Source organism: Populus trichocarpa, chromosome 9, assembly GCF_000002775.5.
Source record: "Populus trichocarpa isolate Nisqually-1 chromosome 9, P.trichocarpa_v4.1, whole genome shotgun sequence".
NCBI lineage: Eukaryota > Viridiplantae > Streptophyta > Magnoliopsida > Malpighiales > Salicaceae > Populus > Populus trichocarpa.
The window spans coordinates 7,258,017-7,328,310 of record NC_037293.2 but is presented as its reverse complement, the minus strand read 5'-3'; the positions used below and the strand labels follow the sequence as shown (position 1 = coordinate 7,328,310).

At 32.8% G+C, this 70,294-nt stretch overlaps 7 protein-coding genes across 20 annotated transcripts in view; 4 read left to right on the top strand and 3 right to left on the bottom strand.

The window, feature by feature from the left end:
* The window catches only part of LOC7474999 (inactive receptor-like serine/threonine-protein kinase At2g40270), a 4,950-nt gene extending 132 nt beyond the window's left edge, over window positions 1-4,818 (top strand). Inside the window, exons 1-9 of the mRNA XM_024609095.2 lie at window positions 1-234; window positions 356-494; window positions 1,312-1,383; window positions 1,461-1,604; window positions 1,697-1,822; window positions 2,292-2,872; window positions 3,087-3,277; window positions 3,357-3,489; window positions 3,939-4,818. The exon at window positions 1-234 is cut by the window's left edge and continues 132 nt beyond it. Coding sequence (XP_024464863.2) covers window positions 120-234; window positions 356-494; window positions 1,312-1,383; window positions 1,461-1,604; window positions 1,697-1,822; window positions 2,292-2,872; window positions 3,087-3,277; window positions 3,357-3,489; window positions 3,939-4,537 — 2,100 coding nt within the window. The 5' untranslated portion in view covers window positions 1-119 and the 3' untranslated portion in view covers window positions 4,538-4,818. The remainder of the gene's footprint in view (window positions 235-355; window positions 495-1,311; window positions 1,384-1,460; window positions 1,605-1,696; window positions 1,823-2,291; window positions 2,873-3,086; window positions 3,278-3,356; window positions 3,490-3,938) is intronic.
* Window positions 4,819-5,141: 323 nt separating this feature from the next.
* On the bottom strand, window positions 5,142-9,656 carry LOC7475000 (ethylene-overproduction protein 1). Its single transcript, XM_024609094.2, has 4 exons — window positions 7,231-9,656; window positions 6,459-6,750; window positions 6,064-6,373; window positions 5,142-5,887 (listed from the first exon to the last, which is right to left on the bottom strand). The coding sequence occupies exons 1-4, from the start codon at window positions 9,135-9,137 to the stop codon at window positions 5,658-5,660; spliced, it is 2,739 nt and encodes a 912-aa protein (XP_024464862.2). The 5' UTR covers window positions 9,138-9,656; the 3' UTR covers window positions 5,142-5,657.
* Window positions 9,657-13,998: 4,342 nt separating this feature from the next.
* Window positions 13,999-17,422, bottom strand: LOC7454844 (pentatricopeptide repeat-containing protein At2g30100, chloroplastic). Of its 3 annotated transcripts, XR_002983809.2 has the most exons (4): window positions 17,174-17,422; window positions 16,185-16,990; window positions 14,273-15,367; window positions 13,999-14,141 (listed from the first exon to the last, which is right to left on the bottom strand). XR_002983809.2 is itself a non-coding variant. In XM_002313940.4 (3 exons), exons 2-3 carry the CDS (start codon window positions 16,911-16,913, stop codon window positions 14,594-14,596), a joined length of 1,503 nt encoding a protein of 500 aa, XP_002313976.3. In that variant the 5' UTR covers window positions 16,914-16,990; window positions 17,174-17,422; the 3' UTR covers window positions 14,257-14,593. The 3 variants fall into 3 exon arrangements, 2 of the variants coding, with proteins under 2 accessions (XP_002313976.3, XP_024464728.2); XM_002313940.4 differs by lacking the exon at window positions 13,999-14,141 and having other exon boundaries at window positions 14,257-15,367; XM_024608960.2 differs by lacking the exon at window positions 13,999-14,141 and having other exon boundaries at window positions 14,257-15,367; window positions 16,185-16,979.
* A 5,215-nt stretch (window positions 17,423-22,637) lies between these two features.
* LOC7454845 (putative two-component response regulator ARR20) lies at window positions 22,638-24,660 on the top strand. The gene is made up of 6 exons (XM_024608578.2): window positions 22,638-22,900; window positions 23,055-23,255; window positions 23,387-23,463; window positions 23,599-23,635; window positions 23,758-23,866; window positions 23,960-24,660. The coding sequence occupies exons 1-6, from the start codon at window positions 22,840-22,842 to the stop codon at window positions 24,465-24,467; spliced, it is 993 nt and encodes a 330-aa protein (XP_024464346.2). The 5' UTR covers window positions 22,638-22,839; the 3' UTR covers window positions 24,468-24,660.
* Window positions 24,661-39,356: 14,696 nt separating this feature from the next.
* Window positions 39,357-48,767, top strand: LOC18109105 (farnesol kinase, chloroplastic). 12 transcript variants are annotated; one of them, XM_052455877.1, is made up of 7 exons: window positions 40,003-40,110; window positions 46,839-46,942; window positions 47,259-47,326; window positions 47,406-47,537; window positions 47,935-48,050; window positions 48,207-48,321; window positions 48,426-48,767. In XM_052455877.1, the coding sequence occupies exons 1-7, from the start codon at window positions 40,098-40,100 to the stop codon at window positions 48,601-48,603; spliced, it is 726 nt and encodes a 241-aa protein (XP_052311837.1). In that variant the 5' UTR covers window positions 40,003-40,097; the 3' UTR covers window positions 48,604-48,767. The 12 variants fall into 12 exon arrangements, with proteins under 12 accessions (XP_052311831.1, XP_052311836.1, XP_052311835.1 ...); XM_052455871.1 differs by lacking the exons at window positions 40,003-40,110; window positions 46,839-46,942 and adding an exon at window positions 39,357-39,799; XM_052455876.1 differs by lacking the exons at window positions 40,003-40,110; window positions 46,839-46,942; window positions 47,259-47,326 and adding exons at window positions 39,357-39,799; window positions 40,500-40,567.
* Window positions 48,768-63,360: 14,593 nt separating this feature from the next.
* On the top strand, window positions 63,361-65,422 carry LOC7475005 (SAGA-associated factor 11). The gene is made up of 4 exons (XM_002313206.4): window positions 63,361-63,514; window positions 63,750-63,820; window positions 64,478-64,789; window positions 65,028-65,422. Exons 2-4 carry the CDS (start codon window positions 63,779-63,781, stop codon window positions 65,208-65,210), a joined length of 537 nt encoding a protein of 178 aa, XP_002313242.3. The 5' UTR covers window positions 63,361-63,514; window positions 63,750-63,778; the 3' UTR covers window positions 65,211-65,422.
* A 1,226-nt stretch (window positions 65,423-66,648) lies between these two features.
* On the bottom strand, window positions 66,649-69,223 carry LOC7475006 (BAG family molecular chaperone regulator 4). Its single transcript, XM_002313943.4, has 4 exons — window positions 68,885-69,223; window positions 68,041-68,297; window positions 67,804-67,950; window positions 66,649-67,055 (listed from the first exon to the last, which is right to left on the bottom strand). Exons 1-4 carry the CDS (start codon window positions 69,078-69,080, stop codon window positions 66,858-66,860), a joined length of 798 nt encoding a protein of 265 aa, XP_002313979.1. The 5' UTR covers window positions 69,081-69,223; the 3' UTR covers window positions 66,649-66,857.
* Window positions 69,224-70,294: the final 1,071 nt, after the last annotated feature.

Sequence of the window (70,294 nt, the reverse complement as noted above, 5' to 3'; positions counted from 1 at the left end):
TCTCTATCTATCCATCCGTCTGTCTGTCTATCTATATATATTTGTCTTCTTTATCTCCCAAGTGGGTTTTTGACACATTTGTAACCAAGAATTATTTTTAGAAGCTGTTGACTGTCTTAATGACGGGTGGATGGTGGAGATTGAACCGGGTGAAGCTTCGCATGGAGGTTTTGATGCTGGTTCTGTTGTTATTTCATCAAAGTTTTAGCTTTTGCTGGTCTCTAAACACAGAGGGTGAGTTATGCTATGTTTTATCTTCATATGGTTGGGAGATTTTGTTTTGCATGCCTTACAACTTAGTTAAAAGTTGGTGTTCCTTTATATAGTAACGTGAAAGTGTTTGAAAATGGTGCAGGTTTGGCTTTGTTGAGATTGAGAGAGAGAGTGGAGACAGACCCATTTGGAGTTTTATCGAATTGGATTGAGAAAGATGGAGATATTGATCCTTGTTCTTGGTTCGGTGTCGAATGCTCTGATGGCAAAGTTGTGATCTTGTAAGTAATTCATCCTCTTGTTTCTGTTGGATAAAAAAAATAAAAATAATAACAAGAGGTCGTCAAATAGTAAGTAATCAAACATTCTTCTTCTACAGGAGTTTATCTTTATCTTTTGTGTCTGTCAGTTAATTAAATCTGTGATCTTGGATAGCCCATTTAGTTGAATCAAAGATCCAATGTGTTTAGAGATGGTAGATTATTACCAGTACAGATTTCTTTCTCTGTCTCTGTTGAATAGTAAGTTTGCAAAAGCTTTCTGTAAGCTAGAATATAATGTGAATATTACTGGAAATGTAAAATGCTCGTGAAGAACATTAAAGTTAACCAACTAACTCTGAAGTCACTTGTTGACTTTTATTAGATCAAGATCCAAACTTGAGCTTTCATATTCAATTTAAAGGTTAGATGGACTTAAAGTGAAGGAATAAACAGTGTATGTTGTTGCCGGCCTTTGTACTTGTCGGTGCAGAATCTAAGCAGCCCTTAGAAGTGATCAGATGACAAACTATTTAATGCAGCATGTGTGATGTCCCTACAGTAGATAGTTCATAATAATGTGGGCCTCCATGGAGCAATCCCAGCATTTTTTCCCTTCTTTTTGCTATTTTATCATGTCATCTTTATTTTTCCTTTTCACTTGTTCATATGTTATATGTTACCTGTTTTATCCGATGATTATTTGATGTAATCATGTAGTTTATCTATCTTCTAGCATGTATCAAACATTCCGTTATTTATCTTTTTAGTTGCAATAAAAGATTTGTTTTTATTTATTTTTTCTATTTTCTTAAAGTCATAAGTGTTCAACTTGTAGGCATCTGACAAATCTGTGTCTTGGAGGAACACTGACACCTCAACTTGGAAGGCTAGCTTACTTAAAATCAATGTAAGCTTAAACCACAGCCTGGATTTGATTTTGGAAACCATTTTACAGAGTTTATCTAATTCACATTTTCCATACAGCAATCTACGCAACAATTCTTTCTACGGAAACATTCCTAGAGAGATTGGAGAATTGAAGGAGCTGGAGGCGTTGGACTTGGGATATAATAACTTTAGTGGACCATTTCCTTCGAACTTCGCAAATAATCTATCACTGACTACCCTGTACGTTAATTCATTGTAGCTGATTATATTCTCCAGTATTTTCCTCTTGAGCTTGGGTGGTTTGACTAAATCATCTCTGATTCTTATTGCAGCTTGCTTGACAATAACAAGTTTCTTGATAGCGTATCTCCTGAACTAAATGAGCTTATGGTGCTTTCTGAAGTTCAGGCAGATGAAAATCAGTTACGAGCTTCTTGTTGCTGCAGAGATTTTACTTGGTAAGCAAGTACTATTATGTTATTCCTACAAATTGATCTTTGGTGCAGCCACTTTAGAGATGTCAAAGCAGAAGAAGTTGGAGAGTAGGGGGTGACTGGTGAGAGGGGAGGTGGTTATGGTTCACGACTTTGGAAATAATAACTTGAAGAAAAAGCTAAAAGCAACTCATAGGAGAATGCTATGGCCACAAAATCTAGATCAAATAAACTCACAATCATAATTTAAAACTCAGCTTTTGATTTATTCTGCCATCCCCCAAATTTGCAAATGCAAACAGAGGACCTCCTGGTGTATGTGAGGCTAAACATGAAGCAACTTTTCGTGCCTTAAAATTTTGCCTGGTGTCAGCTATTTTTGTCATGAAATCTACTCCTTGATTGGGTTATACTAACATGGTTAAGTACTTTCAGTTCTCAACTTAAACTAATTTCCCACCAGCTTCCTGACAGCACCTCTTTTATTTGTTAGGAACATTGTTCATTCTGGAAATATAGCTCATCGGATGCTGCTGCAGGTGGCAGCTGCTCCAAATCCACCCATAGCAAACAATCGTCATAAAGCACATCAAAGTGGTTCTGAAGCATCGCCTTCACCGTCTTTTTTTCCTCAAGGATCTCAATTATCACCATCACTGGCACCCTCAGACTCACCATTTTTATCACCATCACCATCATTTTCCCCATCACCATCTCCTTCAGAGTCTCCGTCATTTTCTCCAGCAGAATACTCCTCCACTTTTCCTTTCCCCCCTTCCCCCTCACCCATGATCGCACCAAATCCAGCTTCACCTGCTCCAGAAAATCCACCTAGTGTCTTTATTGTACCACCACAGCGTGATTGGATGTCAATGGTCCCTGCTCCAAGTCCAAATCATTTGGGACAATCAAAGTCAAAACATCACACTGCTCTCATTGCTGGTGTTATTGCTGGCTCTATGTTCGCTTTGATTTCAGCCATTGGCATTTTCTTCTTCAGAAGCAGCAAGGTAGTCACTGTCAGACCTTGGGCCACAGGCCTAAGTGGGCAGCTACAAAACGCATTTGTAACAGGTCAATCTTCCTTTTCATATGGATCACGCATGTGTGCCCGCACACCCGTGTGCACACACACAACAACCTGAAACCTCCAAGCATAGAGGCATAAAATTTCTGGATTAACATTGCTCCTTAAGAACTGCTCTATCATCTATTGCTTCCACTAATATACAAGCATAGATTTTGATTCGATGTTGCCTTTCCTCACTTTTGGTAATGTGTCTTTCAGGTGTGCCAAAACTCAAGAGATCAGAACTTGAAGCTGCTTGTGAAGATTTCAGTAACATAATTGGCTCCTTTTCAGATGGCACGGCATACAAGGGGACACTATCAAGTGGCGTTGAAATTGCTGTGATGTCTACTGCAGTAAGATCTCATGAAGACTGGTTGAAGAATTTAGAAGCACAATTCAGAAAGAAGGTACTTGAAATTGAAATTTGTTAAGCTTCATCCATTTAATCTGGGCGCCCCTAAATGCTACGTTTGCTAATTTTTTCAGATTGACACATTGTCAAAAATGAACCACAAGAATTTTGTGAACCTTATTGGATTTTGTGAAGAAAATGAGCCTTTCACAAGAATGATGGTTTTTGAATATGCTCCAAATGGAACTCTCTTTGAACATCTGCATAGTAAGTACATTATGTTTTTAATGCCCTTTCTGATACGTGCTCCATTCCCATATGAATTGGTCAAGTGATTGTAGTTACATTCTGTTGGATCATCAAATTAATATGGCATTTTATAGGACTGCGCTCATCATATCTGTGAAGAAAAAATCAGTACCGGCTCTTGTTCAATCTATGAACAATAGTGTTGATTTTTTTTTTCTTTCATAGAGCTGAAATATGCATCTCAAAAGAAGAATTGGATTGTTCTTATCCATTTGGTACCCTTTAGGAACTGCAAATCATATTCGTATCCTTATATTTTTCTGCAGCTCTATACAGGCAGCTGATCTACTTCATTAAGTAGACCGCATAATGCACCATACCATTTATAAGTCGTTGAAATTGCAGTGACTGAACCTATATAACTGTTTTATGGTATAGATGACTATTGAATTCTTGATTTCTTGTAGTAAAAGAAGCTGAACACTTGGACTGGGGAATGAGATTACGAATAGCAATGGGCATGGCATATTGCCTCGATTACATGCATCAACTAACTCCACCTATAGCCCATAAACACCTGCAGTCATCGACAATATATCTGACTGAAGACTATGCAGCTAAAATATCAGATTTCAGTTTTGGGAATGATGCAACAGCAGCAAAGATTGGATCAGCATCCATGGAGCTTTTAGAATCCCAAACATCAGATCCAGAGGGCAATATTTACAGTTTTGGGGTAATTTTGTTTGAAATGATAACTGGCAGGATCCCATATGCAGTGGACAATGGCTCTCTTGCCGACTGGGCATCAGACTATCTGAGAGGAGAGCGATCCTTAAAAGAAATAGTGGATCCAACTCTAAAATCTTTCCAAGAGAATGAGCTCGAGAAACTGTCCGAAGTAATAAGAAATTGCATCCATCCTGATCCAAAACAGAGACCAACGATGAAAGAGATTGCCTCTAAGTTAAAAGAGATCACAGCAATGGAACCTGATGGAGCAACACCAAAATTATCACCCCTTTGGTGGGCTGAACTTGAAATTATGTCTACAGAAGGAAGTTGAGAAGTACTTAAGTCTGAAATATGGATTTAAGTGTTCTTTTCATGTTCCTTTAACTATTATTTTCCCTGATTCTCTTGCTGATCTCTCAGAAGCAGTTGTTTATAGGGTAGGTAATGCTTGTATCTAATGTAACGTAGAGTATGATGTTTGTATATAACTGAGGAAGGGAGACCTCTGGTCTGTCCATTGCTTTGTTCTTTTGCCACTGCCAAAAGTTGGCTGTATAAAATTCAAGTATCTGAAGTATACTTGCAAGATAAATAAATGCTCAGTTTTTTTAATATTACCAGTTTCAAGTACTCCGGGATGAAAAGATTTGAGTCAAAGTCCACTGCTGTATTCTTCAAACACTTATCACCCTTTCTTTATGACACTATGCGTTTCTTGTTAGGGGGTGGTGGGGAGCTTAGAGCAATCTCAGCCCCCAGGATCTCTCAATGAAAACAGAACCCAATTCCTTTTAGTTACTACATACGATCTCACTCAGCCAAAATGCAAGGTAAGCATGGGAAAATACAAGAGAAGAGAAAAAATGAGGTGAAAACAAAAGCAGAGGCCAGAAAGTGGTCAGCTGGAGAAATGCAATGCAGGACTACAAGAGTAGTTAACGCGATACCATCACCTTTTCTATCTGTAATATAAAGAAACACATGTACAACAAAAGAGATTTAAATTCCTTCCTGACTTTTGTTCTTGTACATGACGAGCTCAAGAGGGGGCCAAAAAATCCCGTTTCTAACGAGATACAAATTGTGAAACCTATACCATTCTAGAGAAACAATGGCAAGAAGTTGCAGCAAAACCCTTTCGGCCTCAATCCCATTCCGCTTACTGATCATGTGGCCATGGCTGTACATAACTATCTGCTAGTGACATTGTCCATGGGCCGTTGGCACACGCTTTTCTAGATCCATCATCAATACCATAAAGATATATCATATATGTACAAATGAGCTCATTATTGCTCCTTGACGCGGTCTGTCCTTCTCATTGATGGGATGAATTTGTCCCTGGATGCCTGATAGAGCATGATTTCCAATAATAAAAAAAATGATCGGCATGGCTGTCCCCCTTGATTATTGTTGAAGTCCCCATTCTACATCAATGACATTGGTGTAACTTAAATGCTTCTTGTAGCTTGGTCCTGTGTTCTATTGTACAGATTAAGTGTGTCCGTGTGGTTTTGGTCCAGGCAGAGAGCTGCCTCACAATCTTGACGAGCAGAGGTTTTGTCTCCCATTGATTCATAAAATGCCGCTCGAAGATGGAGCATTTGCAACTCAGGCTTGAAAGCTATGGCCTTAGTAAGCTCTTCTAAAGCTTCAGTTTCCTTTTGGTCATCCATTAGCACTGGGAATAAGAGATTCTTCATGTCAGTAGAAGTATAGATTTTACAGGTAATAATTGTGTTCAAGCAAAGGGAAGAAAGATGAAGTCAATGGAATGACATTGGAATAACCGTGAGAACTTTTGAGGAGTTGCATAGAAAGGAGGCAGAATTTCCAAAACGGAGTGGTGATGATTACCTGCTGCTCTGTATCTGTATGGGTATGTTCTTAGAGGATCCAGTTGTGTTGCCATATTAAGGTCATCTTTTGCCTTCTCACGGTCACAGTATTCTGATCGTTTCTCATATGCTGATGCACTACTATGTGCCTTCTCTATTAACTTGGTCATCTCATCAAATGCAGCTTTTCGTTGATTTTTTAAATGATAGACACGCGCTAGACCTTGATGGGCTCTTGTATGTTTGATGTTAAGGGCATTCATGTAGCAGTCTGCAGCCTGATCCAGCTTACCACAATCCACATAAATACTTCCTAAATTATTCAATGCCTGCAAAATGCCGACACTCATATCAAACAAGGACATCGAGCACAGATGGCCATAAGAGAAACATACTGATATAGTCACTACTCACTTGTCCTTTCCTAAGACCATCTGAAGGGCATCTAAGAGCTTCCTCCAGAAGTTGGATGACAGTAGATGAAGATTCAGGATCCAGATTCGTATCAGCTAATGTATATGCCATAAGGAAGAAAGCTTCAAATGACCTTTGGATCGAAATGGATTTCTCAGCCCTAGAGAGAGCTTCTTCACGATGGCCAGAGTCGAATAAAAGCCATCCTTCATATATCAGCCTTTCGTGCACAGAACTGGTATGGTTTCTAGCCAACCGCAAACAGCGCATTGCAGCCTTCTGACAATTTAACCTGGTGCATTGAGGTATCCAGTATATTTCATGCTATTGAATATAAGCTATTGAATATAACAAGGCCAGACAGCTACAAGACAAGACCAAATTCGTTATAATACATGGACAGGAAAAACACCTTCCTTGTTTCAGAAGTGCACAAGTATGATCATGGAGAAAAAAATGATGAGCTGATTTAGTATCATTATATCAGTTTAAGAAAAAATAAATATAGGATCACTTTATTTTTGACAACATTCGTGGAGTGAATTGGATGAGTTTATAAGATAACATGTATGAAAGGATTGTGTTTTCGGCTTGGATACTAGTATATTATCTTGATGGAAAGATAAACAAGATTGCTGCACAAAAACATCCAAGGGATGACAGGTTTCCAAAGATTGCAGACACCGATTTAGAAGTCGAACTTGATGATTATTCTGCATAAATAGTACAGCTGCACGAGCAAAATAAAAAATTGTTCCATCACAAAACTTACCGCAAAAGAAGCAAAGATTGCCGAAACCACAGTAGGCTCTTTGCAGGATCATTTGACAGCATCTGATGTAAGACAGCCAGAGAGCCAATGTCATCGACAGAAGACCATCGTTCATAAAGTTGCATCCAGCAGTCGGCCAGATTCCATAGCCGAATGCGATGGCTGAGAAGCTCAACCAAGTGATCTCCACTCACCCTCCCATGAAACATCATGTACTTTGGTTCCAAGGTTAGCAGTGCTCGAATATCTCTCAAAGCACTTTCAAAATCCTCAAGAGCAATGAAGAACCACGCTCTCAACTCAAGACAATCAGGTGAGAGCTTGAAGCCGATAATTTTATCAATCTCTGTGATAGCTGCTCTAATCTGCTTCTCTTCCACCTTCATAACAGCTCTGAATTTGTATGGAAATGAAAGGGTTGGATCCAGTTCAGTTGCAGTATTCATATCCATTATCTTCTCCTGTCCAACACCATACAGAGATCGCTCTTGGTACATCCACCCAACTGGTTTATGCTTGAAAATAAGAGAGTTCATCAACCTAAATGCCGAATATTGTTGCCCTTGTTTGTACTTGGTCCTTGCAACACCTGCTAATGAATAAACGTGACCTGCCTCGACAGCTGCCTCAAAATAGAATTGGGCACCCTTGTACTCTTTTCTCTCGAGCATTACGCAACCCAGTTGATGCAAAGCAAGTGCCTTCTGCCACTTTTCTGTTGCAAACTCTTCCAACCCCTCCAATAACATCACTGCTGCGTTTGATGCCACATTCTCCTCCATGGCAACCTGGCTCAGGAAATAATAGAGCAAGAAGGAAGCATGGCCCAGCATGGCCAATCTCTCCCTTGCCTCTGAATTACAAAAAACACTCATCACTTTGTGGTTATACAAAGAATTTGGGAGCTCTCTTAGAAACACCTGCAAACAAGAGGCTACGAGAAGATTTGCCCTTTCCTCCAAGCCATGATCGATAAGAATCAACGCATCCTCAGTCCCACAGACCAATGAAGCCAAATGAGCATCACAAGCACACTTCAACTCCTCACAACAAAACCTGTTTGCAAAAGAAAGCAACTCCAAAACAATCTCAGGGCAAAATAAATCAACTCTCCCAGTCCTACTGTACACTTGCACAGCTCTCATCCCCTTGACAGATATCCCAATCTTTGAAAAATCAATCTTATCTCTTCTTGACTCGACAAAGCTACCATATAGCATTGCCTTAAATGGGCTCGAAAGAGAAGCAATTTTGAATCTAACACAATGAACCAACTCATCACCAATGCAAAATGAAACATCACTATCCTCCTCCAAACTGGAGCCTTCATTTCCCATCAATATTTGATTATCAACCGCCTCAAGATTATCTTGACCGCATTGGCAATGATCATAAATCGAATTGGGATCGCATCCAGAAACCAAAGCAGCCATAGGACATTCAAGGATGTACCCACTACAATCCTTTGATGACACACCAATGAACTCGTCTTCTCTCCTCTCAAACCTTAACCAGGCAGAAAGCACTACCTTTGAGTGCACATCAATAGCATATTGCCTTGCTGCGCAAAGGCACCTTCTAAGCAACTTAGGATCACCTAATCCTCGCAAAATCGAAAACTGCTCGATGCATAATAATGATTTATCGGTTTGCGAGCAGGTATTTAGGCGTCTATAAATCTCAGCTAAAGATTCCACATAGTCTATAGGTTTCAAGTAAGAGTCTATAGAAGGTTCAAGGAGCTCAGTTGTTGGGAGTCCACAAGGGAGCAAAGCTTGAGCTACTGAGCCAGTGTTTGTAAATTTACATTTCGAAAGTTTGCCTCTTGAACAGGGGTTACTATCTTGGGGGCTTAAAGCATGGACTTGGGTGCTCTTGAATCTATCAAGGAGCTTAAAACCATGCATTTTTTACTCTATATCTATCTATCCATCTAGAACATCATGAGATTCGCAAAGTTTTGATAAATAAAGATAAACAGTTAATGCAAAAAAGAAAGGACGAATTTAACGAGAAAATATTTGTAAACGTTATATAATTAATACCTCTAGACTGCAGAGTGGAAACAACTCCAAAGTAGAAAAACCAGAGAGGGGAGACAGAGACAGGCCGTTAGGCTAAAAATGGTGTTTGGTTCTTGAGAAAAAAGGAGGAGAGTTTTGGGATTCTAGACTATGGACATGTTATCCTTTTCTTTTATGGAATAGATTCCTGTGAGAGTTGTGTGTGTCCTTTCTCTCTTTCTATCTCTCTCACCGGATATACAGTTGCAGTAGGCCCCTCTTCGACTGTTTTGGTGACCTGAAAGTTTTTGGTTGATTTGGTGGCTCCCTCCAGTGCTAATGAGTTTCTGTTCTGCACTCAACAACCACTCCATCTTTGCCACATCAATATCAATATCAACGGTCAACGCTAGAGGGGAAGGGTATTTTAGGTTAATCAAGCTGCTTTTCCTTCCATTTGTGATTGCGGATTTTATTAGCAGCCCCAAATTTGTCTGCTAAGCAAAGGCGTGGAGCTTTGGAGTAAATCTTATGAATCAATAATAATAATAATAATAATAATAAAGTAGGTTCTTGCGTCAAATCAATACCAAACAGATCCACATCTTTATCAGCTCTTCCCCCCCCCCCCCTTAGGGAAACATCAATTTCAAACTGGACTTTTAAACTTAATTTATCATCAATTAAGTCCCTGATAAAATTAATTTAACCCATTAAAAGTATAATCAAATCCTCACACCTAATTAAATCTTTTAATTTGACCCAGGTAAATCCTCAAACATAATTAATTAGGATTCATTTTGAAGATTCTCTCTCCTTGGTTTGGAGTGATCATCTAGCATTAACCTAATGCCCCATTAAAGGTTATTTTAGAGAATTGATGAAAAGAATAGTCAATGGAACTGGATCTGCTGATGGATTACAGTCACATGAGCAAATCACACTTGCGCTCCAAGAACATTGTTGTTGCAAGCAAACTTCACCATTCATTAAAGATGATGTTATTTGATGACAGAAAACAGAATTTAAAATCATAATTGATAATTATGAACTTCCAGCACCCTCCTTCCTTGATAAGTTTGTTTACACGTTCAAATAATTATTTAGAAGACAAGATGCATTGTTCCATCATCCATTGCTTCCAAATACGAGCTTGGTTGCCTGGTGAAATGTCTTCATCTCACCTATTCTTTTAGTTCCACTCCAGCGTAAATCCCAATTTCAGATTTGCATATATTACATCATCTAGATATATTAAGCCGCAAGGTCTTCTAACCCGACACGTGCACATGTCATGTGAGAGGACCAATCACTGCTCAGGAATTTGAAAAAGGAGAACACGTATAGACCAAAGTATTGATGGTTAGGTACATTGGATCTAAGCCAATCCTTTATTTTATATATATATAAAAAAGAAAATTATACTAGGATGCTCCTTTCACTACGAGCCTCCAATGGATTACCATGGGTGGAGTGGACACAACAAGCCTGGAAAAACCATGCAAGCTCGGAATAAAAAAAGAAGACAATGAGAAAGCAGAATATATGCGCAGCCTGAAACAGTCCTAGTCAGACAAGAAGTGTGTTCACGTGCTTTAAGACTTCTTCATGTGATAAATCTTAAAACAAGCCTCTTATCACTTGTCGGTAAATCACACATTTACAGGGGGGTCTTAATAATAGAGAGAAGAAAGATTTTGAAAATATTTTTTTTTAATGTATTAAAATAATATTTTTATTTTATTTTTAAAAATTTATTTTTAACATAGTGTATAAAACGATATAAATACAAATAAAAAAAATTAAAAACTTTTACAAGCGTTGCTGGACGGAACTCCAAACACATACTAGGTAGAGCCCACTCTGGTCCTCCAAATTTTAGATTTTCATAATTTTGACTCGTGCTGCAGGTTTGGTTATGCCATCCCTCACATTTTCAATTTGATCATCTGTTTTACATCCGTCCACTTGTAAGTGTGCACGTGCCAACATATGGCAGACATTATATTATATTATAAAAAATTGAATTAACTTTTTACTGTGCCTTTAGCCGTGGCTGCTTACTTTAGCGGAGTCAAACCCTCTTTTTTTTCAAATCATTGAAAAAATTATTTAGCTACTATCATTATTTTGTTTTTTCAATGTTGGTATTAATTTAATCTTTATAATTTATTACAGTTTGTGTACTATGAAATATAATGAAAAAAAACACCCTAACATTAAATTAAAGCTTAAAATTATAAAATATAATATAATTTTATTAATTAAAAACAATTAAAACAACAAGAACTAACGCTACCACTGTAAAATAGATATTTTGCCTATTTATTGTTCATGATACATGTAAAACTATAGCTTGGCCATGTAGTTTTTTTTTTGTCCCTGTGTTTCGAGGTTTTTGTATTTAAGTTCTAAATTTTATTTTTTTTATATTTTAGTCCTTAAATTTAAGAGCAAATAGAAAAAATTATAGAAAAAAGATAAGAAAAAAGGAAGTGTTTGGCTGACCATGTTCCGGCTTTGAAAAACTTGATGTCGGTGTCAATTGTTTTGTAATTAAAAGAGGAGTTCAGTGGAAATTGTGTTTTCTTTAGATATGTCATAAAAAGTATATCGAGATTTGTAATTTTTTTTTATCCAATTGGTTTTTAGAGTGATTATAGGATTATTATTATTTTTTTTTTGGTTTTGACATGATTTTATTGAGGTTTTGTGATATTTTTAGGGTATTTTAAATAAATAAGGTTGAAAATTTTTAGGTTCTCGAAACTCAAATCTTGATTTTTTAATAAAAAATCAACTAAAAGATATATATGTTATCTACTTGGTAGGCAATATGTGATTTGCTATATATATATATATAAAGATAAATAATGTGCTGTTTGGTTGTTGAAAATAAAAGCCTAAGGGCATAGGATTAGCCTTCCAGTGGTGTGCGCCTAAATTTTTTATCTTACGGCAAACACATTTCGCTTTTTACTTAAGTATCCCTTTATTTTTTCCTTTTCTTTATTTTTATTTTTTGATAAAAAAACTCTTCAAGTCAATTTATTAAAGTAATATTTAAGGAACTATCCAATCATGTCACTGTTTTTAAGAGAATTAGGGTTTTTTCTATGATGATGTTAGTTATTATTTTATAAATAGTTATGTATTAACTTCATATGAAAAAAAATATGATAATCTTCTCATTACTATTGAATGAAATTAAAATAATATTCTCATTAATATTCAATGAGAATAAAATATTTATTTTTTATTTTAAATTTTTATATAATTTCTCAAATTTACTATTCCTTAATTTTTTCATATAGGTGCATAAAAATATTTATTCATGATTTTTTAATTGAAACTTTATTTTATAATCACAATAAAGTTTTACTTAAAAAACAATACTTTTCTTAAAAATCATGCTTTTATCAAAATAAAAAAAGAAATATAGGAATAAAAAATTAGGGTTTAATTAAAAATATTTATTTATTTATTTCAAATCATTATAATTTTTTTAGAATATTTTTTTATATTGTTATTATATTTTATTTAATGAGATATATTGCTAATTAAAAAAAAATTGTTGTAAAAAAAATTACATGAATACAATTTTGATGAAAATTATTTTTTCTTCCTAATTTTATCTGCATTTTTTATAATTTTTTTATTATCGTATAGTTAAATAAAAATAAATTTAAAAAATTTACACTGCAAGCAATATCGTTAGTCTAATTCCGATGAACACGAGTTGTGTCATCGAGAGACCGCATGAGCATGTGATCACCACGAGCGGAACACGCCTAAAATTATGGTACAAGGGTTAAAATAACTGATGTCTAAATCTTTAGGGACACGTAATGTAATTAACCCCATGTCCTCACTTTTTTTTAAAAAAAAATAAATGCTGTATATACGAGAAGAATCCAATCCAATTCATTTGGATGAGATTTTCGCGAAAAATAATTTGAAAGATTTTGTAGCGAACTGTATCATACAAAACATAATGGTATTTAGGTTATAGGTTGGCTACACATTTTCAGTGGAGCTAAGAATTTGCATGTGTACAAAAGAGCGACAGGAAAGAACGAAAGCAATGGTATGAGCGTTAATGGGGAAAAACAATTATTAATCATACAAAGTTTACCAAAAAAGACTGAACATAAATTACAACCTTATATGGCTCTGCTCTCCCGCTCTCATTATAGAAATTAATCCCAACTTCGCCACTCACCCACCTGGTGGTTCTGCCACCATATTGACAACCTTCGAACATGTAAAAGGGGCAGCAAAAGATGCGGCCACCGTATCTTGTGAAGGATTCACTACCAAGTGCATTTCACAAATCAAATGGCCCACAAGGGGGTTCTCAACACCGTATAGCTTATCCAAACCCAACCTATACTGGATATAAATAAATTCCCTGCCGATATACAAGTTCACGGTCCCAAAGCTTTAACATTGCCAAGTTTTTTATTCTTGGTTAGGTTTTCAGAAGTTCTGTGAGATAATATCAAGGCCTAACTAGAATTAATAAAGAAACCCTGATCCTAGAGAATATCTAACAGCAAACACGGAGAATGAAGTTCCTGTTCCTTGTCCACCATGTCCAGCAATAGTTTGGCAGAACCGGAAGCATGACAGTTTCTGTAAACATACTGGCTCCGAGTGACAGATTTTGAACATTGCAGATCATATCATTACATATGCGAGCCAATAACTAGTCCAGATGTTCAGTTAGGTATTCAGCTATGAAGTAAGAAAAGGCTAGTGTCAATGATCATAACTCATCACCGAGATCACATTTGATAATTTATAAAGATGCAACCAAACATAATTGAAGTAAAAGCATACTTCATCATTCCAAGTAGTCTTCACTGAATCCTATTTTTGCCATGATACAATATGCATGTACGGCTACTGCAGTTCAAATCAAGGCTGACCAGTGTTACTTGGTACTTGTCAACAAGTGCAGCAAAAGCTAGATAGAGATCTTGGTTTGCAAAATAATGAAGAGTGTGATGGAGAGGGCTCCTAGTATAAGAATATACCTGTAAGATATATACGCAGCTTGGTTACATTGTGTTGAATGTTCTTTATTATGTTTACAGCATCTATTACATACACAAACAGCTACAGGACCTAGAGAACAAAATAGTGGAGACAAAATCCGCTTTGGCATCATAGACTCTCTACCCATATTCTTGCACCTCCGTGAAGCCATCCCAATCAATGTACACAATCTTCTCATTCGAAGGTATTTATAATAATGGTGGTGTTGTGAATTCTAGACTCTATAAACCTTGCTTTCATCACAATCACAAACCCAGATTCAAAAGCCTCTTGAGGCCTCATTCCACTCGAGGGGTCACTCAAAGCAATTTCATGATCCAAAGCTTATATTTCTTTATATACAGATATACAAGAGAAGGTCCAATCAAATTCACATCAGAGAGGCGCTTGCAAAGCTTAAGATAAGATTCAACATTTCCCCATTGTTGGATCCTTTTTCTCAGACCCTGCATCACCGCTACTCTGTCTAAATAATCTGGAGACAAACCCAAATCAAGCATCTTAATTAGTGTTTCTGCAGCCTCACCATAGTGTCCACCTTTAATGTAACCTCTCAACAACCATGACAATGATTTCTTCTTGCGCATAGAGCTTGCAACCTCTATTCTAGTGAGCAACCGTGCTACGGCGCTGGCCTCCTTTTGAGATGCACAGATAGCTAAAACAATGTCATAAAGGTCTCCATCAGCCTCCTTACCAACAAGCTTCATTTCCCATAACTGTCTTTCAGCATCAAGCCCACGGCCAGCACAAATATACATGGCAAGAAGTCGCTCATGAACCACACCATAAAGTGCAGGACTTCCCTCCTGAATGACCCAACTGGACAAGCATACTCCATCAGCTAGAAGATCTGACTGATACTTCTCAACAAGCTCTACATTCTCAGCATCAAGTTCAGTTACCATACCAGACCTCGAATAACCTTTCAACTTGCGTAGAGCTTTAGAAAATTCATTTAGCTCTTTGACAACAGCTGTCATTGCAATGAGGTAGGCGTAGATCTCAGGCTTTAATCCAGATTCTCTAAGATGAATCACCAATTTGACTGCATTCCTGTAGTTTCCATCAACCTGAAATAGATTCCAAGTTGTCATTCACATAAAAATTTATGGGTTTTTATAGCATACTGGAAAAAATAAACGTAGAAAGATCAATAACTGGCTTAATTACCCACATATATGACAGACAATCAGCCTAAACAACAAGTAAATGCGACATGGAGACATAAATAAAAGCAGGCAGGTGATTATAATCTCATAAGCTTGGCCTTCATTGTTGAGAAACAAAAGAAGACTTCTGTCCACAAGTTCAGCACTTCAACTTCTATATAGCTCAGCCTTCTTGGAAGTAAAGCAGAACAATATACATGACATTAATAAACAATTTAAATCTACACATTTGATGCTTAATAATTTAACTCTCAGCTTTATAGCATTACTTTTGTTTGCACAATAAAGCATCTAAACGTAGATTTGAAGTACCACAACAAAGAAAAAACTACTCACAAACACGGCCATGCCATTAAGATAAATTCACATTGCTATAGAAAGTTGCTACACAACATCAATAACACGACAAAGGAAAATTCAAACATTCATAAATAGCAAATTGGACTAACAAGTTACAACCAAGCTTGAGTACATTCCACCATTGTATTCTAGAAAATCAATCAATAAAGAGGTCAGTATATTCCACGGTTTATATCCTGGCAATTCAATGTGATAAAGATAAGGACAACACTTCTTTCACTTAAAACCATCGTATATCTACATCTTTTATGTAGTCCAAAACATGAGCACAAAAGGGAAAGGCAAACAACAGCAGCTAGCCAATTCTATAAAGATAATCTGAACAAAGTGGTAAGAATTGATTATGACAGAAGCTTACCATCATCTTCCATGTAAGATACCCAGTTGGGCCTCCTTTCTGTCCTTCTCCATCATCGCCCGAATATGCAATCCCTCGTCTCAAAACCTCCTTCACAAATGAAACCGCTCCCTCCTTCTTCCCCATATCCCAATACAAAGATATCACCTTCTCAATCATACTAAAACTCGGCTTCAACCCCACACAATCCATATCCACAAGTAAGTCAACCACATCCCCAACATCTTGTTCCCCTTCAATTAACTTCTTAACCCAACTACACATTATCGAAACCATAAGCTCCATTGTTTCCTTGTCGACCCTATTCTCCTTTCTCAACCACTCAAACACCTCAAGCGCACACCAGGAATCTCTCCCCTCTTGAGAGAAATAAACAAGCACTAATTGCAACTCTCTCGCGGACAACCTATCATTCATTTCCTCAAGAATATCAGAAGGTTCTCTTGTCATTCTCTCAAGTTCCTCAATTGCCTCAAAAAACCCTTCACCCATTTCTTCTTCATCATCACTCGTCACGTACTGGTCCAATTCCACTGACTTAAATAGCCTAAATTCTCTAACTTTAGTAGTCTTTGCAACAACAAAATTGGGCCTTTTAGGCGTTTGGTAGTTGCAAATTATGGTAGAAACCATACAGCAAGGTTTCATACATGAATTCCAGTACCGTTTTTTAAGAGAAAATACAGGAGAAACTTTAGATAGTGAACTAAATGCATGAGCAGAGGCCATTTCTTCAGCTCTATCCACCAGAAAATGGACCCTAAAAAAAACCCAGATGGCCAATTTCCTGTTTGGCTGCAAAGAAACTGCAAATATATATATAAAAAAAAACCGAAAGAGAAATAAACTTTCAAGTCTTCGTTTACATATTTGCTTTAATAATACTGAATAAGAAAGTTAATTATAACTGAAGTCAAGACGGAAAACAAGATAGCAGTTTATCCTAAAAGTCTTATTTGAGCAAAGAATAAAAAAAATATGTTCCTTACTTTTAAGTTCCTCACTTTCTCTGCAGTCAAAACAGGAAAACTTGGATTTCAAGTCGGAGAAAGCATAAGAAAAGCTTGAAACTTAGAATGTTGAAAGCATTAATCGAAGAGGATAAAATAGGTTGTCGGGTTCATAGGAGCTGTACAATTGAGTAAAAATCTAATGGCGGTGGTTAGATACCACAGAAAGACAAAGGTGTCGGTCTATTGGATGTTTTTTTTTTTTTTTATGATGGTGAGGAGGCAGCGACAGACCGAAGATTAGCGGAGACGTGTTCAAATGATGACTACTGAGAGGATCTTGCCATCGTAGTACCGAACGCTTCTATTCTGATTTACGCTATTGTCCTCGACGCTTGTCGTTGAGACTTTTAGGAACACTGTATACTTTTTTGGGATTTCAGATTCAATTTAATTATTTCGAGACAACTAACAAGCTTAAGGAATATTTGTTTAATGAAAATTAGTTTTGAAAAGTAAATTTTAGAAAAGTAAATTATTTTTTAATATTTGATAGTGTAATAAAAAATAAATTGAAAAATATTTTTTAGTATTTGGTTATGTCATGGTAAATGAGCTGGAAAATAATTTATTAATGTTTTATTTTTTTAATTTTATTAAAATAATAAGGAAAAAATCTTACAAATTAAAAAATTAAATAAGAATGAAATTGAAAAAAAATAGAATTTCATAAATTATCTTAAATAAACTAAATAATAATCAAAATAATAGAGATCAAATCTAATAAATAAAAAATTTAAAAGATGAATAAATTAAAATAATAATAATTACCATTTCATAAATTATTTCAAATAAAATAAGTAATAATCAAAAGAATGATGATCAAATTTGATAGATAAAAGATTTCAATTAAAAAATGATAAAGGAAAAAAAATAACAATTATAAAAATAAGGACTAAAATTAATATAAAAATCAAATTCTAAGGGATGAAATTGAAAAAAAAAATATTCAAAGCAAAATATATATAGCAGTCAAAAGTTTGAGGACAAAAATTAATATAATCAGCAAATAATATGATATTTCTAAATTTTTCACAATTTTCGGAAATTGTTTTCTGTCTAAAATAAAAGGAAAACACTTTCCTGAAAACCAAGCCAAATTTTTCCTGGACTGAAAAGTGTTTTTCATTGATCAATGTTCTTAATAACAAACAAACATATGAAAGTTTAGAAAGTGATTTTTAGAAAATCATTTTCCATCATACAAATGAGGCCTGATTCTTTATTTGGACTTTGACATTATAGTCTCTGAGACAACTAGGATGAACAATGCTATCTACTCAGCTTTCTTTCTTTCTCTTTTTTTTTCCCCGTCTGCAGAGGCTAAGTTTTTAAGTAGGTTTAGTTAATGTTTTTAAAAATATTTTTTATTTTAAAATATAATATTTTTATTTTTTAACATTTATTTTTAATATCAGAATATTAAAATAATCTAAAATTATAAAAAAAATAATGTGAAGAAAAAACAATTTCAAAAACATTTTTTTAATGCAAAAACAAACACTGCGATGCATAATACTTTTTAAAATAAATTTTTTAAAGATATGTTAAAATATTTCTTTTATTTTTACATTAGTGTATTAAAATTATTAAAAAATATTAAAAAAATATTAATTTAATATATTTTCAAGTCAAAATTACTTTTATAAAGCATCTAAAAAAAGTTGAAGCCATGCTAAACATTCCCTAAATGGACATCGATTTAAAAAAATTAATTTTTTAATTTTATTTAAGAATGGAGCTAAAAAAAGAGAAATTAAAACTTTATGTTAAAATGTAATGTTTTTCTATTTCATTTTTTAAATTTGTATTAAGTTTAAAAAATATATCTAAGTTTTTTTTTATAGTTTTTATTTACAAGTTTTTCACTGATTTTTAAGCAAAGAAAAAAATCATATAAAATATAGATGAGTTTTTATTATACATGCAAGCATTTTCTAACAATGTATAATATTAAAATTATTTCTTATATATTTTTATATTTAGCTAGTATCATAGAATTAATTTTAATATAATTATAATATAAAGATTTTATTTTTTATTAGTTAATAATAAAACCTTTTCATAATTAATTTTTAATTTGAATAAAATAAAATAAAATTTTATAATTAGATATCATAAACATAAAATATTAAGATGATAATTATAAATTAATCATAATCATGATTTCTTATGAAAAATAGTTATAATTTTAATTTGCCTTTTATTTTATTTTTTCAAAACATTTCTCTTAATTCTCAACAAATGAACAATCTTTCAATCTATACTGGAAATAAAAATAGAAACGAAAAAAGAAATTTTGTTTTTTTAACAAACAAACTGGAGTTTGCCTTGTACATGAAAACCGAGGAGATACTTAAGCCCAAAACGTAGTCCATTGATCACACCATCATGATGCATGTGGCCCATGTTACAAAGTAGGCTTTTTAATTCCAAATACACGAACGATATTCAAGCCCATGAAATAAAAAAATATTTCATTACCTTATTTGTATGGATCGAAACCATTTGCTATAGCGGTGGGTGATAATTTTCAATCACCTATATATATATATTTGGAAGCATTTTATTTTTGTGTTTTAAAATATTTTTGAAAAAAATTATTATTTTTTATTTTTGCTTTAATTTTTTTATTTTTGTGTTTTCAAATTGTTTTGATGTATTGATATAAAAATTAAATTTAAAATATTAAAAATATATTATTTTAATGTATTTCTAAAAAATTCACTTTAAAAAATTATCTTCGCTGCATTTCTAAACTCCTCGTAGTTTATATAAAAAACCGACTTGCGTAGTAATTTTCCTTAAACTAAGAAAATACATTTATTTGTTTTTTAAACGCGATTCATGCTGTCTATAATTTCTTACATGAATACACATACATACATACGGAGTCAAAGATCTCATCATTTGATGTGTGCCAGGCTCCCATGGCAGCAAAGTAGCCCAAAATGTTGCCCAAGGGCTTCAACTTGATGATACATGCAACTATGACTTTGCCGTACTCTGAACCTCAGTGGCAAGGGCCCGGCCCAAAAGAACTTCATGTAGAGACATGGTTTACCTATTGACCGATAACTTAATGACCTGGATCCTCTTCCAGGTTGGACCTTAGACCGGAGACAAGTTTAGATCAACTAACCTTAATTTTCCAACCCTCCATCGTCTTTACTTATATAATTCGGAACGGCTGGAGTTTGATTAAGAGGAATTTGAAATTGTGATAATAGTTTTTTTTAAAGTGTTTTTTATTTTAAAATATATTAAAATAATTTTTTTATTTTTTAAAAATTATTTTTGACATTAGCATATAAAAATAATCTAAAAATATAAAAAATATATTAATTTAAAATAAAAAATAAAATTTAAAATTTTCAAAAACACTTTTCAATCACTATGCGAAACACTGAACGAAGCTCTCCATTACCTCTAGCTGAGCATGGCATGATGTGGAGATGCGTAATCCTCCCAGCATGATTACAAATAGCAATAATAAAGATTTTGCAGTACTATGATGGACATAAAAATTAATAGAGGGGTGGATGTCTGATGATGATAGAAAGAAGACAAATATGCTCATTCTGAAATAATGGTTCGATCCGCGTTAGTAGGGTGATGTGCTCTCATGCAATAAAATATTTATGCTCTTGGAGGCCTGCAACAAATAGAATAATGGGATAAATTGCTGGGAGTTGACCTCTGCACTGCAGTGATCTAATCTTCTCAAGTCTCAATGAACAGAAAACAAAAGCAACACCAGTTTTATATCCACATGAAAGACTTAAGTCTATAGACAACCTTTTGATAACCACAAAAGGCCCAGTTCTTCGAAGTATTTCTGCTAAGCACAGAGTTTATATATATAATTAACATGATTGTAAGTTTGTGATGATATGGTAGGTCTTATGAAAGACGCATCTTGGCATGATAATAATTCAAAATCTTGATAAAAGAATTCTGAAAATCAAGTTCTAGTCGCTATCTATCCGCGTTTGATTAGTTAATTAATCAGGTATGCTAATTCTATTAAGGAATATCACGAGAAAAAAACAATATATTAATTAACATACGTACAATGCTCATGAGAACCAAATAAATGATTATAAATATTTGCCAATAGGGCATATATTGATTCGATGATTAAAAATTTAAAATCGAGACCCTCAAAGTTAAATTCAAATCTCATAGTAAAAAAAAAAAAAAACTGTGAAGAAGTAATCAGGTTTATGTGCGACAGGATTAATTAATTAATATATATTTAGGCATTTAGCCGGTCCAGTGGTTATCATGAATCTTGCAATTAGTACGGTACTGGGAGAGCAAATCCATGAACATTTGATGAATTAATCAATTGATGACAGTTTAGGGCTGAGTTCCTTAATTTAATGAAATCAATTTAGTCAGGCGAATGTGAATTAAAATTTTCCTTTTTTGTTAGTTGCTCAAGCAGAAGCTCGAAGCGTGAGGCAGAGATGGAATTATAATTTATGTCAGTACCCTTGGATCGATCGCATGGTATACTTGCAAGTGATGATCAATACTGATTGCATGCCAGCTGGAACAAACAAATCGGATTCCAGGTTCATTTGCATGGGAAGATCTATGTGAATTGCAATTAGTGATGACTCTGACATGTAGTTAACCTTTGTCCGAGCATCGTCTAGCTCCAGTGGATGGCTATTACTTAAAATTTAGTTCCTCGGTTTCATCTTAAATTGGTCTTTACCAGTATCTGAACCATTTTACCGAAGATTTTTTTTTCCTGCTCAATGCATTTAGATAAACCCCCAACCCTTATAGAATGCCATGAATGTTTGTGCCAGAGATCGAGAATCATGAGTCTTACCTCGTTTGGATTAGAAAACAGCATTGAATCTGATGACATGTCAGGAGCAGAATATTAAAACTTCAGACACATAGAGGTTGAGGAATCCTCGGAGAAGCCAAGAATACAAGCCTTGTTGTTATTCGGTATACGGTCATATTATAAATACAGGCAAAGACAAATCCGTGAACACCGACACCAAGAATCATGGGCTCGTCAGCCTTCCCCATGCCCGACTCTTTTCATTTGCATTTTAATTACACTTTTAGGGCTCCTGTGTTATTTTCTCTTCCAAGCACTTTCTCGGTGCAGGGAGCCAAAACAAAAATGCACGAAGGACTTAATGAAGTAACATTTCCTCGGTGACTACATTCTATTACTTTTTACCATGCATACGATCAATGATGTCAGGATTCGAAAAGGTTAGACGTGCTTCCCCATGCGCGTGTGCACTGCTTGCCCAGGCATTCTGTTAGGATCGCTTTACACCGTGCAATTTTTCCCCTCTCATAAGGATTTTTTATTTCTCAGTTCTAACCTTTACCAAACCTATACGGTTAACATTACATGAATGATGCCCATTCCATACATAAATAGCGTCACATGTACGAGTACTCATTGTATATATAAGTGTGTGTGGGTGGTTGCATATAAAATTAGGGGGCCAGTGGTGTAGAAATTAAAATGTCTATGTGCTGTGACTTTTTAGAGTTAATTAGGGTTCGGTATATATCAACATTTCAGATGGATATATCTTAGGCATGTCAGCTCATGAAATATTACTTTCTGTTGGAATATGTAAACTCTATTTGAAATATTAATGATGATTGAAGAGAAAAGTTGTAGTCGAGGAATTATCGGAACCCAGAAGTTCCTGCTGGGTAACTGTTTGTGATGATTTTTGGAGTCAATAATAATTTCTCTAATATATATAGAAGCTTCTCGTTGTCCTCCTTACAGCTCCAAGTCAGCTATATTGAATTATGATGCCGGGAAGTGATCAGAATTGTGATGGTTTGAAGTTTGATCCTTCAGGCAAGAACAATGAGGAAGGAGATGATGAAAGTAAGACTAAAAATAGCGGAAGCTCGAGCAATAGCATTGTGGAGGAGTGCGAGAAAGCAAGCTCTAGTGGGGTAAGGCCATATGCAAGATCGAAGGTACCTAGGCTAAGATGGACTCCTGATCTTCATCTTTGCTTTGTTCAAGCTGTGGAGAGACTTGGTGGTCACGAGAGTAAGATCTTGGAATCTCTCCCACTTCTTGATCATGATGATGTTTTTCTGAATACTTGTGTTTTGGTTTCGAAGAAATAAATACTTTAATTATTTTTTAACTTTAATTTGTGATCTACTTGTTTGCTATAGGGGCAACCCCAAAACTAGTGTTGCAACTAATGAACTTCAAGGGGCTAAGTATTGCTCATGTCAAGAGCCATCTACAGGTAATAGCACTAATCCCATAATTATTTACTATAAAGTTAGAAAATTTTGACTGATCAATTCTCAGAGTTTAGATGATTGATCGTATCACTTAATTTCGTATTAATATCCTTTTTTGTTTGGGTGTTTGGAAGCAGATGTACCGGAGCAAGAAGATTGATGATCAAGGTCAAGGTACCAGTTTTGTGATTTTCTCCTTCGTATGTTTTGAATAAATTAGTTATTAGGGTTTGTTTCTTAATTGTCTACTTATGCGTTCCTAATTCTCAGAACTATTGCCTTTCATAAATTGACAGTCATAAACGGTACGGGGGATCTAATTGGCAGTTCGGACAAATTCTCTCACGACTTTTGGCAACACTCGCTGCTTCCAAATATTGATCACAATCATAATTCTAACTTCAGGTACTAATCAAATAGATATATCTTAATTTTTTCTTGAAAATTGAACTTGTGGTTCCTTTCGGGCTTAAGCTTATGAGCTTCCAATTCACACAGATATGGAAACGTTCCTTGGAGTGGACATGGAAACTGGATCACCAATCCTTCTGTACCGGATAGCATAAATGTTAGAAGAGGAGCTGGATTTTACAGCTCAATGGCTGAGAAGATCAGTGGAGAAAAGCTAATGCAAGAATCCCAGGATACTGAATATCACAAATCGATGTACAATAGCGAGTCAATCCGCAGCCAAACAAGTTCAACCATAAAACAACCCTATTTTGTAGCCCAACTTTCTAAAAGAAGAGGAGAAGCTAATGAATCAGTAAGCTTAGAGACAAAGTGGAGCTTCAACGTGGAAAAGTGTAACAAGGCTAAAAGGAAGGTTGATGATCTTGATTTAACTCTCTCACTTTGCACAAAATTGAAAGGAAAGGAAGTCAAGAGAAGTTTATCATGGGATGTGGAAGACGAGGGCAGCGATTTATATCTTTCTCTATCTTCTACCTCAACAAAAGAATGCAATTCTATAACTCTAAGCATGCCTTCAAAGTACCCGAAATAGACAAGTACCCTGGATCTGACTTTGTGAATTTGAGAATTCAAAGTGAGATCTTGTTGGTACTTGTACAAGAGCATTGATACAGATGAATTAATGTTTACTGAGATATGAGGTAATGTCATGATTTCCCATTTATGCTATCCATTTCCAGATACTGATGCATTGTTTACATGGAAGTTTCTGGTTTTTTTTTTTTTGTATATAGTTCATTCAGTCTAAACTAGTGGCTAACCTTGAAATTGCAAACGATGAACTGTTTTTTTCTTGAAAATAAAAGGGGACAAATTCGAGATATACATTTGCTTTGCTTATCTAGGCATTCCCACACCACTAGAAATACTATGCATTAATTGAAGTGAGAACTTGATAGCTAGGATCAATTTTTTTTTCTTCTAAAAGTGGCCAGGGACAAAATTATCATTGCAGAAATATATAACAGAAATATACAGGAGGAGTTTTCACTGAAGAGAAATTCGGAAAGCCTCTCTGCTTACCACTCCTGGCAAAAAAATTAATAATCAGACGGTTCATTTTTCTCCATTTTTGTTTTTTCGGTTAAATCCTTTTTTCTATGCTGTTTTTTAAGCAATAAAATATTATAACTATAAAGCTCTCCTTGTTTGTGAAAATTGCGGACAGAAGAAAATCACAAAACCCAATAAGCTGTTGATGCAACAGTAGTGAAACGGAAAGGGTTTGATCAACATGCAATAAACTAGAGATTTTTATTTTGAGAAGTCTGAATCTTTTTTTTTAACAAAGTTTATGAAGCCCTAATAATCTCATGACTTGGAGCGAATTAGAAAATTAAATTTAATATTCCTAATAAACCAAAATATATAGTTGTATTGATAAAGAAAGTTTTAACTAGTGGAAATCAGAGAAGTAATTAAGATCTTGGCGATATCTGTGGGTTAAAATTGGCCTAGAAAATCTGATGAAAAAAGAGAGAGTAGATTTTGACCTTAAAATTGCCCGTGCCTCAATCCCAGGGCTATATATAAACCACTGATGTTTTCTCTGCCAACTTACGGGCTCCAAATTAAACTCCTATATATTGAACCAAATGATCAAGGCACTTCAAAACTAACTTCGATCTCCAAAACTCCAAGTTTTATGTTGTGTACTTAGGTTTAAAAGCTCTTTTGGCACTTGATATCATATGAATTTTATTTTTTTAATCGCAAAATTTGACAATTGTGTATAAAAACGTAAAAAATATATATAATACCATCTTAAAATTCAAGTGATGTTTACGAGACAGAATAATATAAAGCTGTAAGGGTCTTGAAACTAACATTATTCCAAGTTACTAAAATGAATAAGACTCTAAAGACAAACCATGCGGAAAGGCAAATGAAACTTGAAACTGCAACCAAAAATTCCTATTAAAAGTTGCTGTTTTACTGCTGGGAAAAGACACCAATATAATTAAATTTATAATCCATAAATCTCAATTATTTTTATGTTTGTGCAATTAAAAATAGAATCGATCAATCAATAAATTAAGCAAATAATCACAATAAATTAACACCAAAAATTTTATGTAAAAAAACCCCATCAATGTGGGAAAAGGTCATATACAAGACTATATATAATCTACTTAAAAACTTTCACTATCAATAATAATAAAATAATAATGATGTATATACAAGTATTTTTTATTAATTAAAACTAAAAATTACAGAAAATAATTTATTTTCGAAATGCATCAGCATTAAAGAGAAAAAATTAAGAAAAATCTCATAAAATTAAAGTCATGCTTATGTGAAGAACAGAACAACTCAGATAACTCTACTCTGTAATCCAACCATGAAAAATTAAGATTTATATGTCCCGCTAAAAATTCAACTACGTATCGAAGTTTGAACCAGATTATTAAAGTTGTCTCTTGTTTCTTTGTAGAAGTCGGTCACACACTTCAAAATAAATTTAAATTGGTTTTTTAATTATACCTAGTTAATTACCTATACAAGCTAAAAAAAACTATAAACTTTTATCCTTCTTTAAAAGAAAACATCAACACAGCGGCACACCCGTATTGTTGTCGTCGTCGCTGCTGTTGCTACTTTAGCTACTCATCTTAATCTATTCACCATGTCCAAAACCACCTGAACTATCGTCAGTCCAAACATTGATATCTATCCAAGCCAGCACGATCCTCTATCACAACAACACATCCCCAAAAATATTCCAGCAAAAAACAACCAATTATCTGCCTCCAAAGCAAACCACCATTAACTGATTAAATCCCCCAAACATATGCTTTCTAAATTCTTCCCAACGTCCACCAAAAGATACATAGGGCCGGATAAAAAAGATTTTTCCTTAGATCCTGGGACTTAGAAATTTAGAACAACGGGCCCAACTATGAGCTCCACATGCATAAGTAAGAATCAATCCATCGAAACCTAATAACTAGTTAGGTTTTAGATTTGTTTTATAAAAATTACCAGTTTGAGTCTTACAAACTTCATAGCCACTAGAGACTTACATGGTCGTTAACTTTAGGGCCCGTGAGATTAGTCGAGATACGTGCAAACTAATATAGACACCCACGTTAATAAAAAAAAAGCTCGATTTATCTAACTAAATAAAAAAAATTAAATAATTGAGCTGAAAAAAAAATCCAATTCAAACTAAACGATTCAGTTTGGTTCATTTTTCTATTTAAAAATTCAAATTAGTTTATGGGTTTTTTAACTAGATTCTTTTTAGAGACTTTGATGTAATGGGCTTTAGTTTTTTGGTTTTTTGGTTTTTTATTTATTTTCTATTTAAGAAAATTTAGTTTGTTTTTCCAGTTATAAAAAATAAATTAGTCCTTGGATCTTTTAATGTTAAAGGTTGAAATTAAGAGGAAAAAACTAAATTTATGAGATTAGAATAATTTCACGGAAAGTAGAATATTGAATTTTTTTTACAAAACTCGATTATCAAACAATCTAATATTAAAATATAAAATTAAAAATAAAAACTAAATAAAAAAATTGAGTTGTTAAAGAATATATATTCAATTAAAAAAATCTAAAAACATTAACCAAGTTAACCCGGGTTAAATTCTAAACCCGCAACTCAAATGAGATATATTTTGATCTCATGTAGAGTAGTAGCACTAATTATATCTATTTCTGCGGTTTATGTAGTTTTAAGAAATGCTACCATTTTTAGGAGCATACTTTGGCCGGTGAAGTTTTCTTTTAAGCTTCTTTAATAATTTTATCTTTGGATTCATTAAAAAAAACATGACTGAAAAGAAAAGAAGAAATTAAAAACAAATATTCATTGATTAAAGTAAAAAATAAAAAGTTTATCCATAACTTCTAGACATACAAGCTATCAGTCACTAGGAGAGAATGGATAAATAGAGAGATATTTTTTTTTTCATTTTACAGCAGAAACAAAAATTAAAACATATAAGGAATTTCAATTGAAAAAATAATTAAAAGGATGCACGAACCACAGAGCATCCGAAGGTTTTGCATAGTTAAATTCAAGGAGCACTTAGTTATACTTTTCAAGATCTTGGTTGGTGGGCATGGAGTTGAACGTCATCATCTGCTCAATGCCACCCAACTGTGGATTCATATTCAGTACCGTCGATGAGCCACATTGAGGCAAACTTGGACTCGCCATTTCTTGCTCGCTGGGGTCCCAACCAAGCACGCACCTCCATCCATCTGCATGTCGTTTCACAGTAAGCTGATTCAGTTTATGCACTCCTTCAGTGCTTTCTCCTTTTTTTGCTACACATATAGCTTAAAAAAAATCTTATTCAATAATATTCTTCAATGCCACACAAGCAAAATAATAGGGTGTCGTCACCCTTTTATAAGAAACTTATTCATGAACAAATGGATTGATCACATGACAGGTGGACTCAAAGATCATGGCACGTGCCTCTTAAAGGACAGATTATATGGCTATCTCCAGAGGGTTTCAGTTTGTAACCTTAATAAATGGTGATATTTCAAAAAGAAAGAAAGTAGAAGGACCAAAATCAAGCTCAAATCTTAAGTTATTTACTTTGCCCATTCAATTATATGCGCAATTTGACAAATCAACGAGGAAGACAATTTTCTTTCATCGTAATTAAAAATGTTATCACATTATTAATTTTTTATTTCATTTTAATATTATGATCAGAGTTGTTACTATTCCATTAAATTAGAGAATTCGCAGTTCCTCTCCTTTTGATATATTTAGATTTACTTATTATACCAAGTGATGATAAAAAAAAAAAAATGGTATATGACCATCAAACCAACAACTCCTAGAACCATAAACAATTACATAATAAATTTTAAAATCACAAACAATTATTTTTTTCATTTACATGTATATTATTTTTACCTTCTATAAATTACTAATTTAAATATTAAAGTATCCCATACACAAAAGAAACTTGTTTTTGCATAAAAGCTCTCACACCCTTAGAAAACTCAATTCCAATCTGAATTTTTTCTACGACTTAATTGGCATGCATGCTTTAGTCTTTAAATTCATGAAAAATTACTCGATAAACCTTGTTACGTGGAGAAGATAAATTAATTAGTTGATTGTCACAATCGACTCAACAATTATATACTACTGAATTTAGGTAAATTAAAACTGTTTAATTAGTTATATATATTTTGATTGCTTGATTGGTTTGATTCATATAAATATGTGGGTTCCATCTATGGACCCAACTATATACATGATACTATTGAGCATATTTGGGTTTTTTTTTCCTCATGATATCAATTCTTTAAATAACAAGTCTAAGATTTAAACCCAAGTACCATCTTTTTTCCATCACTTCCAGCTTTATTTATTTATTTATAATTAAGGAACAGTAATCAAAAGTTATAAGAATAGAATATATATACCTTGGATTGAGGTAATAAAAGCCATCCGTTCCAAAGAAAGTTGAAACATGTTTGGATTCACGGCCATCTGCTGATCGAATCCATTTTCCCAACCAGCCAACATAACTTCTTGTTGCGTCAAATGGAGTTGCCTCAGTCGACTCACTTCTGCTTTGTTGTCCTCTATTTCAGCTGCAAATAATTTACTAAGTATTATATAGGCAAACATAAATAATGTTGGAAATTTGTTTAAAATTATAGTTAACATGCATATTTTAAGGTCAAATTAAAAATAGAGTTAACTCACTTGGATTAAAATTTTATTGAAATATAATTTTTAATATAAATTTTTTAACATGATTTAAACAAATTATATGTGAATAAAAAAATAATCTATAAAAACCCTTGATTAACATATTTTGAAAAAACTCATAATAACCCTCTTAAACCTCTATTCCACATAAAATTTGATCAAAAGAAAATTCAAGTTTTTAAACTCACACGTGCGACTCGGCTCAGGCTTCAGAATGGGTTAGGACCAGGGTGTGAGTTTGTTGTAAGATAATTTTTTTGAGCTATAAAAGATTTTTTTTATCAACTCTAACTTTGAGCTTGGATTTGGTCCATGAAGAAATATTTTCTCTATCTTATTGTCTTGTACAACCCATGAAATAAGTATGATTAGCTTATTTAGTTTTTTTAATGGACTCTTCATAACCTAAACAGTTTTTTGAACAACTTTTACAGCTTTCTAAAACAAAAAATTCTTAGGTTTAAGTTTGATTTTATAGAAGGTAATCAAAGTCGATAGTGAATGAAATTCCATCAGTTTTAATTCAAGAAACTCTCTATGAAAGGGGGTTTGAAAGAAGAGTGTTTTTGGTTGGTTTTTCTGTAAATTTCTTATAGTCTTCTTCACCTAAATTTCTAGTTTTACTCTATTTTACGCTATGGTTCTCATCTTTATTTTCTTCATAATCTAGAGTTTAGGATCAGTTCTTATAAAGAGATATTTGAGTTTATATTCCTTTGTGTTTATTAGACCTCGTTTAGAAGTGCATATAAATAAAGTGGTGGTGGTACTGGAATCCTGTGACGCTTATTGAAATTAGTCTTTTTACACCGAATAAAGAGTAATAAAATTTTAAGGATAAAGAATTGATTCTTAACAATAACAACAAATTTCATATTGGTTATAAGCTAAGTTTTTCAAGAGTATTTATTATTGGTTTTGTTTAATTATATTTTTAATACATGCTAGAAGTTAGTTTTATTTTCTTATGCATAATTCTATGTATGATTAGTACGTGGATTGTATTTCTATCTTTTATACAAGTTTATATATTTTCTTAGTACGATTGTAAATTTACCATGATATTATATATTGCATAATTATAAACTAGACATATGTATATGTTCAATAGTATAAATTGTCTAGTAATTTTTGGACAACAAATAATACTGTAATATTACATGTAGGCGGGAAGGGTTAGCTGGTTACCATCTTTAAGCATTTTGTTGCTAGTTTGAGCAGATATCTCCATGTTTAACATTTTCTGCTCCATTTTTAGTGCCTGATGATGGCTTCTATACTGTGCAACCCGGGGAGAGAGAACTGCTATTTCCTCCTATATATCAAATGGAAATGATATGATTGAGAACTTTGTAGATAATCGTGGAATGAATTTCTTAATTATGTTCGTTGACAACATAGGTAAGATATATAAATTAAGGGAGATTACCTCTAAAGCCTTAACTTTTCTTTCTATATCAGCGAGATATTGAAGCCTCTTCAGTCTAGATTTCTGTGCGGAAACTCGATTCGATAGGACCCTACAAAGAAGAAATGATGTAAATGTTTGAATAATAATGGAGTGTTCATTATGAAATATCAAAGCTGAAATATGTAACCAACCTAAAGGAAAGGAAAATAAAAGTTGATATATAGCGCAAAAAAATATCTATCTTGAAAAAGAAAACATTAACAACAATATATATATAGTTCACCGTTTAAGCTTTTTGGGGTCCATGTTTGGATCTATGGCTCGAGCTGCTCGGATCTGAACACCACTGATCATAGCCCGAGTTTTGACGGGTTTATCGCCAGAAGAAGGAATTGCAGGATCGGTGGCAAGATCCTTGGTGGTTGAATTCTTGTTATCGAATGGGAAAGATAGGTTCTGGGACTCTTTGTTATTAGTATCTGCTGATGACGATGAGATGGTCATAGCATCAGAAGGATTGAAAGGGGATTTAGTAACACTACTGTCCATGGAGTAGGGTTTTTTCAACCCTTGAAATGAGCTACGAGCTAAAGGATGGATGGATTGAGGCATCGCACTGAAAGAAGTCAGTTCAAGAGCCCTTTTAGGCCAGGGTGGTAATCCCGGGCTGGAACTTCTTTTCATGGCCTCCATGATATTGTAATACTTCCAGTCCTGCAAAAGAGCAAATCTATCATCAAGAATAAGAACAACGAAATGCACTGTCAAAAAAATAAGGCAATTGAAAAGAAAACTTATAAAGTAAATGAAGTCTCTACTCACACTCTGCTCATACTAACCTTAAAAGAATGCAACATATAAATTGTCTGAGATGATGCATGAGGCTTCCCTATCTCTACATTTATACAACAAATACAGTACAAAATACCATATATGACCTTACTTTCCATGGCCAGTATTTGGTAAATTTGAAGGGGGGAGATAAGTTCCCTTTGCCATTAATGGCATGGCCTCGTCCAAAATACAAAAATATCCTCATATTATGGGGGAAACCCTCCATTTTTTCCTTTTTCGAGTGGTTTTTTTGGTCCATTTCTTCGCTCTACTTCATTAGATAATCGCTGTCTTCTCTTAATCACTTTTTTTTTTTTAAAAAAAAGGTTTGTGCTTATCCGTCATCAGAACCAGCTTTCTCGGCAATTTAATCACAGCATAATATAGGGGGGAAATGATAGCTGTCACTTATATGCCAAAGCGAATGCATGAGAAAGAAACAAGACCACTGCAACCGAATTTAGTCCAAGTTTGGAACCTTAATCATTATAGTACAGGTAAGGATTTTACTAAGCCGTTCCACGTGGACTAGTACTACAAAACACACGCTTCGAATTTTTTGGGGTTAATTTCAGTTTATCACCCGAAATTTGAGGCAAATTCGATTTTTCCTCCTCGATCGTGTTGGTATCTCACATGAAGTTTCAATATCAAATCAACTAATAACTTTTTTTCAATCTATAAACTCTTAAAATTTTATTAAATAAAACCTTTTGAAATAATTTAATGATATAAAATCATCTAATTTCAATTAAAAAATACAAATGATGCCACATACATCATTTATATTTAAGAATATAAATATAAAGATAATAAAAACAATAAAATATATATCAAACTAAAAATTATATGTAAAGAAAAATTTAAAACTAAGAAGCTCATAAAAAAATAATCAAGTATTTTTTTTCTTACAAGTCGAGCACTCGTAACTCATAATATCAAAGGGCCAAAATTATTTGTTTTTATTAGATATATTCCTAATTTGTCAGTTGATGATTATACTTTCGTAGTACAAGATATTTTTTTCTTTAGTTATTATTAGGATTCTTAGTCTTAAGATTTAATCTTTTATGGTCTTTCTAATTTAATCTTATTCTTATTTTCAAATTATTTTTTTTCAAGTAAATAATATTAAGAAAAGATAAATTTTTAAATACAAATACATACATGGTATCATTTGGACTTTTTAATTAATTGGAGTGGAAGATTTGATTTCATTAAATTATTTTAGGAGGGTTCTATTTGATTTAAAAAATTAGGAACTGAAAAAACTTTTTTCTTTTTTCCTTGGATAGCTTGAAGGAGGGCATCGATACATGATTGAAAGACATGAAAATAATCGGAACCTCAAGGAGAGAAACTGCTACGCATTGAACCTAAGGAAGGTAAATTAAAACTAATCTAATTTTTTTTTGAATAATTATCGAAAATATATTAAAAAAATCATAAAATCAATAACAAAAGCAAAATTAAAACTAACTTATTGTTTTTCCTATTCTGAAGAACATATGAACATATATATGGCTTGGCAAAGAAAAATGGGCTCAAAACTAAGCTCAATGCTAATTAAGAGTGGGTTAAAACCCGATCCCCTTATCCTCTCGTCTTTGTGTTTCAAGCAATTTTTATTTTTGTTTTGACATATTGGTTGTGTGGTCGCCTGCAATATATAAAGATAATTATGTTATATTGTTATCCTTATGAGTAAGAAACGTAGTAAGTAATATGCTAGCAAATCTAATCTGCATCACGCAAATTCATGTGATTCATGAGTGTATAAATATCTATGAATCACTACGTACACTTCATGCTCATTTTTACTCACAGATATACAATGTTTTCCTGCCCTTCATCTTAATTCTTCTTTTGCACATTATATCTCTCCCTCATCTTTGTTAACTTAAACACTAAGAATCTTTTATCCTGTATATATTGAGCTGTTTTATAGGAGCCCAAAATTCCTTAAAGTTTTCCCCAACTTTGTCAAATTATAATCAACAAATCACTCAAGTGTTTACTTTTTAATTAAAAAAACAAACTAAAAAAACTACTGAAATTACGGCGTTCCATTATGGATGTTAATACTGCTCCACAATATTTCTTCTTCTTCTTCCTCTTGTTATTTTTGGTCACTTAATTTTTTTTAATTCAATCCTTTTTTTATTTAGTTGGTTTGAGTTTGGACTTGATGATATGTTTCTGCTAGCTTGGTATGGTGTTAATGTGATGTTGTAGAACAATTTCGTCGCTCAATTTATGCTTGATTTGACAAAATAAAACTCGATTTTATCCATTTAAAATAATTTAAGCTCTAGGGGACAAATCTAAAAATTAAACAAGTTTAGACCCTTTGTTTTGCCAAATTAGGAACTAAAATGAAGGAAGGGAGAAAACTATTGGCGTGCGTTAGTGAATGAGAAAGTCTACCACGATGTAGTAGTGCATACAACAAATTGAGAGCTGATAAAACAACCTATTAATTTTGGTATTGTTGGAATTGTCTCAAGAGGTTCCAATTTGCTCGATGACATGTATCGGTGGAAGAGTTCCGGTTTGGCTTTGGCAAGTCATTCTTCTTTTCTTTTTTTTCCTCCCTCTTTTCACCATTCTCTCCTCGGTTTTCATGTCCATCTCTCTTCAAAATAGCAAAATGGGTTGTCAATCTTGTTTTATTAAATTTATTCCTGATTTTTTTATTGATGTATAGTTTTAGAATTTTTTTTCAATTTCAATCTTCGATATTGGGTTTGATGGGGACCGGGCATCGTATTTTTTATTGGTTTGCTTTCTATTGAGCTACTTTGATCTCATGACCCATGTTGCAGGTTTGGCGGGTTCATCCAAGTTTATTTGGGTAGTTTTTTTTTTCATTTTTCTTAATTGATTTTTTTTCAATTTCATCATTATTTATCGTGTTGTTTAAAAATCGGGTTCATAATCTTTTTTAATTTACTTTTTGTTAGGTTATCATGGTCTCACGACTTAGTTTGTGGGTTTGGCAAGCTAACCTGGATTAGTTTGTGTTTGTTTTTTTAATTAATTTTTTTTATTTTATCTTTCAATATTGAGTTGACTAGAAATTGAGTTTCATAATTTTTTTTTTATTTTCTCTCTATGGGATATATCGTTCTCGTTATTCGGGTCACGTATTTGACAGGTTAACTCATGTTTTTTTTTATGAAATTGAATATTTTTTTCCAAATTTATCCCCCAACATTTTATTAATTGGTTTATTTTTTATATTCCTGGATTAATTAAAAATATGTATTGAATATTATTTTACTAAGTTCCATTTAATTTTACTTCGTGAAGTGTATTCTATTTTATCTCTTGCTTTTGGAAGAATAGAGAATTTGAACATAAAACGTCTTTAATTAAGATTGTATGCCCAATATTGTCTGCTCAATGAACTTTCTCCTGAGAATTATCTATCCATTATTAATTTTGATTCAAATATTATATGCCAGTATAATGAATTTAGACAAATAAATTAAACTATCGAATAATTTTGTCAAATTAACTGATTTGAGCTCATCCAAATCACAAGCGAAGCCTTGTCCTATATATATGGTATGTTGAAATAACGCAAAGAGACAAAGTATTTTGTGTTTCTTCCTCTCAGAAACTGCTTTGAAACAATTCAAAAAAGGAATTAACATAGGAAGAAACTGAAATTCCACACAAGATTAAGGGAACAATCCAACACGCACACAACACAAGGAACAAATTAAAAAACACAAAGTTATTGCAGGTATATAAAACAGCTGAATCACATGAACTTTCAGGTAATTTATAGTTGAGAGGGTTCATGTTAGTATCCTGTCATGCACTGTCAAATCGATTTGAGCTTTCATCCATCGTTGGTGGTGGCTTCGCAGCAGCAGCAGCAGCAGATTCCATATAGAGATCATATCTAGGTTGGTTCAGGTTCACATTCATAAATGGATAATTCGCAGGTGGCATTGTCTTGAAAAAACCTGGATATTGATATTGATTCACTATATAGGATTGTTTCATATGGTCTCTTTCCTTCTTCATTTCCTCGTATTGAGCTGCATGAATAACAAAACACCTTTAGTACTTGATATTTACTTCAAATTAGTTAAGAAAGAAAGAGAGATAGAGGGAATTAAGGGAGAGACCTTCTTTGAACATGAGTTCACTAGAACAAGAAGAAAGCTTATGCTTAATTGAACTGTTTTCCATTCGCAGTAATGAGTTTTGGCGATTAGAGTACTCGATCCTAGGACCGATGATTGCCACCTCCGCCTGATAGATACGTATAAGACTAGAGAAAATAAGTAATTAACAACTTGCAGCACAAATTTATTACATCGAGGGATCAGATTTGATTTTTGTTACTTGGAGCGATTTCACTTCTGTTTCAAGTTGCATAATATATTGCATCTGCCTCAGTCGGTATTTCTGAGAATACTGTCTGCTTGCCATAATCCTATGAAAAAAAAAAAAAAAACCGTGAGTTCCAGAATCATTAATAATTTAAGGTGGTGAAATTATTACTTTCAAATTAGATTTAACTGCATTATTCTTCATGATTTGATATCATATTTATTTATATATTAAGTTATTTGCCATAATTATATGAACACCATAAATAATAAATATTCTGACAATAAGGAAAAAAATAAACAAAAATCTTATAATACAATGCTGGCATGGTTAAATGAATGTGGAAAGATAAATCCACCTTCTGAGCCTCTTGGGGTCCAAGTTAGGGTCAACTGGACGACCCTGAGGAGCCTGCTGGTTGGTTTGATCAGTGCTTGGCTGATTAGTCTCGGCTGGGACTTGTTTGTCAAGGATGTTCTGGTTTCCATTCGAAACCAATGGAGGTTGAGAGAGTGCAAGATCTGTTGCAGAACTCTCAGTGATGCTCTCCATCTTCTCAGCAAATTTTCTTAATAGCCTACAAAAAAGAGGAAAGATGACTTGAATGAGTGAACAAGAAGTGAGAATTGGTTCCTCTTTTTATAGGCAATTCCTTTCTGCAAAGCCACCATATCCTTGACTCTGGCTATTCAAGTTTACCTTGCCTTCATGTATCCTATACATTTACGCCTGTTGCTCATCTGTTTATTCCATATATGCATACCTGCCAAAACTCCTAATGGGAGGCATGAGTTACAGTTTTGGGGCAGTTTCGTCATTATATTGAAAAATGATATTTAAAAAAAAATTTATATTAAATTTTATATAAACAATTTTTTTTTTCTTCAAATTAGTTTTTTTTATGATTTTAAATTATTTTGATGATTTAATTTTAAAAATAATTTTTTTTTAAAAAAATATTATTTTAATATATTTTCAAATAAAAAATAACCATAATTACCATACTAATCATCACCTAACTAAATAAAAAATGGCTTGGAATGGAAATATGCTGGCGTTGTTAAATATGAAAACTTCATAATTACAAATCTAGTATACTTCAGTATGCAATGGAAATATATCAAATTCGGAGGAGCCTTGGCCATAAAAAAGGAAAATGCGACGGAAGAATCTAGGCACGCATAACATTCATGGATTATAATTCAAATCACAGAATTTGTTCCGCACCACGATACACTAATAAAAAATTAATGGTATTTTTATGTGTTTGGTTAAGATGATTGTTAAAAAAAAAATTCCATAAAAAAATTAAATTATCACATAATGTTTTAGGAAAGTTTACGAGATTATGATATTATATAAAAAAATTATTTTAATTTAAAAACTTAATTATTAAATAAAAATTTAGAAATAATTTTATATTAATTCGTTAACAATGAAAAAAAATATACATTTTTTCAAATTACCTTAATAATCATTCATTAAATGTTTTGATATTTTTTTAATCGATAAAGAGTTTGTTAGTTTATTAACTACTTATTAGTTGAATCGATGTGTTCTTCGATGATCGGTTACCGATATATCCGTGATTAATTAATAATGTTCATCGATTTAAAATCAAGTTTGATAAAATAGAAATAATTGCTTAATTGAGTCTTGGATTATCAATGTATTAATTGAGTCATTTTTTTTAATTATTTTCATAAATAAATAACATCTACACATGTATTTTCATGTCAATGTAATCAATGAAGAATAGTTTACAACCTGACATTGATTGACTAGAAAATAGTCACTAAACTACTCATTTGGAATTTTGGAACATACACAGATGAAAAGGGAAATTCTGATAAATCCTACTTATAATAAATTTAAAAGTAATTAGTTAACACATATTCTTAATTAACAAGTTTAGAAGAATTACTAATTCGTAAAACATAGTTTTGAGATAAATAATTAAGCTTTAATTCACAAGAATAATCATTTAAGACAAAACATAGAATTCCATTTCAAATGCTTACAGAGCTATGCGTGAACTAAATTGATTTTCTTATTTTTAAAGCAAGATTAATGATAATAATTTGCTTGAACATGAACTAAATTACTCTGAAGGGACTAAATGCATAAGTTGTAGATTTTTAAATACAAGGGCCCAAATAAAAAGGTTTAAAAGTTTGTGAAACAAATTAAAATTTTTGAAGCCAACCCTCCCCTGAGGCTGAAGACAGTGGATAGGACTTGCCCACGGGCAAATGGGTGGGTACTGTTAGCGCATCCTTTTTCTATTTTCTGGGCCCAAAGGCCCAAACCAAAGGAACAACAGTCCAACACATTCTTTTTTGCCTCACTCAGCGAGGTCAGCCCAACAGCACGTCCTTTTAAGTTTTAACTGGCCATATCTCGTCATTGAACCCACTGTGCAAAACAAATGTATTTTTGTTTTTTTTAAAAAAAGAAGGTATCTGATCATAGAAATCGAGTTAATTTTTTTTTAATTACAAAACTATTTTATTATATTTTTAAAAATTATTAATTTATATTAAAATTTAATTGAATCAAGTTTTTCAAAATAATAAATGTGAGAGAAAGGAATAGGGGTTATTTTTTAAAATATTTTTTGTATGGAAATATATTAAAATAATATTTTTATTTTTTATATTAATATATTAAAAAATTAAAAAAAAATTTAAAAAAAAAAAATTAGCAAACATAATAGAAAAAGAAAAGGCTACCACTATAATTACAAAATTGTAGTATTCGGATGGTAATCAAAATTATTGTAGAATAACACACAAAGATCTCAAACAGAAGGGCAAAAAAAAAGGATAACAAAAAATTAGTTCGATGTCAATTGTGAGGTGAGAAGTTACTACAAAGATTTTCCGATCTCAAATGCATGAAATGCCACTTCCATTTACAGGTGTATACAGCTAAGGGCGTGTTTAACAGTATAGTTGTGAGTGTTTTTCAAATAATTTTTCGTGTCAAAATACATATTAATAATATTTTTTTTATTTTTTAAAAATTATTTTTGATATCAGCACATCAAAACAATCCAAAATATATAAATTATATTAAATTTTAATAAAAAAAAAATTAAATTTTTTTAAAAACATCTCCGCAGCCGCGTTCCTTGGCATTAACAGTGCTGTTTGTTGTCTCTCCAAACGGCATAACGATTTTGGCCAAGCGCGCATGACTATTCGTTGAAATTATTTGCGCGAACAACCAAAACAAAATCAAAATGTGCTCGAGGAGATTGAACTGCTCCTTCCACGCTTCCCCTCCCTCTCTTCGATATGACCCTCACAGCAGACCTCTCTCTAACTTGAAGCCCACTTTCATTCTCGCTCCTTGTCAAAGAATCAATAATGGTTGTACTACTAGATTTGAGGTCGGATTTCAAACATCATTGAGGAGATCTAGAGGGGATCCAACAACAAAGATAGCAGCAGTAGCTATGCTTCATCAGAATCCCGTCGTCTCCGATTTAATAGCCACTGGTTTATCCGGTACTATCGCTCTCTCTATCCTTCGTTTCTTTGCAGAAACTACAAAACGACACGTCTTCGACCAGGTCACTCCCTCACTCCATCGTGCTGTCAATGTCGTACAACTGTATTTAAAACAACGTTTATTCTTTTGATTTTAAATTAATTGTTTTATATTTGTTTTTAAATTGTTTTGGTTTATTTTTATAAAAATAAATTATAAAAATAATTATTTTAATATATCTCTAATTAAAAACAATTTAAATAAAACGTTCTAGGTTGAAAAGGCTACCCTTCCGGAAAACAAACAAAAAACAAATTTTTTGTTGTTAATTAGGCCTTAAAACGTTGAAAAAGACAAGCAAAATACTGTGGGCTGCTGCAATGTGGACTGGTAATAACCCAGTTGTCTCCGATCTTTGCTCGGCCGTTGTTATTTTCGCGTTTCTGCAACTATGGAAAGAAACCGCAAAACATGGGCTTGACCAGGTTTTTTTTTTTTTGCTTTAGTTTTAGGATAAACACCTGATTTTTTGCACTATATTTTGATTAACAAGCTTGTATAACGACTACTGGGAATTTACATGCAATATCGATGTTAATTTCTGCTTTTTGATGGATTCCATGAGGTGATATTCATTTATTATTTGCTTCATAGGAGATTTTGTCTATGAGTCATACCTTGTTTCTTAAAATGGGACGTGAAATATCAATCTTCTCCTATGAAATCTCCTTTCGTGTTCAGCTAATTAGGGGTTGATTGTCCTTTTTCTTTTCTTTGTTTAGAAACTGAATAGGAAGCTCGTGCATATAAGCATCGGGTTAGTTTTTATGCTGTGTTGGCCGATTTTCAGGTAATTTTATGACTAGAGAAGCTTGGCATAATATTGCTATAAATCTGTCCCATTAAACAGCTATTACAAATTATTGTAGTTCTGGGCGTCGGGGAGCACTTTTTGCAGCTTTTACTCCTGGTGTTAACATAATACAAATGCTTCTTATTGGATCTGGAATGTGGAAAGATGAAGCTACGGTGAAATCAATGAGCAGATTTGGAGACCGCAGGTTATAACTTGCAGCTCTGGATGTAAAATTCATGAAGCCTCCCTGTGTTAAATGTCTTGAAGGCTCCCTTCTCATTCTTGATCCCTCCCTGAGAGATCCCTTTTGTTTTGAACTGATTCAGCTGCGCAATTTACTCCTAATTTGTTCCTCAAGATTTTATTTGATTTGGTGGATTAGACGGGATACTTACTGTACATATTTTTTAAGTGAGTTGTTTTGTTATGAAGATAACTTCTAGGCTGGCGCTTATTTTTCTTAGATAAAGGTTTCTGAACAAACACTTCTTGTTTTCTAAGCGATCCATTACTTTTTTGGAGTTGACACATCATGATATTCTTTGATTGTTTCTTTATGATACTTCTCAATTTGACCACCTCATCTTTCCTCCATTCATCAGGGAACTTCTTAAAGGACCGCTGTACTATGCCTTGACAATTACTGGGGCTTGTGCTATCTATTGGAGGACTTCCCCGGTTGCAATTGCAGCAATATGCAACCTGTGTGCTGGAGATGGTATTTTTTAATTGAGTAATATACATTCTTTACTTCAACGTATAACTTGACTGCTCACTGATTTAAGTTTCAGTACATGGAAGAACAGATATGCTTGAGACTTTCTTTTTGTACTGTGCCTAATAACTGCCTTTTTTTTTCTTCTTTTTTAATCAGGGATGGCAGACATTGTGGGAAGGCGCTTTGGAAGGCAGAAAATCCCATACAACAAAAACAAGTCTATAGCTGGTAGTGTTGCAATGGCCCTGTCTGGTTTCGTGGCTTCTGTTGGGTAAGTCTTACTCTTACATAATCTCATGTCATAACTTTGTTGATGCTGTTTGAGCTGATGCGTAATGTAGAAGGTTGGTTAGTGATCAGTTAATATGGTGACAGGTTTATGTATTATTTCGCCTCGTTCGGATATGTTCAGAAAAGCTGGGAGATGTTATTAGGTTTCTTGGTTGTCTCTCTTGCCTCGGCTTTTGTGGAATCACTCCCCATAAGTACAGAGCTTGATGATAACCTAACAGTTACCCTAACTTCTATATTGTTGGGGAACCTTGTTTTCTGATGTCAAGAATTGCTGTTTGCTTGTGAGCTAGCATTCTTCTATCTTTGGTCAATTCATGCTTAATGTATTACGTGTGAGAAGTGTCGATGGTCAAAAACTCGAATGTACTAATACTTCTTATGAGCCCCACGGCCTAACCAAGTGAAAAGGGACAGCTTCCTGAATTGAGTCCTCACCTAATCAGCGCTGAACTCAGTGCTTGTACGGGTCCTGTTCGCTTATCCTATGGACTAGAGATTCCTGGTAGAGACCTGATTTCACTATTTTTTAATTTTTTTTTCCTTAAATGGCGCTCTCTGATAATTTGAACGTGAAGCCTTTAATTTGAAACTCAGTTTCAACTGATCCTGTGTGTTAAGAATTGTGGTAGTTTTTATGGTTGTGATTTAAAAAAAAATTATTTTATAAAAAATATTTTTAATCGAGGTTAGTTTGGTATTTATATATGTTTGGTTAAAACTGTGATTGAAATTGAGGTTGAATAAAAAGTAGTTTAATGTGTTTGGTTAAAAATACTTTTCAAATTGAGGTTATAAAATAATTAAAAAAGATATATATTAATATTGATGGTTTTTAATTTAAATATTGTAGATTTAACTGTCATTATTACATCATTAAATAAATAATACTTTATATTAAATATTTTTTGTTATTTCGTTAACTTATTTACAATTTCATCACGTATAAAATTCATCCGATAAGGACTATAGTTTTCAAGGTATTTTGAGCGTGCAGCAAAATCAGGTAAAATATCATCAGAAATAAAATTGGAATTGCGATCAAATTTTGTAAATGCTACGTCATCATGCGATGTCCTTCTATTTTATGTAGTGTTATTGAATAATATTAAACATTAGTTTTTCAAGTAAAATACAATTAAAAAAATATCGAGTCGGACGCGGTCCTATAAACAGTTGAGACATTGTTCACTTCAAGAAGTGAACAGTGTCTATGTAAATTAATTCATCTGGCATAGATGCGACCTCATGAGAAGCAGCTGAGAGTTGCTTTTGATGAACCGGTGGTTTCAACGGGCCTCACATACACAGTAATTTGAGTTTTAATGTTACCAAACGTATTACACTTTACGTGGTTTGCTTTAAAAGCTGCCGCAGCCGCGTAAACAAACGGTCTCTGCGAAGTGTTTGTTTTTGTGGTAACTTTTGTGATTGTGGTTTTAAAAAAATAAGATTAAAAAAAGTATGATTAGATGTGGTTAGTTAATACGTGTTTGGGAAAAATTATGGTTGAGGTTTATGTGCAGCAAAAAACATGTATAAAATGTTTGGTTATGGTTGCTTTTCAAAAGTGTTTTTTACTTAGAAATGTATCAAAATAATTTTTTTTATTTTTTAAAAATTATTTTTAATATCAGCGCATCAAAATAATATGAAAAATACAGAAAAAAATAATTTGAAGTGAAGAAAAAAACAAAAAATTTTGAAATTTAAAAAGAAATGCTTTTGAAACGCAAAAACAAACAAGGTTTTACAAAACTTGATTAAAAAAACATGCAAAAACTGCTTTACAAAAATTGTGTTTCAAACTTAATTTTTTAGTGGGCTCCATGATATAAAACGTATTTTAATATATTATCAAGTACCTAGCTGTGTTTTTTACACCGCAAATACAAAAACGAAGGCTAAACAAACGCACCCATCTGTAAACTAACTATGACCTCAACTTAATGGTTCTATAAATGATAATTTGGTACTTTCGGGTTTGAGTTGCTTTTATTGTTCTATTAATGGTTCTATGCTTTTATTGTTTGAATTGCCTTGCTTTTATTGTTTGAATTGCCTTGTTGCTTTGTAATTTTTATTTGAAAATATATTTATTTTTTTTATTTTTTTTATTTGTAATATCAATATATTAAAATTTTTAGAATATATTAACAAAATATTAATTACTAAATTAATACTTATTTTATTTATTTATTTATTTTTGCATAGCATGAAAACAAATCTTTGAGAATTATTAAATTAGTAAAATATACATATTATATAAAGACAAAACAATACAATAGTAACAACTTTGTACTTTCTTGTCATCAATCAATCAAATAGGATACCAAGAAGATTACTTTATTTAAAAATATAATTATTAAAATATTTTTTATTTAAAAATATATTAAAATAAAAAAATTAATTTTAATTTTTAAATATTAAAATAATCTAAAAATATATAAAAAAATTATTTTAAATAAAAAAATTAAAATTTTAAAAACGTGTTTTACACTACATTTCCAACCAGTTACTTATTCTTTTTTGTATTATTTTGTTTCATGCATTTCATATCTGGATAGCAACAGGACACTGCCTTAGAGGAACGTAAGGCACGCTAAAGTTATTAAACTCTACTGGTGTTCTAGGTTACCGGTTGTATGAGTTAATTAAATTTAATTTAAAATATTTTCATTTTAAGAGTTTTTTTTAAAGAAGAATAAAACATTATTTTGAAAGAAAATTAAATTTAATTTAAAATATTTTCATTTTAAGAGTTTTTTTTAAAGAAGAATAAAACATTATTTTGGAAGAAAAAAAATAAAAGTCAAAATAGGTTTTTAACCTATTAATTATATATTGTTAGTTGACTTATCAGCTCTTTTATTAATTTAAAACCTAGTATAGACTAGTAATTTAAAACCTAGTATAGACTAGGTTATAAATAAACGGTCAGCAGTTGATCTATCAAACTAAATAAAGTTTAATGATTCCGAGGCCCATAGTCTATCAATTAAGGAGAATAGCATCTTCTTGGGGGCGGTGATGGTGGGTCTCTTGGAGCCATGGCTGGTGAGGTTAGTGGCATCTAGGTTTCGTCATGTGTAAAGGGGAACTCAGTTGCGACGTTTGGGTAAATGATTTACCCAAACCTTGTTGTAACCAAGAAGGTGACAAAACCTTGTTTTGTTGGATTCTCTGTGTGGTTGCTGTATATGGCCTAGGGGTTGCTGTACATGGATGTGTTCAGTTGCTTTTTAAAGCATTGTATTAAAATATTTTTTTAAAAAAAATATATTTTTAATATTAGCATATTAAAATAATTTAAAATTAATAAATAAAATTTTTAAAAAATAATGTAATAAAAATAAGTTGAAATTCAATCTCAAATAATCTGCTTTCGTCATGTCCGTATCCTGTATATTCGAGTTGTGTGGTTGTTTTGAGGGTGTCAATTGCCATCACTCTCGTGGCGGGTAGCGCCATCTTCTAGGCCCAGTGGCTTTGTAAGTTTTCGGCATTTTCCACTACCAAGGCCCGTAATATCCTCTGATTTCTTTTTCTTTTTTCTCTGCTTTGGTGCTAATCTCCAAGCACAGTTGTGAAGTGTGATTGTGAATACCATTTCACAACGCCCTCCATTTTCTATTGGCGTGAGAAGTTTCAGTGACGGATTATCTGGGTTTCAGTTTGATCGTTAGTATAATTATAAAACGGATTTTAATTTTATAAATCCAAATTCATTTATTACTGGTAAACTCAATATTCCAGCTCCCCACTCATCTATAATATAATACTTGGTTAGTAGGGGTTATTATTTTCAGTTCGGTTCGGTTTTTATTAAAAAAAAAAACTATACCAAAAAAAATATATTTTTTAAAAAACCGAAACCGATTCAAACCGACCGGTTTTGGTTCGGTTCTGTTTTTCATAACAAAAACCGCTTCAAACCGGTTTGGCTCTGTTTTTTTTGTTTTTTTTGTTTGGGTTCGGTTCGGTTTTTTCGGTTTCAAGCTTATAAAACCAAAATCAAACCGGTCGGTTTTTTCAAAATTCTAATCGGTTTAATCTGTTTTTTTTCACGATTCAGTTTTTTTAGTTATTTTTTTTCTAATTTTCTTGGTTTAATCAATTTTTTGATTTTTTTGCTCATCTTTATTAATTATTCCACCAAATAAATGTTTCCCAGAAATAATATATTTTTCACATAGATGTAAATGTGTTGATAATTTATTGGGCAAGCCCTTAAATACATCACCAAACTACTAGAATAGAGGCTTGAAAAATAAAATTTCTTGCAAGGGGCCGGGCCCCTAAAAAATTATTAAGTATTTCTACTTTTATTTTTTTCTACTTGATTGTTTATATTTTCTTTAAAAAATATTTTTTTAATAAAGAAAATATAATTTGATTGGTACTTGAAATATTAAAAAATTATTACAATTTCCACGATACTTAAAAAAAGAAGAAGAAGAGGGAATGGAAGTAGATTCTAGTTAAATGAAAAAAAAAAACAAAAACTCAACAATTACGACTCATAGCCATTACCATTTTAAATGATATCTCGTCATGTCTATTTCATATACTTTTAAATAGATTCTTTTAATGTTCACTTTACAGTTCTATATAGGTAATATTTGTTCAATACACTACATAAAAAATCACGCGCCCGCGCGAGTGTGTGTATATATATATATATATTAATTTTATTTAAATTAGAAAAACATGAATACAACTAGCATATCTTAAAAAATAAATTTTAGATTCGTTCAATTTCCTTTACTTTTGGTATTAAAGAAAGTATTAAAGATGTCTCCTCAATTTTGTGTTTGTTTTGACAATGATATTTTAATTAAATACAAGTGATCACTATTTGAGGAGTTCAGTGGTTCATAAGAAATAATAAAAGGTATCTTCTTAATTTTATTTTTGCTGACATGACATTTTAATTAATTAAACATCTGAAACAACATTCTGATTAAGATTAAATAACATAATTTTTATGAGAAGCATAATGGTTTCAGGAAAAAATATAAAAAATGTCTCCTTGATTTTATTTTTGTGTAACATGACTTTTTATTAAATATAATTTATTATTATGTGAAATAACACAAACTTCCAGAAGAGTAATGGTTCATGAAATTTATTCTAGGTTGGCAAGGCTACCCTTCCGGAAAACAAACAAAAACCAAACTTTTTGTTGTTAATTAGGCCTTAAAACGTTGACAAAGATAAGCATATTACGGTGGGCTGCTGCAATGTGGACCGGTAGTAACCCAGTTGTCTCCGATCTTTGCTCGGCTGTTGTGTCGGCTGTTGTTATTTTCGCGTTTCTGCAACTATGGAAAGAAACCGCAAAACATGGGCTTGACCAGGTTTTTTTTTTTTTGCTTTAGTTTTAGGATAAACACCTGATTTTTTACACTATATTTTGATTAACAAGCTTGTATAACGACTACTGGGAATTTACATGCAATATCGATGTTAATTTCTGCTTTTTGATGGATTCCATGAGGTTTGATGGATTCCATGAGGTGATATTCATTTATTATTTGCTTCATAGGAGATTTTGTCTGTGAGTCATACCTTGTTTCTTAAAATGGGACGTGAAATATCAATCTTCTCCTATGAAATCTCCTTTCGTGTTCAGCTAATTAGGGGTTGATTGTCCTTTTTCTTTTCTTTGTTTAGAAACTGAATAGGAAGCTCGTGCATATAAGCATCGGGTTAGTTTTTATGCTGTGTTGGCCGATTTTCAGGTAATTTTATGACTAGAGAAGCTTGGCATAATATTGCTATAAATCTGTCCCCCTAAACAGCTATTACAAATTATTGTAGTTCTGGGCGTCGGGGAGCACTTTTTGCAGCTTTTACACCTGGTGTTAACATAATACAAATTCTTCTTATTGGATCTGGAATGTGGAAAGATGAAGCTACGGTGAAATCAATGAGCAGATTTGGAGACCGCAGGTTATAACTTGCAGCTCTGGATGTAAAATTCATGAAGCCTCCCTGTGTTAAATGTCTTGAAGGCTCCCTTCTCATTCTTGATCCCTCCCTGAGAGATCCCTTTTGTTTTGAACTGATTCAGCTGCGCAATTTACTCCTAATTTGTTCCTCAAGATTTTATTTGATTTGGTGGATTAGACGGGATACTTACTGTACATATTTTTTAAGTGAGTTGTTTTGTTATGAAGATAACTTCTAGGCTGGCGCTTATTTTTCTTAGATAAAGGTTTCTGAACAAACACTTCTTGTTTTCTAAGCGATCCATTACTTTTTTGGAGTTGACACATCATGATATTCTTTGATTGTTTCTTTATGATACTTCTCAATTTGACCACCTCATCTTTCCTCCATTCATCAGGGAACTTCTTAAAGGACCGCTGTACTATGCCTTGACAATTACTGGGGCTTGTGCTATCTATTGGAGGACTTCCCCGGTTGCAATTGCAGCAATATGCAACCTGTGTGCTGGAGATGGTATTTTTTAATTGAGTAATATACATTCTTTACTTCAACGTATAACTTGACTGCTCACTGATTTAAGTTTCAGTACATGGAAGAACAGATATGCTTGAGACTTTCTTTTTGTACTGTGCCTAATAACTGCCTTTTTTTTTCTTCTTTTTTAATCAGGGATGGCAGACATTGTGGGAAGGCGCTTTGGAAGGCAGAAAATCCCATACAACAAAAACAAGTCTATAGCTGGTAGTGTTGCAATGGCCCTGTCTGGTTTCGTGGCTTCTGTTGGGTAAGTCTTACTCTTACATAATCTCATGTCATAACTTTGTTGATGCTGTTTGAGCTGATGCGTAATGTAGAAGGTTGGTTAGTGATCAGTTAATATGGTGACAGGTTTATGTATTATTTCGCCTCGTTCGGATATGTTCAGAAAAGCTGGGAGATGTTATTAGGTTTCTTGGTTGTCTCTCTTGCCTCGGCTTTTGTGGAATCACTCCCCATAAGTACAGAGCTTGATGATAACCTAACAGTTACCCTAACTTCTATATTGTTGGGGAACCTTGTTTTCTGATGTCAAGAATTGCTGTTTGCTTGTGAGCTAGCATTCTTCTATCTTTGGTCAATTCATGCTTAATGTATTACGTGTGAGAAGTGTCGATGGTCAAAAACTCGAATGTACTAATACTTCTTATGAGCCCCACGGCCTAACCAAGTGAAAAGGGACAGCTTCCTGAATTGAGTCCTCACCTAATCAGCGCTGAACTCAGTGCTTGTACGGGTCCTGTTCGCTTATCCTATGGACTAGAGATTCCTGGTAGAGACCTGATTTCACTATTTTTTAATTTTTTTTTCCTTAAATGGCGCTCTCTGATAATTTGAACGTGAAGCCTTTAATTTGAAACTCAGTTTCAACTGATCCTGTGTGTTAAGAATTGTGGTAGTTTTTATGGTTGTGATTTAAAAAAAAATTATTTTATAAAAAATATTTTTAATCGAGGTTAGTTTGGTATTTATATATGTTTGGTTAAAACTGTGATTGAAATTGAGGTTGAATAAAAAGTAGTTTAATGTGTTTGGTTAAAAAAAGTATGATTAGATGTGGTTAGTTAATACGTGTTTGGTAAAAATTATGGTAAAAATTATGGTTGAGGTTTATGTGCAGCAAAAAACATGTATAAAATGTTTGGTTGTGGTTGCTTTTCAAAAGTGCTTTTTCTTAGAAATGTATCAAAATAATTATTTTTTTTATTTTTTAAAAATTATTTTTGATATCAGCGCATCAAAATGATATGAAAATATATAAAAAAATAATTTGAAGTGAAGAAAAAAAATAAAAAAATTTGAAATTTTGAAAAAAGTACTTTTGAAATACAAAAACAAACAGGGTTTTACAAAACCTGGTTAAAAAAAAATATAAAAACTGCTTCAAAAAAACTGTATTTCAAACTTAATTTTTTGGTGGGCTCCATGATATAAAATGTATTTTAATATATTACCAAATACCTAACTGTGTTTTTTACACCGTAAACACAAAAACAAAGGCTAAACAAACGCACCCATCTGTAAACTAACTATGACCTCAACTTAATGGTTCTATAAATGATAATTTGGTGCTTTCGAGGTTTGAGTTGCTATGCTTCTTGCCTTGTTGCTTTGTAATTTTAACTTGAAAATATATTAAATTTTTTTTATTTTTAATATCATTATATTAAAATTTTTAGAATATATTAACAAAATATTAATTACTAAATTAATACTTATTTTATTTATTTATTTATTTTTGCATAGCATGAAAACAAATCTTTGAGAATTATTAAATTAGTAAAATATACATATTATATAAAGACAAAACAATACCATAGTAACAAGTTGTTAAAATCACGATTTTAACATGGCACGGAAAATGCAAAACAAACTCGGATCGTAAAAACGGATCGTAAAATCGTAAAATCGTAAGGAATTTTAAAATACATTAAAAAAATTCATGCTTCAAATAAAAATTTATATATAGTTCAAGCATCTTAAAATACATGGTTCAAATAAAAATTCATACATAATTTAAATAACTTTTCATTAACTAATAATTAACAAACTTAAAACAAACAATCTGCTGGTGTGTCATGTAAATTAAAACCAACTTCATCGCGATTTCTTCATTTTGTATGAACCTAAATAAACAATTTAAATTTATAAGATTTTTATCAAATATTTTAACATTTAAAATAATATATATATATATATATATTTAAAATTTTATTTTTTATATTAACACATTAAAAAATATCAAAATATCAAAATAAAATTAATTTTTAAAAAGTTAATTTTTTAAAAAACAACAGGTAAACCGCTAAAACAAATATAAAGCAATGTTATATTATAAAGAAGTAGAGTAAATTGCAATCGACAACTCTCTCTTACTGTCAAGATCTACACTCAATTTAATCTAACTAAACTGCAGCCCCAAATTATTTAGAGTTGATACTTTACAGAGATTCATCGAACAACATGTTAGAAGGGGTAAGTTGCCCAACATGCTAGAACAAGGCAGAAGAGACATGAAAAATGACAGGATCCGTCTAACTTACGCAAAAAATAATTTAAAATAACAAGGAAACAGTAACAATGAACAAGTACATTAGTACATGCTGTTTCGTTGTTTCTCGTGCTACACGTACACTGCACTGTACCAAATGCTGATAGTCAGTCGACACCGCCAATATTAGTCGACACCTGTAAAAGCAATTGTAATTTATTTTTTGCGGGTAAAATCGTTAAATCGATGGTAAAAACGCAATTTTATGCGATTTTACCTGATTTTAACGATTTTACTCGATTTAACCCGATTTTACTCATTTTCGAGTTTTATAAACGATTTAGCACGTAAAGCCTACATTGACTCGTAAAATCGTACGATTTTACGAGTTAAATCGCGATTTTAACAACCTTGGTAACAACTTTGTACTGTCTTTTCATCAATCAATCAAATAGGATACCAAGAAGATTACTTTATTTAAAAATATAATTATTAAAATAAAAAAAATTAATTTTTAAAAATTAATTTTAATTTTTAAATATTAAAATGATCTAAAAATATATAAAAAATTTATTTTAAATAAAAAAATTAAAATTTTAAACACGTGTTTCACACAGATTTCCAACCAGTTACTTATTCTTTTTTGTATTATTTTGTTTTATCCATTTCATATCTGGATAGCAACAGGACACTGCCTTAGAGGAATGTAAAGCACGCTAAAGTTATTAAACTCTACTGGTGTTCTAGGTTACCCGTTGTATGAGTTAATTAAATTTAATTTTAAGAGTTTTTTTTAGAAGAATAAAACATTATTTTGAAAGAAAAAAAATAAAAGTCAAAATAGGTTTTTAACCTATTAATTATATATTGTTAGTTGACTTATCAGCTCTTTTATTAATTTAAAACCTAGTATAGACTAGTAATTTAAAACCTAGTATAGACTAGGTTATAAATAAACGGTCAGCAGTTGATCTATCAAACTAAATAAAGTTTAATGATCCCGAGGCCCATAGTCTATCAATTGAGGAGAATAGCATCTTCTTGGGGGCGGTGATGGTGGGTCTCTTGGAGCTATGGCTGGTGAGGTTAGTGGCATCTAGGTTTCGTCATGTGTAAAGGGGAACTCAGTTGCGACGTTTGGGTAAATGAATTACCCAAACCTTGTTGTAACTAAGACGGTGACAAAACCTTGTTTCGTTGGATTCTCCGTGTGGTTGCTGTATATGGCGTAGGGGCTGCTGTATATGGATGTGTTCAGTTGCTTTTTAAAGCATTGTATTAAAATATTTTTAAAAAAATATTTTTAATATTAGCATATTAAAATAATTTAAAAATAAAAAATTTTAAAAAATAAAATGTAATAAAAATAAGTTGAAATTCAATCTCAAATACTCTGCTTTCGTCATGTCCGTATCCTGTATATTCGAGTTGTGTGGTTGTTTTGAGGGTGTCAATTGCCATCACTCTCGTGGCGGGTAGCGCCATCTTCTAGGCCCAGTGGCTTTGTAAGTTTTCGGCATTTTCCACTACCAAGGCCCGTAATATCCTCTGATTTCTTTTTTTTTTTTCTCTGCTTTGGTGCTAATCTCCAAGCACAATTGTTAAGTGTGATTGTGAATACCATTTCACAACGCACTCCATTTTCTATTGGTGTGAGAAGTTTCAGTGACGGATCATCTGGATTTCAGTTTGATCGTTACTATAATTATAAAACGGATTTTAATTTTATAAATCCAAATTCATTTATTACTGATAAACTCAATATTCCAGCTCCCCACTCATCTATAATATAATACTTGGTTATTAAAGGTTATCATTTTCGGTTCGGTTTTTATATATATAAAAAATAACCAAACAAAAAAAAATATTTAAAAAAAAAACGAAAACGGTTCAAACCGACCGGTTTCGGTTCGGTTCTGTTTTTTATAATAAAAACCGGTTCAAACAGGTTTTTCTCGGTTTTTTCTGATTTTTTTTGTTTGGGTTCGGTTCGGTTTTTTCGATTTCAGACTTATAAAACCAAAATCGAACCGGTCAGTTTTTTTAAAATTATAATCGGTTTAATCTGTTTTTTTTTCACGATTCAGTTTTTTCGGTTATTTTTTTTTCTAATTTTCTTTGTTTAATTAATTTTTTGTTTTTTTTTGCTCATCTCTATTGGTTATTCCACCAAATAAATGTTTCCCATAAATAATATATTTTTCACATAGATGTAAATGTGTTGATAATTTATTGGGCAAGCCCTTAAATACATCACCAAACTAGTAGGATAATATCAATTTTGCATCCAAACTATTTTTCATGTTAATTGTATTATCAAACTTTAGACTTTCATCCATTTCTAATAAGAAATGACACCATTCTTTATGGAACTTAATGTTTTTCATTAAATGTTATAATTAATAAAGTTTTTAATAGATAAATCAAAACAGTTTAATGGTAAAATTGATATAAAAAAAATAGTTTGAGTACCAAGTTTGAAGTTTACATTAATTTGTTCTTATAAATATCATCTTTATATCACCCCTCTTTTTTTCTTCTTCTCACATCATAATAATTATAACTCATGATACGTAGAAATGCACCATTTCCAGAACGAGGAAAAAGAAAGTGCATGGTCTGTACTTTAGTGTTGGTTTGAGAATGTGATTACGGTTGTTTTTTAAAGTGTTTTTCGTGTTAAAATACATTAAAATAATATTTTTTATTTTTAAAAAATCATTTTTAAGTCCAAAACATTAAAAAATAATAATTTTCAGTAAAAAAACATTTTTTTTTAAATATGGTTTGCACCACGTTTCTAAACACTACTATCTATTATCTTATCAAATCATCGGTAGTAAAAAATAACGATCTAACCATTTTAATATGTAGATACATTTATTTTGTATGTTGTCGACAAGGTGAAAGGGGAAGAGATTTAATAAAGTTTACTCTTCTAGACAGTAGAGAAATTGAATATAAAAGCAAACCATTTTCTTGCCTCTTCCTATTTCATATATATATATATATATAATTGCGTTCTTGCTCATCTCCTTGAATTTATTTTATTTCAATTTTATAAGGTTTAATAACATTTTCAGTCCATGAACTTTTAATTTTTTTATTTGAGTATATTAACTTTTTTTATTCAAGAATGTGAATTTTTAAATATTTTCCAATCAAGTGTTTTCATCAAAATTCATGTATTTTATGTTAACATCATTGTTATAATTAGGGGCGGAGCTAGAATTTTAGATAGGGGGCTAAATTAAGGAAAGAAATTTAGAGAGGGCAAAATTTAAAATCTTCTAGTTTTAGGGCTAAAATTACAACTTGTAGAATGGAGGCTTGAAAAATAAAATTTCTTGCAGGTGCCGGGCCCCTAAAAAATTATTGATAATTAAGTATTTTTACTTTTATTTTTTTCTACTTGATTGTTTATATTTTCTTTAAAAAATATTTTTTTAATAAAGAAAATATAATTTGATTGATGCTGGAAATATTAAAAAATTATTACATTTTCCACGATACTAAAAAAAAGAAGAGGGAATGGAAGTTGATTCTAGTTAAATGAAAAAAAAAAAACTCAAAAACTATGACTCATAGCCATTACCCTTTTAAATGATATCTCGTCATGTCTATTTCATATACTTTTAAATAGATTCTTTTAATGTTCACTTTACAGTTTTATACAGGTAATATGTGTTCAATACACTACATAAAAAATCACGCGCCCGCGCGAGTGTATATATATATATATATTAATTTTATTTAAATTAGAAAAACATGAATACAACTAGTATATCTTAAAAAATAATTTTTAGACTCGTTCAATTTCCTTTACTTTTAATAATATAATTAAACAAATCTTTATCTTTAATAAAATTATAAGGCTGAAGACTTATATAATTATTAATTTTAGAATTTATAAGATTAGTTGAGATGCGTGCAAAATTATTCAAATATCTATATTAATTAAATAAAAAAATTGTAATTTCAAATTCAAAACTAGATATTAAGGTGATCTCTTGGACCCTTGTCCTTCTTGCAAGGGAGATCTTCTGGAAGTCATTTGTTAATTTATGTGAACCTATTGAATATGAAGCTGGATGATAACACCCACATGATACACACATCGAGGAACCACTTGACCTGCATGGCTTTTTGGCTGGTTATTAAATTATAGATGTTTTATTAATACTTGTGGCTATAGATGTTTATTCTATATATTAAATGTTTTTAATTATAAGAATTTAATAGTACTTGTGAAATAATAAATTGATCAAATATATATATGGAACAACATATTGTTTCCAAGGAGTACAAAGATTAGGCAAAAAAAGAAAGTATTAAAGATGCCTTCCTCAATTTTGTTTTTGTTTTGACAATGATATTTTAATTAAATACAAGTGATCACTTAATTAATTTTATTTTTGCTGACATGACATTTTAATTAATTAAACATCTGAAACAACATCTTGATTAAGATGAAATAACATAATTTTTATGAGAAGCGTAATGGTTTAAGAAAAAAATATTAAAAATGTCTCCTTGATTTTATTTTTGTGTGACATGACTTTTTAATTAAATATAATTTATTATTATGTGAAACAACACAAACTTCCAAAAGAGTGTAATGGTTCATGAAATTTTTTTGTGAAAGGTGTCTCCTTAATTTTATTTTTATTTTGACATGGTGTTTTAATTATATATAATTAATAACCATGTAAAACAGCACAGTTAACTAAAATGAAAGAATAAAACCTTTATATATGAGGAGTATGATAATTCAGAAAAAAATAAAATATTAAAAGTGTGTTTTAAATTTATTTATTTATTTTTTGACATGATATTTTAATTAAAATGAAACAACAAAACATTTTCGGAGCAATATTTCAAAATGCGTGAGTGCGCAAAGTATAAAATCTCAAATATTAAACATAGCAGTTCAACAACCACAACTGAGAAGAGTCTCAGAGTTTAAATTAATATTATAAAGATAGTTGTATAATAATTGTTTCAGTACTATTTAATTTAAAGGAAAATACCATGTGGAAATTATATATACGACCTGCCCCCTGATTATCCAATAAGAAAAATATGATACTGACCCGATCCGATATATCTGACAAACAGCAACAGAGCTATACCCACCCCGACCACTCTCCGCTGCCATCCCTAAAATGGAATTAAATGAAAGTAATTGCTTCTGGAGATGTCTGTGGTGCGCTTGGCTTTCTGATCAATCCTGTCCCGTCTGTTTTCCCTATTTTCACTTGCAGTCTTGGCTCAATTTATGAGACAGATCATAAGAAGCACAATTTATGCAGTTATATGGTTTTGCTGAAGAGTGGTTCTGAGATGGAGAAATTGGAGGCAGTACCATACCTAAATTTATTACAGTTTTGCACGAAGTGGGTGCTCTCTGATTGTTTAATACAAAAAGCAAAAAGCTTCAGCTAAAAAATATATATACGGATTCAATCAGGACATGCATGTATGCAAACAATGTATATAAAATTAACTACAACTCACAGCCACAAGTTAGCGATATTCCTCAAGAATATTTCTCGGGGAGTTAATTGTCCATCGATCCTTCATAATCTCATGATCACTTGCAGTGCAGTGAAACTCGATCTTGTGCAACACCATCATGTATCAATCCTCCTCCGTTTCCATAACTACAAAAAGTTAAACCTTTTCCCTGCATGGTGGAGTCTTAATCATCCTCTGATTCGGGAGTCCTACCAGCTCGCTTGAGACAAGGAACGAGTACAAGTGATATAAGGAAGATAAAGAAGATGCCAACAACAACAAACATCAAGATTTCACCATGCAAGCCAAAATGCTTATCATGAAAATAAAGAGGCGTTCCTTGTTGTGGTGGTGTATACGTTGTAACCACGGCGGCAGCAGGTGATGATGAGGTTTGTGGCTTTGGGGATATCCATGAGGTTTTCATATCTGCTAGCAGTAGTGATTTCTTCATTTTGCAGGGAATATATGAAATGGATGACTCTGGTGCAAGTCCAACTATGCAAGGAAACTTGATTTGTTTTCTACAATTTGACTAATGCCATAAAAAAGATCTCTTCTGAACTGGTTTTGTTCTTTTCTCCCACGGGAATTCCTTGAAGAGGGTGGTAATTGTAATTGACACGGTGTGAATTCTTTTTCTCACATCCTCTCACTGTCTTGGTGAGTTTCGGATAGGAAATTCGACTTGTGACTTGTCATTGTATACGCCATGTTTTATGGTCCCGGATAAATCCACGATGCCCAGAGCTTTCAACAAGTTATGGACAGCAGTGACTGGTAAATTGGTCCAAAGTCTAGCTCATGGTAAATTGGTCCAAAGTCTAGCTCAAGCCCCATACAGTTGCTGGTGCGGGTTCATGAAAATTTCTACATTTTCCCACAAGCTAAGATGGGAATTATATGGGGATTTTTTTAGAATTTTTTTCAACCCGAGAAAGAGATTTAAAAAATGCCCACCGAGATGTCTTGTGTCGCCTCTCCACCTAACTTCTATTTTTTCAATTGAAGAGAGAGAAACAAAACGTGTAATTTCAGGGTATGACAGTATGGACATGTCACATGCAATCCAAATCTCTGAAGCTAAATTATCAGAAGGTCCACTTGTAAGAACATTATCTTAGGCAAATTTCCCGTTTATATCTTGTGCATACGAGTCTGCAGAGCAGTGGGCACAAGTTGAATGATCAACGTAATGAGAATTAATATTTACCATTTTTTTTTTAATTCAATGTCACCGATTGTGATCTCAAAGTTCTTAAGATAAGCACGGCCGCCATTTATATGATGCTTTGTTAATGCTGTCTCCAGCAATCACTAAAAATTAAGAAAAATAAAATGTTATGTCCATAAATTCAACTATTGTTGAGTCACAAAACATAATCCACATTGTTACTGGAACATCACGGGACTTATGCCTTCCAGGTATTTTGGATTGATAATCTCTTCGCAGAATGAACCATACTTTAGGTTGGTGAAGTGAAATCAACATAGTATTTGTCAGTGGAAAACCATGGAAAAAAAAAACACAAAAACAACTAAACGTGGACAGGTGGGTTGTTTCTTGTCTCGGAAATAATCCAAATTTGAGAGAGGACACTCCCACCGGTCTTTCAAATCTTTATGAATATTATCACAGATTTTCTCTAATTTCTTCGACATGTCATATGGATTGAAAGGTTAATTTGGACTTAAACGGCCCTTCTTTCTTCAAATTATCACTTATAATGGAGAAAATTGAAGAAAAAATCTGAGTAGAGGTGACTTCCCTTGTGTTCAAGGCTGTTTATGCAGCCTTGAACCCATATGGGTGTATACATAGAAATGGATGGTAGAGTGATTAGTGTGTTTGTCATCTATGATTCTAGACTACCTGGAGATATGAATCCAAAGTAACAAAGGATCATTGCAAAAACTATTTAAGATCTAGGTTTTATGGATTCTGTGCTATAATATAACAAATTTTTATGGGATCTGTGGCCAAAAAGCGTGCCCTTGTTTAATGTGCAATCACTAGATTTTGGCTCTAATTTTTCAATATATTCCCACAAATTAAAAAATACAAAAAATTCACCAAAAAAAAAAAGTATTTTCAACGTTATTCACCTAATTTTCAGATATCTTGTAATTTTCAACCTTTTTGCCTATTTTTAGTTTTTTACCATCTGAGCTTTTAATCATTCTGAAATTTACAGACCCCAATTAATAACTTTAAAAAATAAACCAAAAATATAACCAGTATGTTTATAGTTTTAGTTAAAAAAATCAGAAATTACAAAAAAAAAAAAAAAAAAATAGGTAAAGAGGGACTGCAAAAATGGGGAAGAGACAAGAGGAAAACACGCCCCCAAACATGGAAAAGAAAATTAGAAGAGAGTCAGTGCATTGAATGTGGTGCGCCATATCCGGTGTATTAAATGCACTGACAATATTACAGTACATTAAAATAATATTTAATTATTATTATGAGATAAAAAAAAAGTAGTACAAATATAAATGTATTTAGTTGAATAAATAAAAATAATGATATAAATTTATTTATTTTTAAAAAAGAAAGTACATAAAAAACTTATCTCAAAAGATAATATTTTTATTTTTAAAATATTTATGTAAAAATTTTTTAATTTAAAAATATCTAACTAGGACATATATTAATAAAAATAATAATTATTATAATTTTAAAACTCAACTCGGTTGATTCTAAACAAAACTCAGATTACTTGTCACGAGTCGAGCTAATTCAAATTAATATAATAATAAAAATAATTATTATTATAGTTTTAAAATTCAATTCAAATAATTAATTTAAAATAAGATCCGAGTCATGAGTGATGTTAATTATTACTCAAATTAAAATAATAATTATTATAATTTTAAAATATAATGAGGTTAAAGGGCTAACATAAAATAAAAATAAAATATTTGTTTAAATATTTTATTGTCAAAGATAAATAAAACAAAATAAAATATAAAAACATTATTTTACTATTAATATTTATTATGGTTAAATTTATATATTTAAAATAATTATATTTTATTATTTTAATTTATAATGACCGTTGAAAACAAAAGAACCGTCCCCCGCCCTCTCGACCGGCCAAGACCATCGTCTGCACCCTCTCGACCAGCAACAGTGCCGCCAAGGCAGGAAACCCATCTCGACATCCTTCCTCACTCCCCAAAACAAGTAAAAAGTAAAACCCGTGACCTCTCTCTCCCATTTTTTTTTTAAAAAACAAAAAATTCCCAAACCCCCCCTGGTCTATCCCTTCTCCCAAAAGACTAAGAAAATTCTCCACATTTTTTTTAATCATCGCCGGCCATAACCTCACACTTCACCATCACAGCCCATAAACCGCTGTCACGGTAGACCAGCCACCACACCAGCGTCAACCACGCCAAGACCAGCCCCAAGGTGTCTCCTCCTCGCTGCTCCATCCTTCCATTTTCAACCAAAATGACAGCCCTCTCTCTCGGCTTCCACCACCCATATAGTCAACACCCTTCTTCTCCACGGACATGGCAACTGACAGCAGAAGCACCCGCCCTTAACAACTCCCTCTGGCAGCAGCTATCCTCCTCAACCCAATGGCAACCGAAATCAACAACCCCATTCCTCTCTATTTTGGCCGAAACCCATCACCCTCATCACCAAAGCCACCGGCAGCCACTAGTCTCCACCCTTTTCCCTCACCATCCGACGCCACCACCTCCACCGCGATTGCCCAACAAAACCAGACCAGCCCCTCCCAACAAAACCAACCCAGCACTCGACATCAGCCTCGTCTCATCAACCCGACACCCACCAACGGAACCAACCAAGCAGCTGACAGCACCACTGTCCACTTCCATCCAGCAGCTTCAACCAGACTCCAGCCACCTAAACAGATTGATTTTCAAAACCCAATTAATTTTTGAACAATTTTTAGCAATTTATGAATTTTCATATGATTGAAATGGTTTTTAAAGTGTTTTTATTTGAAAATATATTAAAATAATATATTTTTTAATTTTTAAAAATTAATTTTAATATTAATACATTAAAATAATCTAAAAATATAAAAAAATTCGGGGCATTTTTTTCTCTCCATGTCCAATTTGAAGATGAATATCCCTATTAGATCATCCAGGGTTATACTAAGGTTGAATTGTCTACTCTAGATCCAGTGAAATAGTGAATTACATGACATGTCCAAACATGAAAGAATACAATCTACACTTGAGCTCTAGTTGGCCGGAGGAGCTCTATGTCACATAGGACTTTAGGCTTGTATTTCTTATGAGTCTCACCTCGCCTTGAATTTCACCACATGGATAGTGTGGACAGAGTATAACCCGAGCTTATTATATAGTCTTGAACCTGTATTTGTGTGTCCATGCAAACGAGAGAGTAGAGTAATTAATGTGCTTGTTATCTATAATTCTGGACTACTTGAAGACATAGATCTAAAGTAATAATGGGCCAATGTAAAAACTATTTGGGTTCTAGCTTTTCTATACTATTGATGATGATAACAAAACCATTTTTCAAAGGATACATAACTAAAAAAACATGCCTTCATTTAACGTATGCATGCTCTATCTTCATGGTTGGTTACAAGTATACCATTTTTTACCCCAAAATAATACACTTTGGGTGCAGCGGTAGGCTTCAAGATATGTGTGATTGGTTCAGTATTGAGTCTACAAGGGATTACAAAGAACCTTTCACCTAGGATTGTTATTTTGTCGGGCTGGACAGCCCGGGTTCAGCGAATCACATGATATAATGTCTGGGCGTGAAAGAATACAGTCTACACTTGAGTTCGCACATCACGTATCAAACGTAGTGCGCTCGATGTGAAAAATGGACCGCTGATTGAAAACTCGAGGGAATTTGTGAACCGCATTTGCAAGAGATGACGCAAACCCCATAAGTCATCATTTTGTGAGCTAAAACGTTTTGATATTTTTTTTCAAAGGGATGCTAATGTTGAGATGGACTGGACCGCTGGCTTTTAAGATGCGATTCTACTGGTTGTAATTTATACATGTTAGTTATAGCGTTCGGTACCTGGATTTGGACATTTCGGTTTAATAGTTTCACTCTCTTTTTTCGATTTTTGGGTATAGAAAATAAAATAAAAGAAACCAAACTATTGACCGAGCAACACCAGAAGCATATGCAAAGATAGCAAGAAGGAGATCTGGCAAATTAATAATCAGCATAAACATTTGCTTCACGAGAAACATAGATTAATGGAATAATTAAGACCAATCTTGACGTATAAGGGTCTGAATATCAAGAATCGAAGAGAATTGTGGGTGGAACAGAAATATTCAGTACAACTTACCAAATATCTTCTTGAAAGTCAGATTCAAGGATCACATAGCAACAACTCAGATTCAAGACAATCTAAAGTCCTTGGCGCATACTATTATTAACATACGTGTAATCTACACGATTTCTATACAAGTTTTTTCTAAAATGTATTACATAAAAAAATATACACTTTCTCCAAGTGGGTTCTGTATCGTGTGAAGTGTGGAAAATTCTTGTCAGATGTGGACTTCCAAGGATAAGGTGTGGGATCCCATTGTCCGCTGCGAAGAAATCACCAAAAGAAAGGGAGCGTATGGTCTTCCAAGGATAAGGTGTGAGATCCCATTGTTAGATGTGGACTTCCATGGCGAAGAAATCATCAAATGAAAGGGAGGGTGTGGTCTTCCAAGGATAAGGCGTGGGATCCTATGGTCAGGTGTGGACTTCCATTGCGAAGTATGGACTGCGAGCCTTAGTTGTGGATTCCCGTGAGAAGAAGCCAACTTCCACAATTTTTTTAACATAAAATGATCAACTTCACGGAGAAAAATATTATAAAAACAAAAAAAACTTCACTTGGAAAAAATATAGGTCGATGACTTTGGAGGCCTTATAAAGGTATAATGACATTCAGATTTTGAAAAATTGGTTTAAAAACATGATTAATAAGTATATTTAAAGTCAAAATAAATACAATATTTTTTAACATGATTTTTCACATAAAACGTTAATATGTTTAGAACTTATTATGAATTAATGAGAAATTAATATTAGAAAATCACGTACAATTTTAAAACCAAAAAGTTATTGTATTTTATATCGAAAGATTACACTTGGGTTTGGATTAATTATAAAATAATATTTAAATTCAGAAAATTGTGTTTGTTGACTGCTCATGAATAATTGCATGTCTAGCTTCACTGAATCTGTTAAATTCAATACTTATAAAAAATTTCATTTGTAAATTAAAAAGCTTACATAAATTTTTAATTACATAAATCAAGAATGTAAATAAATAATTAAAAACACAATTAAAAAAATTAAAAAAATATATAAATTAAAATATTTAATTTTACAGAAAACGGTTAAATTTATTATATAGAACTACCCCAGAAGACAATATTTTCACATAATCCACCACAATATATATATATATATATATATATATATATATATATATATATATTCTTCAAGATTTATTGCTGGCACTACACGCCATCAATGCTAAATGCACCACTGCACATTCTATTTATACTAGCAATAAAATCCTTTCATAACAAAAAATCATTTCAAAGTCGTATATATTACTTTTAGTTTCGAAGATGAGCTTGGTATCTGCAGCGATCACAACTACTTTCCAAGGGTGCCCGTTTGGTAATACATTTAAAAAGTATTTGTGAAAAAACTTAATTTTTTTTTAAAATTAATATATTATTAATATTTTTAAAATATTTTGATGTGCTGATCTCAAAAATAATTTTTAAAAATAAAAAAATATTATTAACATGAAAAATATTTTAAAAAATAACTATAATTAGACTCCAAACATGCATACATTAAACATGCATACATTTAATTCTAACGGGCTCGAAAGTCTGTATATGAACCTAAAGATTATGGACTTTTGCATCCTATACAGAGTTAAAAATAAAATAAAAATACAGATACATGAAGGATTCAAGCATCCATCTCACCCAAACTAAATTTGATCAAGTTTAACATCTGATTCGATCGAAATTAAACCATACAAAAATAATTGGACTTTACGACAATCCGTTTAAGTTGCACGTGTGTAAGGTTGATCTTTCCCCGTACTTGATTGGTTCCGACTTCCGAGTCTGAAACTGAACTGTACGGATGAGATGAGATTTGACTGTTATTGTAATTTCCAAAACTCTGAGGGACGATTATATATTTATGTCCAATGCAAGCGAACAGGGATATATCTGTAATTACGTCCAAAATCTTATTTCATAAACAGTGGCGAGCCGCTATTGGTTCTTTGTGGGTCGCGCGAAGTAGAAGATCCCCACTAACTTCTCTTTCCTTGCAAATCAAAACCAAAACTGACAAGAGAAGGCACTAGCAAAATACCTCCCTCTCTTCGTAAAGACTACGTCGTTTCAATCTGTAAGTGAGCCATTTCAATCCCATGTCATACATTGATTTGTCCATTGCAACTTTAATTTTTATTGTGGGTTTCCAGGTTTTTAGCTGATTAATCGAGTTACTTAATCCAATCTAAAATCTGGGAGTGATAAACTTTAATTTGGAGTGGACTATTGCGATTTTTTTAAAAAGTTTGATCCTTTAGATCTGTCGTGAAGAATCTAGGATTTGATGATTTTGTATTCTATTTTGCCAGGTAGTGCAGTTTTTGTGTCATAAAGGTCCATGTCAGTGCCCAACGAGGATAACATGTCTCCTCATACCCAGGTATTCATTTTCTTGGAAAATTTATACGATTTTGTTACCATTCTGTTATCAGTAGTTTTATAATGTCTAAGTAATCTACCATTGATAATATTTATGATTTCTTGTTAAATATAAAATATTGTTGTCAAAGGTTGTGTGTTATTATTGATGGGATTCGATCATTGCGTGTTTTTTTTTTTTTTTGAAGAGAAATTCTGCGCAGTCTCTGCTGATAGAGATGTTTTATTGTTACCACATGCGATCGGGTATCAATGTTAGACCGTAGAGGCATATGTAATACATTCACTATCATGATTGCAATTAAACTCTGCATAGCATTACTCTTTTTTGGAAAAAAATGATTTCAAGTTAAAACCTATTTAAGGAAAGGAAAGGAAGGAAGGAAGAAACTTATGGTGTAAGTTGAATCTCTGCCATTCTCCATGGAGAACTAGTTAGGTAAATAAAGAGCTGCAGATTTATTACCTAAAGTTGCTTCTGCTCTATTTCCTCTTTTGCTTATGAGCCATGACTCATTTGTTCCCCTTCGGAATTGAACCCTCCATGACCTGTCACTCAAGCTCTTATTTTGCTCTTCTCATGTATGCTCTTTTGATGTGCTTGCTCATATACAATTCTAGTATGTGTTTTTCATGGTTGTAAATGTTTTGATTACAGCTTTCATCCCATTTTTTTGGGGAGCTCCTTGATTCCATAATTGTTGATGTTGCCTCTGAGTGTCATCGGATAGCGAGGTTGGGTCTTGATCGCAATTTGGAGGAAGAGGAAGAAGAATTGAGGCTGTCAGCACAAGCTCGTGTTACAGTAGCTGATCCTAGTAATAGTGGTGAAACCAATGGCAAGTATGTTGTAGACATATTTGGACAAACACATCCAAGTGTTGCAAATGAAGTGTTTGATTGCATGAATTGTGGGAGACCGATCGTGGCTGGGAGATTTGCTCCTCATTTGGAGAAGTGCATGGGAAAGGTGAACCTTTGACTGTTAATATGCGTGGCTGTGTTATCATTTTTTATGATGATAACTAGTTTTGTTTTTCCCAGTAAGAACCACGTCATGGTTCGGTATAAATTCTGGCGAGTATCAGTTGGTATTCTGCTTGCCAGAATTCTCCAATTTTCATTTTATGAAAACGCCTTCTGTGCTTAAGAGGTTTGTATTAGATTTCTGTTTTACATCATTGATATGCTTTTGGTCTTCTATACAGGGTAGGAAGGCTCGTGTCAAGGCCACAAGAAGTAGCACAGCAGCACAGAACCGGTACTCACGAGGCAGTCCTGTTTCTGCACACTCCTCTTATTCAAATTCAACCGGCACAAACAGGTTATCAAATGGAACATACAATCACACAGTCGAAGAGTACTCAAATGGAACATGTGAAGAGCCATGAATCAAGCATGAGTGATGGCAGGCTGATTTCATGACATAAGAGCAACTACAACCAATGCGGGTTCTTTTGTTTTCTTAAAGGTAATACTAGAAGAGGATTTAAAGGCACAATCTTTCTGTAAATATTGCAAATGAATCATTTGCTGTTTGAAACTTCGAGTCTGGAATGAGAACAAAACCACCTGCTGCTATTGGATAGGAAATTATTGACAACTCACTTGCATATCTTTTCCCTGCTAATCCCTCAATTTAAAGGGCAGCTTCTATGCCAACGAGACGTGAAAGTTCAATCTTCATACACCTCATTAGTAGAAATTTGGGAAGGGGAATAGCTAAGGGGCTAAAGGTGTCAAAGAAGTGCTGAGCACACTAAACTCCTGCAGTTCCTGCCTTCGACGGATTCCATTCCCAATTTCATTTCTCAACAAAAAAAGGTCCAATAATGAAGATCATGTGAAATGGGAAAAGCTATCGCTCCGCTGGATAAAAATTTAATGAATTATAGCCAAAAAAACTGGATTTAAGCTCACTGGTTTGTTTTTTTTTTGGTGTAGCAATAATATTATCCGGCTCGTCCTTGAAAAGAAAAATTCGGCTATTCTGATGAGAAACAAAATCATAAGAAAACAAAGAGATAGGCATCGAAAGAGAAAGGAAAAGTGAAAAGGAAATTCTGTTGACATTATTATTATTAAATCATTTTAATGCCCTGGTCTTTGCTCTCTAATTTCCAGCCGGTTAAATCAACTGAAAGCTCCGTGTAACGGTTGGAATAATATTATTGTGTAGCAATAATATTGGGGAATTGTTTCTCCTACTCAATTCTTTCAGGTGGGTAACGGTTGGAAGAAGCAACTGCACTTAAATTGCATGTTTAATTGTGCCGTGTTACGTTGAGATTTGAAGGCCTAGACTTGTATAGGGTGGAAGGGTGGACATTAGTCTATAAGAAAGGAAGCATTTAGACCACTGATTATCTTCTGTCGCGAAGCTCAGATATTTTTTTAAAATAAAGCTATGGTTCTGCTGTAAGAATATGTTGTGAAAACGTGATCAACAAGGTGATTTTTCTTAAAAAAAGAAAAGAAAAGTCTTTTGAAGTGTGCAGCGGCAATCTGGCATCATTTTTACCCAAGGAAAGGAGCACCATAAGTACTGTAGATGAACGCAAGTGCAGTGTCCAGGAAGATGATTTCAAAACTCAACCAAAACGAAAGTGGTAAAGTGCAGCCGCAGTCTGGGTAGATATGGGATAGGGTGGGGGTGTTTCTAGCTCTACCCAAAATATATAAATATATGAAGGCTGATCATGTTGGTTTTGTTTGAGACTTTTGGGTGTGCATTCGAAAATGGTTTTCATGTCTCAGACCACAAACTTAGAGATGGTTCCCGCAATGCTTCCCAAGCATAATTCGTCCATGTATAAGAAGGCAAACGGATGAGACGAGACAAGTTGCTCATCTATTATAAGCAAAGCCATATTTACAGATATAGAAGCGGTTCGAATATGCCCCTCCATTTCTCGGCAAAAACAGCACTCTGTGACCAAAAGAGCATAAGATGCTACACAATACGGGTTTCAAGCCCTATGGGAATACACAATCCATTGTGAATTTGTACAAAACCAACCAGTGAACAGAACTCATGGTTAGTCAAACAGCTCCCAGTCCTGAGTTACTTTAGTGGCAGATTGTATTGGAACTGGGGCACTCAGGCTTCCAACTCCAGACGCAAATGTCTCCCATTTGGTAGTCACTGATACTGCACTGCTACTATTGCTGAAGGGGTTAGAGTTTCGTACTTTCAAATTGTCAAGAGTGTCCACAAAGCTCTGGATTCGACGAACCTGCACATGAAAATTCGAATTTATATATCATCATTTTGACACAGAACTGCACTGAACAACATATTAGTCGTCATGTTTTGGACCGAATAGGAGCGATCCCGATAATGCAAGGACTCGAATAAAAAAAAAAGTGGACAGCAGGGTCATCACCTTGGCAGCCTATGGTATAGCAAGTAATGGTGAAGCGATGGTCACACGAGTCAAGTAGTGTTTATGGGAAATAATTAAAGGGCCATTAGGGGTGAAAAAATCTCTACTCTTTCGTACATAAATGCCAGAAGGATAATCACATCAGAGGACCTTTCTTTTCAAGAACAGAGGCACAACAATTGATTCATCAGCAAGCACTATTCTCTTTACACTTTCCAACTCTCCTTCTTTGTCTTTTTTGTTTAGTGGGAGTGGGAAAGCATGATTAATCAATATGATCTGAAAATTTATAACCCAGTTGAAATAGCCCATTAATCAGGACAAACATAGGCTCCAACTTATCCTATGCTGTCTTTCAATCATTTAATTCCACTTTCCAGCATTGTTTTACGAATAGCATAGATCACTTCAAGCTTTTGTGCACATAAAGAGCAAGCATCTTTCAAACCCACACCGAATACTGATTTCTGACTCGGGACATGGAACAAGCTATAGGTGCAAAACAGTTTCCCTCTTGCTTTTTGAACGAACTAAGATAGACAATCACAGAACATCAGCGAAGGAAAAAATTAGCAAGTAGGGCAGCGTTATTAATAACCTCAATCCTTCTCTGCACCTTTGCTTCTCCATTAGCCTCAATTGAATCCAGTTTAAGCAACTGTATCATAAGCAATTCTGTCAAGACAACAAATTCTTTGTCTGCAATCGCAGTGCCACTGCAAAATGTTGTCTCCAATGCAACAACCTAAGAAATCATTAGCACATCGATAACCAACAAGTTACCTAATTTGCCATAAAAAAAAGGCTTTAACTTTTATCTCAATGGAAAGCTAACCTTCTCGCAAAGTTTATCAACCTCTGCCCTCACTCTGGCAACAGCTTCACAGGCTTCAAACGTACCCTGATTTCTCTTCATCTCCTCGAGCTTCCTCTCTTTGCTAGCTGGATCCTCAAAAAGTATCACCTTTGACATGTCTTTTACACCTACCATGTGCAAATATTCATCATTCTCCCTTTCTTTGCCTCTAAACAATAATCTCTGCTCTTGAGGCTCCAAGCCAGTCTCATTGGCAAGAACCTTTTTCAAATCCCCTTCAATTCAACAAAATACAGCAATTAAGGATCAACTTCAGAATGCAGAATAAGGGACAACATAATGTTGCAACCTATACCCAGTGGGCAGTCTAATATTAGACAATCAAGCTAAACTCAAACAACCTCAGAACCATCAAATTGCATGCAAGAATGAGAGGGACCATACAATGAACGAACGAACGCAAATGATCATGATCAATGTACATCTCCGTAAGGTTAACTTAAGCAAAATCAATTTTTAAGTACGAATTTTTGTTCCTTGGCAAATATGCATTGCATCTTGAAAAAGTAGAAATAAAAGCCAAAAGGCTTGTTCAATGAAGGGAAAAAAAAAACAACATTACATAAAAATGCTACAAAATCTATCGCCGATCACGGCTAGATCATTCTCGTTAATTGCGAAACAACCATTAAAATAAAAACTAGGACCAACCACAGTTTTGTCTCTGATCCCACTTTCAAGAAATGAACAGCAAAGTAAAACCCCAGAAGGAAAAAAATAAGATCCTGGCATTTTATCCAATGGGGTCAAACCAAAATAAAGCAAATCACACGCACAATTAATTCCAGTGACAGATGTTTACCAAAAGTGGATTGAGCAGGGACATCAGTATCATAGTGACATGAGCCATGAGAGACCTTGATCTTGATCATAGGCCCAGAAGAGCCAACCCCAACATCTCTCTTTTGAACAAGCATGCCACCAGGCCTAAGTTCCCAGTCTATCTCCCTGTAGTTAAACTCCCTTGTCTCTGTACCTTTTGAAGTTGAGCTTTTCATGGTCAAGAAACGGGGTCAAGAATCATAAAGAAGTATACAATTTGAAGAAAAGTGAAAAAGGTTGAAGTTTGGTTGAGAGAAAGGTCATTGTAGTAGCAAAACAGGATTATTGAGTAAGCAAACAAAAAAGAAGCTTTAAGACAAAGACTTGTCAGCAGACTTTAGAGCTTAGCGGTTGGTCGGTTTCTGTCCGTTTGAAGTCATAAAAGAAACTTGATATGGTACATGACACTCTATTTTCAGGGCGTTCAATTATCTTGAAGTGCTTTTGTCAAGATCACATTATACAAGGCATTGTTAATGGCTGAGCGTTTAAAAATTTTCGAAATTTTATGCGATCCCATACCAAATATACACTTCCTGTTTTTCCAAATACTTGATAAAAGATGATAATCCAAAGAGGCAATTAAAGCAGGGAACAACTATAGAGATTTAACAAATCTCAATCTAATAGAAATCAATAAATTAAAAATCTATTCTTTTGCTTTATCGAAGGCCCGTTGTTGAAATAAATTACCAAGAATTGAAGTGTAAAATCAAGAAAGGAATAAGTATTCCTAACCCCAGACCAACCCTTTAAAATTATATTAAAAAAACAAAAATATTTCTAAATATATTATTATCGTTTTAAATATTTTAACGTTAATAAATATTTTATTTATAACATCCTCATCCAATAAATCTTTGTTATTTATTTGGATTAATTTAAGTGACCCTGTTAATATTTGAACGATAAATTCCTACTTTTCTTTTCTTTTCTTTTCCAGAACTGTACTTATTTAATAAAAACTCGATGATTAATAAAAATATATTTTAGTTTTAAAAAATTATTCAATATAATATAATAAATATATTTTTTAAATTTGTTTTTTTATGTGATCTAATTGATCTGATAAGTACGAAGACTATTTGAATGACAGGTAAAAAAATAAATTGTACTTAGAAAAATATTTCAAGATAATATAGTTTTTTAATATTGAGACAAAAACATATTGGGCGATCTGTGCTTTGCAACTTATCTCGCCACACTTGAAACCTTGATCATGAATTGTACTAAGTTTAAAAACTCTGTTTTTTTTTTAAAAAAACTATTTTTACTTGATTATATAGTTATTCATAAAAGTAGCACCGACTAAATATTATAATATTTATTTGAGATTATAATAATTTTATAAAAATAAATCGAAATAAATCATAAAAATAAATTAAGATAA

What these genes read in the sequence shown, in the direction of transcription:
- LOC7475000 (XM_024609094.2), bottom strand. Translation starts at nt 9,137, where the DNA reads ATGCATGGTTTTAAGCTCCTTGATAGATTCAAGAGCACCCAAGTCCAT. An exon ending in ATGGTCTTAGGAAAGGACAA is followed by an intron (nt 6,374 to 6,458) that starts GTGAGTAGTGAC and finishes GGCATTTTGCAG; the next exon opens with GCATTGAATAATTTAGGAAG. An exon ending in ATACAGATACAGAGCAGCAG is followed by an intron (nt 5,888 to 6,063) that starts GTAATCATCACC and finishes TCTTATTCCCAG; the next exon opens with TGCTAATGGATGACCAAAAG.
- LOC7454844 (XM_002313940.4), bottom strand. Translation starts at nt 16,913, where the DNA reads ATGGCCTCTGCTCATGCATTTAGTTCACTATCTAAAGTTTCTCCTGTA. An exon ending in ATCTTACATGGAAGATGATG is followed by an intron (nt 15,368 to 16,184) that starts GTAAGCTTCTGT and finishes AATCTATTTCAG; the next exon opens with GTTGATGGAAACTACAGGAA.
- LOC7454845 (XM_024608578.2), top strand. Translation starts at nt 22,840, where the DNA reads ATGATGATTGAAGAGAAAAGTTGTAGTCGAGGAATTATCGGAACCCAG. An exon ending in ATGTCAAGAGCCATCTACAG is followed by an intron (nt 23,464 to 23,598) that starts GTAATAGCACTA and finishes GTTTGGAAGCAG; the next exon opens with ATGTACCGGAGCAAGAAGAT. An exon ending in AATCATAATTCTAACTTCAG is followed by an intron (nt 23,867 to 23,959) that starts GTACTAATCAAA and finishes CAATTCACACAG; the next exon opens with ATATGGAAACGTTCCTTGGA.
- LOC18109105 (XM_052455871.1), top strand. Translation starts at nt 39,467, where the DNA reads ATGTGCTCGAGGAGATTGAACTGCTCCTTCCACGCTTCCCCTCCCTCT. An exon ending in AACGACACGTCTTCGACCAG is followed by an intron (nt 39,800 to 47,258) that starts GTCACTCCCTCA and finishes TTCTTTGTTTAG; the next exon opens with AAACTGAATAGGAAGCTCGT. An exon ending in GGTTTCGTGGCTTCTGTTGG is followed by an intron (nt 48,322 to 48,425) that starts GTAAGTCTTACT and finishes ATATGGTGACAG; the next exon opens with GTTTATGTATTATTTCGCCT.
- LOC7475005 (XM_002313206.4), top strand. Translation starts at nt 63,779, where the DNA reads ATGTCAGTGCCCAACGAGGATAACATGTCTCCTCATACCCAG. An exon ending in ACATGTCTCCTCATACCCAG is followed by an intron (nt 63,821 to 64,477) that starts GTATTCATTTTC and finishes TTTTGATTACAG; the next exon opens with CTTTCATCCCATTTTTTTGG. An exon ending in TGGAGAAGTGCATGGGAAAG is followed by an intron (nt 64,790 to 65,027) that starts GTGAACCTTTGA and finishes TCTTCTATACAG; the next exon opens with GGTAGGAAGGCTCGTGTCAA.
- LOC7475006 (XM_002313943.4), bottom strand. Translation starts at nt 69,080, where the DNA reads ATGAAAAGCTCAACTTCAAAAGGTACAGAGACAAGGGAGTTTAACTAC. An exon ending in TTGATAAACTTTGCGAGAAG is followed by an intron (nt 67,951 to 68,040) that starts GTTAGCTTTCCA and finishes ATGATTTCTTAG; the next exon opens with GTTGTTGCATTGGAGACAAC. An exon ending in AGGTGCAGAGAAGGATTGAG is followed by an intron (nt 67,056 to 67,803) that starts GTTATTAATAAC and finishes TTTCATGTGCAG; the next exon opens with GTTCGTCGAATCCAGAGCTT.